Consider the following 66,794-nt stretch of genomic DNA (forward strand, 5'->3'; position numbering starts at 1 on the left):
GCGCGCAGGCGGGGAATGCGGAGCAGAAAGCGTGGGAGCAGAAAGCTGCCAGCGTGAGTGGCTCCAGCCTCGGAGACCAGTCTGCCCCATTTCAAACCGGCCTTGCTTTGTGTGCATCTCGACACGGCAAAACGGCAGCGCTGGGGAGGAAGGCTCTCGCTAAACCAGTGTCTAACGTAGGGGACGAGCAGAGGTCGTCTCTCAAATACCAAGGAGACACACCTATTGCAGTACATGGGGGAAGATTACGCTAACATCAGGCTTAGTCCAGGGGAGAGTTGTGAGGCACGAGGCTGAAGTCCAAGTTGCATCAGTCCTTCCTCCTCCTCGGACACCAGTTGCTGGTGCTCACCAGTGGCGATGTGCAATGGCGAAAACAGAACAGGCAATTGCTTTACTGCAGCACTTTGATTTATTCACTTTCTACAAGTTTGGTACCTCTATCTGGCGGTTGTAAGCTGAGCCCAGGGGGACAGAGAACTGAGGCTGTGTTGTTCCCAGCTGGGTAGAGGGTTCTTGTTAGTCTGTTAGGAGCTCGCTGGTTCTGCTGGGAAGCTATTCGTGATCCCCTTCCTCTTTTTATTGTTTGTCAATGCAGAAGACTGCAAATATCTTGAATTCCCTGTAGTTCAGTTGCTAGTTCTGGAGAGGAGATAGATCCCTAGCTTAGCAAGGCAGCCTTGCCCAATGTAAACATTTATTTCAGGGAAAGAGCCCGAGTCCAGGCTCTCATCCCCTTCTCCAACTTGCTCTACTTTCCCAACTGACTCAGGACAAATTGGTTTCAACTGATTGCCTCCAGCTCATCCTGAACATGTTACAGGCGCACAGGGCACCTCCCTGGCACATGGCTGTTTCTCTACTGTTTGTAATGACTTGCAGATGTTGGAGTGATTCATAACAGCTGGGGTTATGGTGTGGCCGGGTGGATGGGGGGAGCGGGGTGCCTTCACGGCTGTGTCACAGCTATGGTGCTCCTGCTTAAAGTGGCCTCTTAATCAGGCAGCCTCAAGATGAAAGGACAGCATCAATGCAACTTGCGGCTGGAACAGCTTATTCCAGGAAACTGCTCCGAGGGCATCAGAGAACTATCCGCAGGCCCCGAGCAGGACGGAGGCTTTGATACCTCGCTGCACTACTAAACCACACAGGAACCAGACTGCAAGCCCTGCAGGGCTTACAGGAGAGATACAACAACTGCCCGTAACAAATAGTTGAAGAGGATGCTGGTGGTGGAACATAGAGGAGGAGAATTACTGATGAAAACAATAACCCAGAAACCTGGCAGCAGAAAGGAGGAGAAAGAGAAGGGATCTGCCTCGGTTACTAATGGCTGTCTTGCTAAATGTGCTCCCCGAGCATGCCAAGATGCTGAAGTCATGAGGACGGTGTGAAGCTGTGACAGAGATAAGAGACATCTACAGTCTATTAATGACTGGTTCCCTACCAGTGTAGAGGCAGGTGGTCATTAATCAGGGAGTACTTCAGAGCAGAGAGGGATTTGAAAGAGCACCGGTGACCAGACGGGGGACAAAGGTGAGCTGGTGGCAAAATCAAATTGGCAAGGGATGTGTGCATGCACCTCCGTAAGGAGGACTGTGTCAATGCAGAGCTGGAGGGGAGGTGCTGTTACCAGCTTTGTTCCCTTTCTGCCATGGGGCAGGGATGGGCGAGATCCCTACGGCCTCTCCTTGGAACCTGGAGCTTGTTTCAGGTCAAAACGAGGGATCCATCAGAGAAGAGAAAGAGCTTTCCCTGGGGCTCTTCTCTGGCATCGGCATCTCCATGGCACGGGTATAAGCCGAGGTACGGCACTCGTAATGTTTCTAGAAGGAGTTTCAAGTCTGAGTGTACCCCACCGAGGTACCCTCTGGCTAGCAGCTCTGAGAATGGACTGCGGAGAGCTTGGAGAGTAATGAGAAGTCACAAGTGAACTCGGAAGAAAATGGCTTAAAAAAAGACACTTCTGCCAGTCCTGCCCACCTCCTCCCATCAGTCTCCTCAGGCAGAGGAATATGCCCCATTTACCCCCAAAAAATTATTTCTTCCTGTTGCTGTCTTACTGTTAAAACATTTTCGATTCAGACTGTGTGGTAAGTCATCAAAGGCCCACTCCTGAAGTCAACAGGAAGAAAACTCAGGCTTGAGTGAGAATTGGCTGCGGGCTGCAGTGCAAAATTAATCCCAAGGATTAATTTTGAGTTTAGGGGCATTTTCGTGGCCTCTCTTTTGACTGTAATTTCTCCAATTTTACCTCATCTCCAGAAATACCAATGTCCTTGAACATCTTCTTAACATCTTTCTGGATGTTGAAGAGAAACCTTTTGGCTTCAAACTCATTAAAATCAATCATATTATCCCTGTCTACGTCCAGCAGTTGAAAAGCAGGTCCCGCGTGCCGGCGGATGAACTGCTTTTCAAGATCATTCTGTTACAGGGCAGAAAAGTTTAGAAACAGATGATAAGCACTGATTTCCTGCTTGGATAGAATATGTGGAATACCAACCGGTGCTCGCGTCCAGAGAATAAAGGTGACCTCCCGCTAGTCGCGCCCGCAGGAAATACCAAAATCCTGGTGCTTCCTGCCGCGGAGCCATGCGGGAGCACGTGGCCGCTGCCGGCCGCGTTCAGGCTGTGCCGGGGAGAGCTACCGCCAGCCAGCCAAGCTCCAGGGCTGCTTTGTGAGGTCCTTTCCCATCCCTCCCATGTGCCGAACGACTTGTAGGGCTACGTCCTGCGGTCGACTCGTCTCCTTCCTCCCCGAGTCCTGCAGGCAGCGGTCCCGAGCGCTGGCCTTCAGCCACGTGTCTGGTCCAGAGCGGAGCTGCAGGACATATCCAACAGCAAGGTTGAGCTCTGGGGGTAACCCTGGCTTTACCACCTCTCTCCCTCACCGCAGCCTGCTGTCCTCGCCGATTTTCCCTGAAAGGGCACGGGTGACTCCCCAGCCTGGGCTGTAGGTGATGCCGCGGAGGCTGAAGAAGGGCATCAGCACGTCCTGCACTTACAAGCTAGCAAGAATGGACGGGTGAAAACGGATGCTCTGCTCTCTTCCCCATAGGTAGACACAGCCGAGGGCTTGTTTTTTGGAGAACTAAGATGGACAGCCTGAGCTGGGAGGAGCGTTTAGATGGTTCCTACCTTGCAAAAGGTTCGGGGGTGGATTTATCCCAGAGGAGCAAGGTTGGTATTAACAGGGGGACTGGTCACTTCCCTGCTTTCCTTTTCTATGCAGCAGCATAGACCCAGGTACCCTCTCCATCCCTTGTATGCCATGAGTAAAGATCAGCTCCAGTGAGCTGTTTCCCTTTACGGGGGTGTTGGATGGTGCAGATGTCCCTGCACCAACTCCAGGACCCACAGGGTACACACTTCATGGGACAGGAGGGTGCACACCACCATGTAGAACTCATTAAAGCAAATCCTTCCCCTCGCGTTTCGGTCCAGCAAGTCAAACAGCAGCATGATCTTGTCCTTATTCAGGTCAGTCACATAACAGAGAAAGCAATAAAACTGCAGATCTGGAAAACAGTGAGCTCTCAGGCATCGTCTGCACAAAGCTGAGAGCAATAATTAGCAGGATTTATTTTATTTTAAATGCCCACTGCTCCCAGACAGGTTGCACAGGCAATTAAAACATAGTAGCAGACGAGATACTGTTCAGAATTAATGGACAGTATTAATAAGATGGCCTGATTTATGAAAGAGGCATATGTAATTTCTGCGCTGAAGGCAATGTTAAAGTGCTCATAATTTTCTGTCTGTCTTCTGCTCCACCCCACCCCTGCAGGAAAAAAGGACTTTTCCAACAAACCAGAAACATCGGAAAAAGAACTCATTTTTCTTCTGGAGGTGTGACTTCTAACTCATGGTTCACTAGCAGTTATTTTTAGTCCTATTTAATCTTCTCTAGTGCAGAGGAAGAGCCAAACCTCCAGATCCAGCATTTCCTTCAAACTTCCCCAAGTGTGAACACAGAGGACAAACAGCCCCCACTAAAAATAATCTGCAGCCTGGTCTGATTCTGCTACCCTTAAATCCCTGCCAGTGGGCTAAATCCATGGGAAGAGGTGCCATTCGAGCTGGAGCACCGTGGGGGTTTGCAAAAACATGGCAATAGACTCAAGAACTGCAGGCGGGAGGTGGGGAAGCTGTGAACCAGTGGACAGGGGGTTGCAGACAGTCTCAAGTGGAGGACACTGTTGGCAAGAAACCCACCTGCTTTCTAACACGGAGCACGATCAGTTTATGGAAAGGATTACATGATGAGGTTGCTGTAGTACTAAGGAATTAGCTTCAGTGAGCCAGAAATCCCCTCTTGCCCTGTGTTCCTGGCATCTCGCTTGCACAGCTGTAAAGATCTCCTTTATGGCTGGCCTGGGTTTTTCCTGTGTCGATGATCAGCTCGTTGTGCCAGGACCTGATTATCATGTTTGTACAGTACTAGCAAGCCTGGGGCTTCACATGCTGCTGGGATGCAGAGGACAATAATACCATAAAATCAACTAGGTTTCATAGGCTCTTGGACCTTTTTTCTGTCTCATAAACAGGGAAGGATGCAATGGAAAGGGGAAAGGGAAAGGAGTCTCTTCAATGAGAGCTGAAAATGCATCTCAGTGGCTCTGCGTGGTCCCCTGAGCCATACATATTTCAGAAGCCAATGCAGGAGTAGCCAGGCCATGTAAGCTCCCAGAGCAGCTGGGGCATGATAGCGCAGGGAGGACATGGCGATACATGCTGTATCTGAAAGCTTTCTGGGGTATTGCCAAGCACTTGTATTAACCAAGCTGCTAGTTTAGTATTACAAAGTGCTGCATTTGTTGTAACATCTGAAGTGCAATATTTGTAATGTCTCTGATCTCTGGTTTTAAATCCTAAGCGATTTAGCATTCTGTGTGTCTCTTTTCAAAACATTACACAGGGCCTGTAGTTTTAGAGCATTAATGCCAATCTCGTTTTCAGAAGTACTTTCCGTTCAGATAATTCTTTCGATGAACATCCAGGAGCTGGAAATGCTCCATCAGTGCCGCAGCATTTCTTACTGACGTACAAGCAGTATACTTCAGTAGTAAATGCAGATGCTGCAGAAAACACCCAGATTTCAGCTTCATCTCGGCTGGCCATGGAAGATCAGTGAAACAGAATTAGTGTCATGGCAATGACCGCTCACAGAAGGAAAATTCTGCCCTAGAACCAGATGCAACCTCTGTCCCACAACTTCAATGCTTTTCCCACATTTTCAAGAATTCCCCTCAGATGTGGAGGCAAAGGGTCCTCTTCCATTCAGCATTGAAGGATAATATGTACTAAAATCAAGTGACAGAAACTATCCTTACAATGCTCGAGAGCATTAAATTTGATTAAAATGTGCCAGATGATAGGACAGACTTAAGGATTTATTTTAGACTGTAATGAAAATCTCAACCCCAGACAAGCGGTACTCCAAAGCCTGTTGGTCCATGCTGAGGAGGTCCTACGTAGCAGCTACTGCAGGGCTTCGCTCTTCCTCTTAGCCAGGGCTTTGGTGTTTGTGGTTTCCAGTACCTGACAGTGTCCTGTGCAACGTGTCTGGGAGCTATAGCTCAGAGATGGCTGCTTTTGAATGCCCAGTTTCTTGTTCATGTTAGCTGTTAGGAAGCTGAACTGCTCTTGTATTTATTTAAAGTGTTTATCACCCGTTTCTTTTCCAACCCAGAACGAGTCCAATCCAGCACAGCAATAACCATTGAAAGTGTTCTTTATTCCTTACCCCTAACCTACACCAGGAATAATACTAATAAAATCTAAGTCCACTGGCTTACTTTGGTTGACAGACCCTCTGTAACTCCACATTTAAAACACAGAGCTGTATGTAGTCTTGCAGTCAGGTCAGCAGTTTCTTCTCCTTGGGCTGTAATGCTGAGCGAGAGCTCAGCTCTGCTAACGCGTACTGCTGAGGACTGTGCTGACTCAGCGGTCGTGCTTAATGCAATGGTGATGCTCATGACCATCTGTCCATAGGATCAGAGATGGACCCCGGAGCTTGGGGCAGATTTGCAAAGTTGTTTGCATTTCTGGAGTTTATATTCTCTTTCTCTTATTTATCACTTGAGAAACAGTAAGAAGTAATTCATAGATAGATAATTAACCTGTTTGCTGACTTGGTTTGACACCTGTGAGATCCAAAACCCATGAAGTTAGGTGAAAACAAGTGCTCAATTATTTTCAGCTTCTTTCTGTTTCAGGGATATACTTGGGTTGCATTTTCTGCTTGTTTTTCCTACAACTAAGTGGGGAGAAGGGAAGAAGTAGGGGAACATGAAACTTTCTTCAAAAAAGGCAGCTGAACTTCTCGTACCGCCACAGATTTCCAGGAACTGGAGTTTTAAATAGTGTTTCAAGCATCAGTATCAGGAAATTGCCAATAGAGATGTGAGGGTTGATCATACCAGGGTAAACCCATTTTTTGTCCTAACAGCAAAGACAACGAGAGGTGACAATCAGCCCCCACGCTCTAGGGTATAATATATCAGGGAGCTTAATGAGAAATCCCCAAGCCCAGATGTTCTCAACCCGAGATGCTGAGTTTCGCCTGCGTGACACATCAGGATGGAGTGTGCAAACGCACCCCCCCGGCCCCCCGGCCCTCCGCCCTCGGCTCCTGAATGGGACACGTATGGGGGGGCAAACAGCCCCGCTGGTGCGAGCGGTGTTGGTATCCCTGAGGTTGGCATGGACAGCCATTCACCACTAAGCCTTCCGGTAAAAACAGAGGTATTAGGACGCGTGGCTGCACCGTCGGGTATTTCCCCTAGATGTCCCCATTTAATACTTGATTTCGAGTCGGTTTTTCAGAGGGTTTGAAGTTTTGCCAGGGAGAGGATGCAAACCTTCGCGCTCGACGCCCGTCGGGCCACATCTCTAAAACAAATTCCTGGCGGGTGCCCGTGGTGCCGACACACTCGAACTCCTGCTACCGGGAGTTTTCAAAATATTTGCGTTTGGCTGTTTTCACACGAGATGAACGGGGCGGGGGGGGAGAAGGAAACGTCCCTCCCGTTAGCCGAGGCGGTTTAGGATTCTGTTTTTACACGCGGAGAAGTGGGTCTCTGCTGGGCCCCCAGCAGCGTGGCCCATGAGGCGAAGCACAGCCGAGCCGAGCCGGGCTGAGCCGAGCGGAGCCGAGCCGAGCCGAGCCGAGCCGAGCCGAACCGAGCCGAGCCGAGCCGAGCCGAGCCGAGCCGAGGCGGGGCGGGGCGGGGCGGGGCGGGGCGGGCGCCGTCCAATGGCGCGGGGCGGCGGCAGGCAGGCCAGCAGGTGGAGCGGCGCCGGCTCCATGTGCGCGGCTGGAGGCGGCCCCGCCGCCCGCCTCGCCGCTCCCCCCGGGCGCGCAGCGGCTCCGTCCTCCCCCGGGGCAGGGCGCGGGAGGCGGCCGCCGGCAGCTGCCCGCAGCTTTCCGCAGCCGCCGCCGGGCCGCGGCTCCTCGGCAGCCCCGCCGCTCCACACCGCTCCGCTCCGGCATGGCTTTCGCCAATTTCCGCCGCATCCTGCGCCTCTCCACTTTCGAGAAGCGGCGGTCCAAGGAGTACGAGCACGTCCGCCGCGACCTGGACCCCGGCGAGGTGTGGGAGGTGGTGGGGGAGCTGGGCGACGGCGCCTTCGGCAAGGTCTACAAGGTGGGTCCGCGCCGGGGGCGAAGCACCTGCGGGGCCGCAGGGGTGGCGGTGCCTCCGCCCGCAGGCTGCCCGCTGGCTGAACAAGCCTGGAAGCCGTCTGCGGTGCTGGGGAGCGGGGGGAAACCCTTGCGGGACCTGGGGCCGGCTCCGCGCATCCCGTTAGCAGTGCGGGACGGGGGGCGAGGACGGCGAGTCAGCGCCGGGGGGGGGGGGGGGAGGGCAACGCTTTGCTTGGGGCAGGGGAAAGGAGGGAGAGAGGCTGCCTTTTTCTTTTTTCTTTTCCTTTTCCCCTTAAATCGCCGGTTTTCAGAGCGATGCCTTTGTAAGGCGACGAGGTGTTCCGTGCCAAGCCTGTCGGCTCAATGAATGGAGGGAGATTTCTTGGAAGTCAGCACTCTCGGGGCTGCCTCCAAGTTTTGCGAGCCTGCGGGGTGACATTATTTGTATTCCTGTGGTCCTCGCCGGCAGGAAACTTCGAGCGAGAAGAGGAGCCCGGCTCCGTGAGAGCGGGGACATGTCCAGTGCTATGAATGTTTAACCTTTCTGTTAAAGGACGGGGGTTTTAAAGGCCAAATGCTCCCTGTACTTTGCACTCCAAAGCAGCAGCGTTCTTGCTGTTACCGGCGCTGAAATACTCTGGTCTCCTGTGCAACAGCTGAGCGGGGAGGCCTTGGGTTGGGGCTGGCTGGAGGAGCAGGTTGGGGATCCAGGCTCCTTGGGAGACCTGCGTTACCCCCAGTTGGAACTGGCGTTGTGAATTAGCTTGCTCTTGGGCAGCTGGTTTTTGATGGTCTCGTTAGATCATTTAAGAAGGTATTGCCTTTTCGGAATGGAGTAATAAGTAGTAACTAAAGAGAAGGCCAGGAAGGGAGCTGGTTGGTTGCAGGTCAAGACAGAGCTGTTTTACTACAGTGTCCTGGGATGATTTGTATTTATTTGTTTTCTCTATCATGTTATTCGATAGATACTCTCTGAAAAATGGGGCGCTAAGTATCCACTGAGTGGAAGTCTTTGGTGAAGGATCCTATCTTCTAATAAAATGCAATTCCTAAAAATCATATTTAAATCCCTAATCTATTTATCCTTCCGAAAGTAGCACCAGTAGTAATGAGTAGTTCTGTTATCGGTTTACTTGGTGGTGTGCATTGGAGTCCCACTTGTATATAGCAATGCTCACTCTTACTTGCTTATATTTGCTCAGGTTTCTCATGCAATGACAGGAATGAGATGAACACTGTAAAATAAGTTAATATGCTTCGGAGACAAATGAAAACTCAGAAGAATAACTGATTTAAAGCCTTTCTGGTTTTGTATAACATATCCAAAGTAGATGACTTTCAGAATGAGGTTACTTTATAAGCAGCTGGTTTGGTTTTTAAGTCTGTTGTCATATCTGAATGCCTCTGCTTAACTCCAGCCTCACTCCAATAATAATTTTATCAGAGTAACTTTATGTACTGTAGGCTAAAGATGTCAGCCTGTCAGGTAATAACATCTCCTCATCTCCAACTACTTCCATCTCCTTTGATCCCTATTTTTACCCAAATGAGAGTGGTAAATGACACAGTGAAGACCACGTGTTTATAACCAGAAGTTCACTCCGTCTATAACTAGTACATTCAGGCAACTGTCTGCTTTTGTGATGTTTTAACATGGTTGATCATGGGGTGGGGGTTAATGTTGTGACAGAAATCAAAGGCATGTTTTATTCTTCTTAGTAAAGTTTTAATTCTCCATCGTCTTTGATCTCTTCTCCAGCTGTTCTCCATCCTGGTTGGCAAATGGACCTGGATGGTTTTTGAAGAGTTCTTGTGCAAGATTGTGTGTGTTTGTTTAAGAATCCCAAATTATTTGGGTGCCAGGTACTATAAAGCCTTATTTTGGATAACAGCCAGTAGCGTTATTGCAGAGACTTAGTATCCTGCCATGCTAAGGTTTAACTTGCATATTGTCTTCCTGGGTCTTTCTATCCTAGAGCGCTGCCCTAGGTGGCAATGCATATAGGACGGAGATGTGAAAGAAGAGGCTTGCCCTCTTGTTCTGCTCAGCTGCCAAAAAAGCCCCAAACAAACTAACCCGCTTGTGCGCAAGGAGAACGTAGGTGGCCAAGATGCAATGAGCAATTTTAATCATTCTCTTGAAGTCACTTTAAAGTCAATCTGCTCTTTACACAAAAGTGATTGTTTAGACCAAGTCCAAGTGTTTGTATGGCCGTGAGAGTTTCAGGATGTTTGAATGAAGTTCCTGCCTGTTTTCCGCCCCTTTTCCACACACGGAAGCACAGGGAGGTGATATAATCCGCCTGTGCCTGCATCCTGCCCTATGTTCCATATGTTGTACTCGCTCCGAAGAGCCTGTCGTCCCTGAGCAGTGCAAAAGGACGGGATTTGTACACAGAAGAGTCTGACCTGGGAGAAATTTAGGTGTGGATAGAAGAAAAAAATGTGCTCATTTTAGTAGGTTTTGTTTTTATGAGACTAGGTTTGTGCAGGAGGAAGGGGGGCTCGGCTGGGTAATGGTTTTACTGGGGAGCATTACTGCCCTGCAGAAGACTGTCAGGGAGCTGTGTCTTGGACTCCCCACGCACTCAGCTGAGCAAACTTGAACTGGTTTGACACAGCGTTTACAAAAGTAGGACAGGCTTAATTTAAATATATATTAATTAAAAATAATCAAATCTATAGTGGAATCTGAAATGTATATAGCAGACCTCAAGAAACCTGCAGCCAGTGGAAACTACTGGGATTTCCCTATTTTTATACAAAGACTTTTTTCAGCAAAAGGGGACCTGCTTGTATGAGGAAACAGTGAAACTCATTGCAGAGGGTAATGAAGCTGAAAAGTAGGAAGGGGGTGGGGAGAAACTGTTTCTTTCTAGCTCTCATTCTATTAAATGTTTTTGGTAAGTCCAGCGGGTATGATAAGGAAGCGATAACAGCCCATAGATAGCAACTGCATGCCAAATACGCTTTGTTACCCACCTCATCCAAAGCTCATTAAATCGATGATCTTAAATCAGTCCTTAGGCCAGCAGTTAGGAGCTGTGATCAGTGTGTGCTGGCCTGGGAAGTCTGCAGCCCCTTTAGGGTTGTGGGCCTATAAAAATACAAGTTCCTAACTCGGACGCTTTTCAAACAGCCTTAAAAAAAGCAGAGTTATTTTTCATCAAAAACACCTAAGATACGATTCATAAAGTATATGGCCGTGGCTTTATTGGTTCGAAGTCAACATCTGTTTGCACGTGCAGGGAGGGAGAAGTGCTAGCGGCACCCCCGTGAGCTGCTTTGCTGAAGCAAAGCCGCGCTGATGTCGGGGCTCAGAGCGAAGCCAGCAGCGCGGGCTGCCGGGGGCCGAACGCTTGGAGCTGCCGAATCGCATCTCAGTCCTGCAAAACCCATTAGCTGGTGCAGTATTTACTGTTGCAGGTAGTTGCATTAATGTCAGCGCGAACAGATACGCGAGGGCTCTTCTGGGCATTGAGAATTCACGAGCTAGCAGGGGGTGGACTGGATCTTACAAAAGCGTGGGCTCTGCTGGAAGAAGCACTGGGACTCGCTGCCTTTCTCATGGTGGGATTGTTTTGCTGCGCTCATGCCTCTTGTGAAACGCTATCTCCCCTTCCCAGCGCGCGCTGATGGGGACACTGGCTCCCCGATAAGGCTTCCTTCTCGCAGGGTGGGGACAGGCTGTCCCCTGTGGGAGCGTGGGTGGCTGTGCCGCCCACAGCCCCCAGCGCGGCCGAGAAGGGGTTTGTTCGCTTGAACTCGCCTTCAGATGGCTCTCCGTGCTGGCTCCCGGAGAGATAACGCTGAGCCCCGTGCCACAGCGAGTCGTAAGCGTGCCTTTTATGTTGTTGTTCTCCTTTCTTCTTGAGATGCGGCTTAAAAAGCTGAATTTGGGTTATCTGATCTATGATGGTGGTATTAGTGCTGTACACGCTATGGACTGTAAATGCTCTGTTTTGAAATTTGGGTAATAAAAGACTGATTGTTAAATGTTGTGCAGCTGCCTTATAAGCCTGGCTTTCACAGCGATGGGCCCGTTTGAAGGCACGAGACCGTCCCTGTCACTTGCAGACCTCTCTCTGCTCGCCAGCCAAACCTACACTGCTCTGGTTTTGCATGAGTTGGCCCAAGTGGCTCGGGCTCAGCTCTTGTTGGTTTGATTCATGAGGGATCTAACGTGTAATTCCTGGAAAGGGTGTCACAGAGAGATGCTAATCTGCTGGGTTAGCTTAAAAAAAAAAAAAAAAAAAAGAGAGAGAGAAAGGAAAAGAAAAAGGGGGGGAGGGCTTAAGTTGATTTTAACTATGGCCACAAAAAAAATAATTGAAAACCAATGGTAAGATCTAATCATGGCCTTGTCCCTTAAAATAGCTGAAGGATTTTCTTAAAGTTTCAGCTGAGGAGAGAAGAGGAACAGGTTGACACCACTCCTTTACTTATGGAGCAGTGGCCCAGCAATATTAAACCTGGTTGAACTTTAAACTTGATGTTCACTTTAAACTCACTGAAACGTGTGATGCTCCAACTCTGCTGAAGTCCAAATGAAGCTTGTCCTGCACTCTGCCGAGCCATGGCTGTATCTGTGTGGCAGGGGAGAGGGATAGCTCTCCATGGCCTAAATATTTTGATAATGACTTCAGTGTCATGGCCCAGAGCTTGGCAATGCTGCTGACAGTGGGAGCTGAGGGCAGCTGTGTGGAAGAGAAAGCTTAGATGAAGGCTTTGAGCCTTTCACCCTCAAGCACGTGGCAATCGTTGCTCCTTAGAAAAATCCCTGCCCAGCATGTCTCATGATTTTTTGAAATTTTTTTCCTTCAGTGTGCAGTTCCTTGGGAAAAAAGGTTCTTTTTCTCATCCTTGGCGTGCTGCTGTCCGTAAATCTGGGGTCCTCCTCATGAGTCTCGGGTGAAACCACCCTCACTGCCACGCCACGCGGTCGCGGGTCCCGGGGGGCTGTGCCCGCCTGCGGCGGATGGCTGCGCTGCCCTCCATCCGCCAGCACTGCCAGCCTTGGTCAGCCTGAGCGAAGAGGAGTTCAGCTCTGAAGAGCAAAGTCGCTTAAAATATTCCATAAATAATGAAGGAACGGGTACATTTTAACAAACTTGCCTCTTGAAGGCGGTGGGGAGCGGTGGCACGTGTGCGGGTGTGCCAGGGTTAGGCACGGCGAAACACAGGCGTGGTGAGCTGCTGCCTTGCTCGGCATAGCCCGTCGGCTTCGGTGGCCGGACCTGAGCATCACCCGGCTGCTGGGGCTGCTTCGCCCCCGTTGAAGAGGGGAGAATGCAGTGGCGTTCAGGAGCGGTGTCTGTCCGTGCCCCCGCCGGGATGCGGGGTTGGAAGGGGCAGCGTGCCCCTCGTGAAGGGCAGAGCGATGGCACTAGTGCTGCTGGAGTTCGATTAACCGACTTCTGTCTCCTGGCTATAGAAAAGCATCTCCCTTCCACCTCCCTGAATGTCTGCTCTTCAAAACAGAATGCTCTTCCCATCCAACACATGAAAACCTTCCCGATAGTTTCCCTTCTTGTGCAATTCCCTGACACCCATCTGTGCTTGCGTCCTTATGGCTTGTGTCCTGATTTAACGAACCAAAATGTTTGCGTGGCATTTCAGTAGGCAGGAGAGATGGCGAGGGAATTTGCACCCCAGCAAAGCCTGCCAATGTTGGTGGACCTCAGTGCTTGCATCTGTTGGCATCATTTCGTTGCTGCCTGTCCCCCATTTCTCTCTCGACAATCGCAGGCATGCTGCTGGGGTGTCTTCCCTGGGCAGGCTTGTGCTATGGAGATAGCAAAGGTCTGATCGGGTGTTTTTTTTATTCTTCTACCACGGCCTCATTTATCTGATGCTTTTCTAGCATAGCGTGAAAGGGCTGACAGACAGACAGAAGTGCATACTACCCCTGCCTGTCTAAGCTCTGTTCCCTGGCTCTCGGGCATAGTAGCCATTCAGCCCACTGCTCAGGCCTTGGCTCTCTGTGTACCAAATTTGTTGCAGAAAGTTGCTAGGAAACTCAGAAGTGGTTGCATGGCTTCCCCCTACTCTTTAAATTTTTTTTTTCAATGTTGTGGTATTGACTGAATGAAGACCAGGGCAGGAACGCTTCACCTGGAGCACCCTGCTCTTCCAGGGGACCAGTGATTAGAGGGATGTTTTGTGCTTCCAAGTTCTAGGGTTACGTAGGCTGAAGATATGAATCCACGTGGATCATTCCTCTCTTCAAACCTTGCGTGGCTATTTGGTCACTTCTCGCTCGCGCCAGGACCGTGAGGTCCACTGGGTTTCTGTAGGTGGGTTATAGTGGGGCGTACCGCCAAAGAAGCCTCTTGTTGTTCTTCTGGCCTCTGCTGCTGTGTTTGGGTGCAAGGTCTGAAGCGTTGCGTGGAGCTTTTCTGCTCCTTGACTAACGTACTGCTGCTCGGGCTTGTTATCTCTCACTCCCTTCTGCTGGGCCGTTGCTGAGCTTTTAAGGCAAGAAAAGGTGTATGTACCGTGCTTCGGTCACACCTTTTTTTTGGCATGTCTGCATAGAGAACAAGTCCTTGGCCATAGCTTGAGCTCTCTGCTTGTGTTACTTTCTCTTGCTTCTAGCTTGTAAAACCAGAGGAAGGCGCTTCTGCTTTTTTTTTTTTTGATTTTTGTTGTTTTTTGGTTTTTTGTTTTTTTTTTTTAACTAACGCTTTTCGACTTGTTTCGCAAGCCACTTCCACTTCCCCCTAGCCCTTGCAGAATTGTTGCCACAGCTGGCAGAGCAGCAGCACGGTCCCGGCGCGGTCGGAGCCCTGCCTGACCCGATGCCTGTGGGATGAAGCTCCGCACAGGCTGCTGTGTGCGCCGGGGGCTGCCGGACCAGCGCTGTGCCAGCCTCACTGCTCTGCCCGTGCCTGTTTGTCACCAGCCGCTCTGCTGGGTGGTCCCGAGGGCTAAATACAGCGTTTCCGAAAAAAACCAAAGCAGGCTTGATTTATGGTGACGAACTGAAATGGCTCTAGGGGCCTTGTTGGGCATGGAACTCATTTCGGCTCCCATTGATTATTTGACAATACTATGAGCACTGACTCAAGCCTGTCTATTCTGTGTTTGTTTATTGATGCAGACAGTTCAGGAAAAGTTCATCGGAAGGCAATTAATCATTACGTAATCCCTGAGAAATATGTAAGTGAGCAGTTGCTTGCATACAAAGACACACATCAGGAATATGGGGGGGGGGGGGGGCAGGCAGGGAGAAAGTCAGAACTGTCAACCCCCAAATACAGCATCCACCGAAAGCACTGGGCTTTTTACTCCTGGCTCACTAAGTCAGCAATATCTGAAGCATCAGCTCTCCTGGTGGGGAGAGAAGGCTTACAAGGATGGGAAGAGTAGCTCACACCAAAAATATGGTGGCACAATATGGCAGACGAGCTTAAAAAGCATCGTCCCTTGGCTTGGGAAGATACTGTGGGCAAGCAAGCCTAGACAAAGCAATCGGGGTGCTCTTGGTGCTCTTTTCTTTCTACTAGCGAGTGAGAGTTCAAGCAGGGTTTTCCTCTGCCTCACCTAGAAACTGGCCGTGCCTTCGGTGGCAGTCCTGCCTGAGGAAGGACCGAACAATCCAGCCTTCCGGTAATGTGTTCTTTAAAGGCTTAAAATAGTTCCTGCGTTTGTCACAATCTGGATTCCACAATAGCTCGGAGGGTGTGTCACAGGCAAAGGCCAAAGAGCCCCTTCTGTCACCTGAACAGGCACCTCTCGCCCCTTAAATCCATAAACCGAACAGTAGTTTCTCTATGCCTCTGCAGACTAGGAGTAATCCTACTCATCCCCTATTCCCCAATATTCCCAGTGTATTTGGCAGTAGCGTGTCCAGCACCCATCTTGCTTCAGAGGACTCTAGCAAGATCCTTTCCTTTGCCTCCTGCTTGGCTCCTGGTATGGCTTTCTGGAAGTGGTTTACTGGATAACTTTTATTTGATATGTTTTCTTTTGTGGAATGCACGTTCCATTCCTGTTTCTGCATAGACCTGTCAGCCATGGTCTGTGCGGTGTGTTGATTTGCACAAAGGCTGGTAGTGGCCAGAAGGGCTTCTCAGGTTTTAAATGCCAAGACTGTAAATTAATCTAACTACAGTTCAGCAGCACATCCTGGGTGCTATGCTGGCAGCTGTCTGCTCTACCTTTTTGGTACTAATTTGCACTCCAGGGACAAATTATCCATGGCATTAAAATGCCCAGGAGTGGAGGAGCCAAAAGATTGAACTGGATGTGTGCTTTTGACTGACCAGCCATATGCCATAGACTGGCATCAAACAGCTTCTGTTCTTGGGATATTACCATCTGGGTCGTTCTTTCACTTTTGTCCACAAATTTTACTGGGAAAAATGGGAAATACCATGAATCCCTCAAAGGCTGCACATTTAGGGGTGTTTTACCTGGAAAGAGAAGCTCTCTCCCCATCTCTGCATTCTCTATGTGGACTTTTGCTGCGTTGGAGATCCTGTAATTAGGCTGGGGTTTGCAGAAGACTTTGGATTTGTAGTTCAAACTGTGTATTTTGGAGGATTTCATATCAAATGTTGTGGCTGTCTAACAAACTCACTATTGGTGAGTCATCCTAGGGTGCTTTCTTGATAGTTCTTGGTTTTCTTTTTTCCTCCATATCATTGTCTCTTCCTTTCTTTGGGATTTAAAGACAAACAAAACACCTACCATGAGAGAAGTTTTCATTTCCCTTGCTGTAAGTGAGGGCATGACCCCCAGTGAAGCTCAAGGTAGAGGTGAAGCTGCAGAGAGGCTGGTGGGAACCCTTTTCTTCCATCCCGCAGCTCTTGGAGAGCGAGCAGCAGATGCTCTTCTCAGCCTGGTGCTGTGTGTCCCCTTGCCGTGAGGGGTATCGTCCAGGCGTGCAGGTTACAGACTTGGAGATGCCAGTTCCTTCTGCCTAATTGGTACCTTGGCTTTTTGAGGTCAGAGTAGGCTGTGTTTTGCTTTGTGCTAATGTCTGTGAGCAGATTCTGATCTGTGGCACAAAGCAGGAATCAGGAAAGGGCTTTAAACCCTAAAGCATCACCTCATGCCTGGGATGTCTGAAACCAGCTCCCAGGGCTGGCAACGTATGAATTTGGCCTATTTAGGATCCAAACAAACCTTCCTGGAAGAATATCTCTGTTGTAATACATTGTGTGCAGGAAAATACCAGCAGAGAAGCTGAAGGAAATTGCCAGACGTGAGTTACAGAGAGACCGCCCGGTGTAGTTGGCCAAAATCTGACGCTGCCTGTGTGAAGCTGGCTTGCTGTGAACAGCTTTCGGAGCTGGCTGGCTGCTGCAAGGGGCTGCGACGCAGCCGGCTGCCTGATGGCAGGCAGCTGCCATTCCCAAGGAGGCTGCCGGGAACGTGGCTGTGTGGCGTCGGGACTGGAGGACAAGCAGATGGAGAGAAAGGAAAGGTGGAGAAATGAGCAGAAGCTCCTTGGATTTCCAAAGCTCTTGCAATGACAAACGTGACTTGCTGAGCTCGGTTCAGGAGTGCCCGCGCCAGCTGGTGTGGGTCTCCCTCCATCTGGTATGGTTGAAACACTGCAAACTGGGTTTGGGCTCAGCGGGGCCATGGACAACTCGGGAGGGGATCAGCTGTCCAGCCTGTACGAGTGTTGGTCCTCTCGAGGGCAGCTGTGCGGGGCAGCCAGCCTCCTCTCCACACTACAGTGGGCCGTGCTGGAGGAGATCAGTTTTCCAAAATCTCCTACTGACCTCATGGTCTCCGGTCCCCTTCCTGCTTCAGATGCTTCTGCCGTCCCATGGGGCTGTGGGGTGTTTTGGTCCCTTCTGGGAAGTGCCATGAGCGCACTCGGTTGTAGCGGTGACGTTACGGCAGGGCCATGGAAAGTACGGGGTTCGTGCCCACACCATCCCCTCGGCATCCCTACCCACGAGAGCTTGCTGTTGCAAAAGCTCACGTTCTTGCGTCGTGAGTTCATGATGTCCTGAACTGACTTCTCCTTGGAGATGGTGGTCTCGCTTCTGCTGGTGTGACCGAGCGGTGTGACCTCCCGGGGACCCCTGGCCTGGGGGGACGTGGGACAGCAGTGCTCCTCTCCCTTTGGGGTGGAAGCCCGCCTCACGCAGCTCATGGGATCCCCTCCCTCCCTCCCTGAGCTGCGTCCCCCACTAGAATGGATGAGGAGATGGAGATAGCTGGGGAAATACGCTCGTCAGGACAGTCCGAAGTGGTGGAGAAAGGCAGCAGCTAATTCTGTTCCGGACATCTTTAAAGACTGAACGTCAGACAGGGTGTGCGTGGGCTCCTACCTAGAAAGGGAGCAATTGCTGGGGGGTGCTGGGTTGCTCACCTGCTAGTTGTAGGAGTAATGATGAATGAGTTCAGGCTGCCGCAGTGAACACGTAGGCTGCAGTCGCTCCCCCACCCACAGCGTGCAGCCCTGTTTGCAAAACCGTGGCCTCCAGCTCAGCATCCAGCACCCCTGCATGCCTTAGCAAGCCCAGGAGGGGATGAGAGGTGACAGCGTGGCTGCTGGGGTGCCTCCCCCGAGGCTTGGGGGCGAGGGCAGGTTGGCTCAGACCTCTCGGTGGGAGATGATGCTGTGGGGGACTGGGGCACGCTCTGCTCCTGGGTTTTTTCAGCATCCCAGAAGGGCTGAGCTGGCCGGGACCCTGCCGGTGGGAAGCGTGCGATGGCTGACCTCCAAGGGAAGCCCCACCTCCTCTCACAATATTTACTTCCCCTCCTTGGACCTCTCCCAACACCGTAAGTGCAGAGCAAACACAGTGGGGCACTTCTTGCTCCGTTTCGGAAGCACTGTGCTTTTCCCCGGGCTTGCTCTGCTCCGCATCTCCCCCTGCCCCGCTCTGCGTGCCCTTCTCTGGGCATCTGGTGGCAATTCGGTAAGAAACAAACCAACCTGAGCAGAGGAAAACCCCTAATTTCTTCTGAAACCAGGATGAGCTGCTGTCTTGCATTTGGGCAGTGAGCCCAGATAGAAATGGATTTGTCCCCTGTGGTAAAGACACATCTGTCCATGCCAACTCATGCGAATGCAGTGAGTCTTCAAAACCCAGCAGAGACTCAGGGGTCCCTTATTTTCCTCCGTCCATTGTATGCTTTTCCCCTTGTTCCTTACCCCCCTCCCCAGCCTGTTCCTTGGTACAGAGTTGTACTATCACCTAAGCTATATAAAACTGTTCAGCAGGGCTTGTGGTGTTTATACTGGGAACTAATCCTCCTGTAAGCTCCTGCGTAGGTTTTCCAAACACAGATATGTAAACTGCAAAGCAATAAGAAAGGTCACAACTGGAGTTTGCCCGGCTCCTCTGGTGATAATATCCACAGTGGGACTTTCTCCCCCGGGGTAGGGGCAGCCCGGAGTGGGTGTGATGGAAGGAAAATGGGTAATGAACTGGAATCACACTGTGGGGGCTCTCCTCCATCAGTGGGGAGCAGAGCAGGTGAGCTCTAGGGATTTCTTCTGTCCCTTGATCTGCTGATTCGATGCGCTTCTGGGAATGGCAGGGAGCTCCCGAGTCAACAGCTCCCGTCTCGCGTGTGACACGAAGTGAAGCCCCGTGTGCAGACTGTCGCCCAAGTGCCCTTTTGGCATTTTGCTGCAAACTTGTAATTCTTGCAACAATTTGTGCAAATTTCCAATTGCAAAATGCGGACTTGTCCTGGCAGTTTTGGGCGAAGCTAATGGACAGTGTTGGGTGGATGATGCTGAAACGGTCCTGCGTGGGAGCAGCTCTGAGGCTCGCCTGGCACCGCCTGCTTACAGATGTTTGCTTTTAGCCAAGCCTTTCGTCAGCTGCCTTTTTCCCCGTGCAGGATGGGGGCACAAGAGGAGTGGGGTGAGAAGAACCATGTCTGCAAATGCTTCCAGTCCACCATTAATAGTCTTTTGCTGGTGTGTGGCACCTACAAGCAGAGCAGCCCCCGTGCAGCTATCGGTGACCCCTTCCTAGGCAGTGAGTGCTGCTTGGGGAAGGGTGTTTGGTGGGAAGGAGGTCAGCAAGCTGCGAACCCAAGGGTACGCTCCTGTGTTGTGAGGAATGGGGAGGGAAAGTCAGCAAAAGTTTTCCAACTGCTAGGGCAAGGAGGTTTTGATGTTTTTCTGGTTACTTGGTGAATAAGCTGGTTAAAGGGACTATATAAAATGGAGGGGGCAGCCAGGAGAGCATGTGTAGTATTTTTCTTACTGTGATCTGAAGAGCTCACTGACACGCAACACCAGGAATACCGGCCAGTCCTGGGAAATCAAAATGCACCCTTCTTCTTGGTTTACCTACCAAGGAGGTGAGCCCTACGTTTCCATTGTGTGTTACAGAAAAGTGCCCTGGTGAGGGTCCTGATGAGGAAGGGGAGTGTAGGGATGTTCAGGGTGGAGATGGTTCACAGCTGTACTGTGAATTTGGTTGGATTGTCTGTGTACTCAGGACTTCGATTAAATGGAGTTATCACCTATACCATTAGAAGAGAGCCTCCATACTCTGAGGTTTTCTTGCTTCCATCTTTTTCATGCTACAAACAATAGGACACATCTCCTTTTCTGAAAGCCTCTTTCTCCCCACGATGGGAAGCGGTGTGGGCGTTAGAGACTGGAGGGAGGAAGGAGGATGCTTTGGCCCTTACACAGCGTTCATCCTCTCTGTGCCGCTACGGGCAGGTTTAGGAAGCAGAAATGCATCTGCAAGTTTCCATGCTTGTGTTGTAGCTGGTACCAATGAAGCTGAGCGTGAACTGGAGGAGCAGGAATTGTGCAAGTACTGTGTGCTCTTGGCTCTCCTCGCCTTTGTACTCATGCTGGTTTTGTCTTGCAGGCTAAGAATAAGGAAACCGGTGCTTTAGCGGCTGCCAAAGTCATTGAAACAAAGAGCGAAGATGAACTGGAAGATTACATGGTGGAGATTGAAATACTGGCGACCTGCAATCACCGGCACATTGTCAAGCTGCTGGGAGCGTTTTATTGGGATGGCAAGCTCTGGGTAAGAGGCTGTTGCTGTGTGTGACCTGTATAGCTGTGTGTGTCTCTCTCTGCAGAGAGGAAATGGCTAAGTTACGGTGAAGCAAAACCTCTGGAGCAGCTTGAAGAATCAGTGTGAGTTAAAAATGACTCACAAGCTGTGCTCTACTCACTGCATGAACAGTGCATGGATTTTCCCCACTTTCTGCGATGAGCAAACTATCTTCTAACTAAAGCTGCTTATAAATAGCCCAGAGAATATCAAGAGAACTTCACTGTAAAGTGAAAACTGGAGTTGTTGGGGTTTTTTTCACCATTTGGAGTTTGTAAATGTAGAAAATGCAGCACCGGATAAGGGCATCTCTTCCCCACTTAGTCTCTCTTTTGAAAGATCAGATGGAAGGCTAAGCCTGGCTTTTTGATTTGTGCCTTATTTCTGGCTCAGCATCTGTAATGCAGAGGCAACTGACAGCAAGAGCTCCATTTCCCATGGCTGTGGAGGCACAGGGACATAAAATGCAATCCAGCGGGTTAGTGCAACAGCTAGTTGTGCTGTGGCTGGAACAGCAGGTTCCTGCATCTCTTTCCCCTAGCCCAGCAGGCTTTTTTTTTTTTTTTTTTTTTTGTTCTGTTTTTTTTTTTCCCCTGCCTGCTGTTTTCTTTGAGTCCTTGGAAGCAGAGGAAGGTGAGCCTGAAAGGCACCTTCCTGTGTGCTGCCACGGCAAAAGTGCAAGCGGCTGGAGAGGGTGAGGGCACGCACCCTTGTGTATTTGCCCTGTGCTAGACTCCAATAACTGTGTGCCTGTGTGCGTGCAGGTGTGCCTGTGTCAGGATAGTGGAAATCGGGTGAAACTCGTGAAACCCATCTCTTGCAAGTTCATCTGCTCCTTCTTATAACTACTGACAAGTCGGGAGAGTGTCAAGGGTGCGTTCAGCAGCTCTGTTACTTTTTTCTTCCTCTTTTTAATGCTTCAGATACCTTCATGACCTCCCAGGGTACTTACTAGAGTTAAAAAAAGACATCTCAGCTTTTGAGATTTGCACTTGTGTGAGCTGAGCCGTCAGATCTGTCGGTCCCTGCTTGTTTTGCCAAGGGAGCCAAGGCCTGAGCGCGGGCTGAGCTGCGGGGCTGTCGCTGGAATAACGCAATCCATGTCTAGTTCATTCCTCGGTTAAGCAATGCGGGAGAGGTACTGTTTCATTGGGCAATGTGTGCTTATTCAGCAAGCACCTTTTGCAATGTCAGCATGCGTTGGTGTCCTTATTTAAAAATCCATTGATAAAGCCCCTGACTTCTCTGTGACGCCCCGCTCAGAGGGCTGCGGTATCCAGTGCCGCGTGCTTCCTTCTGTCCGTCTTCTTGCTTCGAGGGAGCTGGGCTGCGAGTTGTCCAGAGACTTGGTATTTGGATGGCCGCTAATCGTGATGCAGAGCCCTGGGTACGTTAAAGAACAAAGTAAATATGTGCCCTTCTAAGGAAGTGGAAGGCAAACATCTCTCCTAGGAGAGGACTTGAGATTTGGACAGATTGCAACTGCAGCAAGGCTAATCTCGGCAAAATTAAAAAGGCAAACATACACCGAGCTTGGGCAAGAGATGGGGCTGGTTTATATTCCACCCTGTTGTGCTGTTTTTACCTCCCTGCTCTGTGCCTGGTCTGCCTGAATTTTATACGTTGGCCTTGTTCGTTCTCTCTAAAATGTCAGCCCCCTCCCCTTTCCCTTTCCACCTCCTCCCCGCAATAGGAAGCTTTGCCTTCCTTCCTGTAGGGAAAATGGATTGCAGAGCTCCTTGGCTCTGCTTTTGTCTAAGAAGTGCTTTGTAATGTCATATGCTTGCCGACCTACTAAAATTAAACAGCCTCTTTGAAGCTACTGGAACAAGAGCGTCCTGTATGAGGCTGTCCCGTGAGGGTAGACGTTACGGCCCCGTCCATTGTTTTGGGAGGAGGATCGTTCTCTTTATTTAATTATTTGAGTGGCATTTGCATTTCATTGCTCAGGCTGTTCTTATTAATGCTCTAGTGTTTTACTGGCTTTGAGGGAAGTAAATAAGCCAGGCTGTTACACTTCTGGAAGGGTTCTAGTCACTACCAGGTTTTCCCTAAAGTCAAAGGCTTCCGCTTCTCGGTCACCAGCGCTGCTGGGGAAAATTTGCATCCAAATATAAACACCGGCTTTCATTGTCTTGTCCCATATCCCATCCCTACTTCTGTCTGTGTGTTTGTTTTAGCCAGCATTTTGCTGGACCATTTGCAAATGGTCCATTTGTATGATGGGTGCATGGACTCTACTGCGCTTTTGGCTTCAAGCGGCTCAGGCTTCGGGTAAAACCGCTGTGGGTGCGTGTCTGGTCGGTGATCCGCTGTGGTTTCCTTGTCTTCGCGGCCCAGCGTGGAAGACAATGTTCAAAGTGAGAAAGGGGCAGCAGTGGGAGCACGCAGACAAGCTGGCAAGGGGTCCAGACGTGCCCGACCTCCTGGATGGCAGGAGCTCTTGTGCTCTATTCTAATTTATGGCTCGGTCTGTGCCACAAGCAGTCTCAGCTGGCAGCGCTGAGAGGGGCTCAGTGGTGAGAAGGGCTCTTGCTAAATCAGTCTGTTGACTGTTCTCTGACTCTTGAACTAACAAGGAAAATATGTGAGGAAACCTGGCCTTCGGTGGTGGCTGCTGCTGCAGAAGCTTCCTTGTCCCTTGCAAGCTGCGTTAGGTCCCCATGGCTCCTCTCTGCCAGGGTTTGGCTTTGTGCTTCAGTAACCAGAAGGTGACATGCAGTATTTATGGAGCAAAAAACCTTTCTGTGCAAAGGGAAGTGGCTTATCCGACAGCAGCTGCGTTGAAATCCATAGCACTGAAATGAAAGCATAAGCCAGAAAATTCCTCTTGCTTTTACACCTGATCGGCATCAAGCTGAAGGAGGAGGAGAACCCAGTTCTCACAAGGGACAGAACAGAAGCCCGCTGCGAGCCACAGGCAAGGGCTTGGTAGACCCCAGTGAGTCCCCAGGAATATAACTGGTGAGATGACAGCAACCAGCATGAACTTCCTCGGCATATAAATACACTGCAGAGATGCTGTGCCCTCACCAGCAGTTGCTATCTCGTTCCATTTCCCCTCCACCTTCTTTTCTTTGCTTGTGGCAGAGGCCAAGCAGTCTTGTGCTGGTTGAAAACAGCCCAGGGAGGCTTGCAAAACTGCGGTGGTGGGAGCTTTCATGATTTTATTTTATTTTTATTATAAGCCCTGTGGCATTTGATGTTCTTTTGCATAAATCCCAGCTGCTGGAAATGGGGGCACCAAATGAAAGCTGAGAATCTCATGCTATTAAAAAAAAAGTCTGGTTTGAGTCCTTGTGGCTGGGCCACATTTTAAAGTCTTTTTTCCTGAAGTGCGATGTAGGACTTGGAAACACAAAGGCAAATCCTCCTCACCCAACATACATGCAACTTTAAAAACAGACGTTTTAAAGCTATTTTGTGACTGAGGAACGGGACTAAGGTATGGCTTTTGAATGCTTGGAATCTGCACTGATAATTATTAGTACAAGGGAAAGAAAAACAACAGACCTTGTGTGTTGTGTCCCTCTTGAGGGCTATGTAGTTGTTTGTTTGGTTGGTTGGTTGGGTTTTTTTTTTCCACCTTCCAAAACAACACAAAAAGACTGAAACCTCAAAGGAAGGGAGGAACTTTTGATCTCTTGCTTCTGAACCTTTCTGCTGCTTCTGAGTGTCTCCTCTCGCAGACAGAGGAGCGATAAGATGACTGGGGAGGGGAGTCTCGTTTGGAGTGATGAACTCCAACTTTCCTGTGGGAGATCTCTGCTCCCAGAGGACGGTGGTCGTCATCACCAGACAACCCAACACGCTGCGGGGGCTGGTCCGCGGAGTGGGGCAGGAAACCCGGGATCCCTCCTGCAGGAGCCTGTCGAGATGCTCCAGCATCGAGCCTGCAGGGCTCTCTGGAAATGAGTTGAAATGTCATTGGGCCCCACGTATTTAACCGCAAGACTCTGCCGGTGGTGGCACAACTTTTCTAGTGAAGCACTGGGGAATTCTCTTCCCCCTCCCTCCTTTTCTATAAACCGTGGTTGCTATAGCAAATGGGCTTTTGAATAAACAGACGTTTCCTGGAGATCAAAGCAAAAATCACTGTACCGTGCAGGTAACCCTGCCTTGCCGGAGCATTTTGGTGATGGTTAATTTAATCAGCTTAGAGTTTCTTCTCACTGGCCCGCTCTGTGGGTATGTAACTCGTATAGCTTGCAGATAGACACCAGCTTTGTAGCTCGTCTTTGTACTTCCCTTAAAAAAGTGTTTTGCATTTTCTGTGGGCAAGCCCTGACCTGTTTAGCCAGGGACTTTTTGGATTGCTACCCCTTTGATATGGATGTTGACTGGAGATTTGGGCATTCTTGAAAATCCTGTATCATAAAATGTTCATTATCCCATGCAGTAGACTGCTGGGCTATGTAAAGCATCCGCAGCTTTTAATTCTCTTAAGTTGGAAATACCTTTTCTTTAAAACAAACAAAAAAAGAAAGCTGATAACAGTATCAGATTCCCTAAGGTTTCCCTTAGCAAAGGGAGGTTATTGTATCTTGCAGGGATGTCTCGCAGGGTGAGCAGCCTGGGCTCTGGCTGGATGCCCACAGGGGACCCTTTTGCATGAATGCTGTACCAGAGCAGGGCTCTCCAGGCTTCTCAGTCATCTGTCCCTGAGGAATCCGAGGGCTATTCGTGTCCCTTTAAAATTTCACTTGGCAGGAGAGTTGCGGTCTAAACTGGCCCTTCCTGCTTGGCCTCGTGTTCCTAAAGCTTTGTACCAAACTTCCCCCCAAAGTGCTTGAACAGTTGTTTGCAGCTCGCGAGTGTCGAGCTACGCATATTGCTTGAGCGTAGCAGAGGAGAGACCCAGAAAAACAAAGTGATCCCAAACCTGCAAACTTTGTTAAACAGCTAGCCAGTGTCCTAGAGGAACAACCCTTTCCTTTCTTTCCCCTCCTTTCCCCCAACTGCAGAAACTTAAAGCCATGCCAGATTTGGCTGCACCCTGAGAGCCCCCGAGAGCACGCAGCGCTGTGCTGCTGGCAGGGCTGTGCTCTGGTACCCGGGAGCTGCTGCGGGATAAGCCCCGCTGGGCAAACCGGCGTGGGGGTGGTGTTTGCTGGACCGGTTTCTAAATTCCTACCAGTCCAGAATTTGGGCAGAACTGCAAAACAACCCCAGTAACTTCTGCAGGGTAGGTAGGCGAGGAACAGATGTGGGCAGACGTCTGCACACATCAGGACACGGCATCGCTGTGCCCCAGGAGGCTGGGAGCGTGGCAGGGTTATCACTGTCTCCCCTCCCTGTCCTTGGAGTCAGCTGGATGCACATCATCTTGGCCAGGACTGGAAAAAGCGATGTAGCCCGGTGGTTTTCTGACACTTCCCTGGGCTTCCAGCATCAAGCAATTTGCTGTTCAGAGTAGCATTATTGACCTGAGTGGGTAATGACTTCTGCTCCAACCTTGGGACTGTGTCTTCGCCACCTGGGATGCTGCGGAGCGGACATCTGGGTGGCATCCTCCCTCCCCTCCCTGCCACCCGCTGCCTGCCTGCGAAGCAGTAAGGCTTCTCTCTGCCTCACCCTTGTGCAGGTTGTTTACTGCCTTTCCCCAAGACATGGAGGTCTAAGTCTTCTTCTGCCCTCCCCTCCGCTGTAAAGCTGGGCAGCGGGTTGCATGGGATCAACGTGTCTGCTCCGTCTTGTGAACGTGAGCTTTAGCATTCAGACTCCTGGCAAGTCGCTGGAAGTCCTAGTCTGGGTAAAACTGGGGCTTTCCCTTAAAGCAGGGATGGAAATGGAGTGATTTTGATCAACCACCAAGAAAGACTTATGCAGCAGGCAAATTACCATAGCGCAGCCAAGTTCAAGAGCGCTTCTACAGGTAGCAACATGACAATGCAAACTAGAATAGAAGCCTTTGTCTACCATCCTTTATACAGGATAACGTTGCAAGAAAGGTTATTGAAGCAATAATAGTGCCTTGTGATTACATACCCTTGTCATCTATACACCATGGAATGCTTTTATAAAAGAGACCTGGTGTCATTATCCCGGTTATTAGAAGGGAGAGTGGAGGCACAGACAAGAATTTGCCTGAAGTTTACTCAGCAGGTAAATAGTACTTGGGAATAAGTCTTATGTGTTGAATCCCAGTCCAGGGTTATAACCATAAGGCCATAGCTTTATGAAAAGAAAGCAGCAGATGAGAAGCCTATAGGCAAATCAGTTTTCAAAGCACTTTAAAACTTTGTTTAGAAGTGAATTGCAATAAGCCACGTTCCCACTTGGCTGTCTTACCAAGGGAAATGCTAAGGAACAATGTTTGCATATAAATGAATATTTATGAACTACCTGTGTATAGGAGACAGTACCTTGAAACCTAGCTTCAGCCTATGCCCTGGAATGAGCGATAGATTACAGGTTTAGACTTCTTTATTTCAGATAGAGCCTGAAAGTTGTCATTTGGGAGGGATGGCCTTTTGCAGACCTTATGGCTTGGGGTGGTTTCTATTGACTTCAGAGCCCTCACTGAAACGGTTAAATAGCAATATTCTTGTCTTGTGTGATGAATCCAGACACCTTGTGTTCTGAATTTGGGGATGATCAGAACAAATAATCATTTCTAGGAGATGCCAGGCAGGAGTTGAAAACTTGTAAAGTCCTTTGCCACCCCTTCAACGAGTCATCCTCCTGGCCAGGTGAGGCTTTGAGGCTGTGTTGGAACTGCTGGCCGTTAATAAAAGCCATTAGGAAACTTGTCTTGGGTCAAACTCCAGCTCTCACGGTGAGCTCTGCCCTTCTGAAATGCATCATCTATTTTAGATGCTGGCACAAACTTGGGGTAGTTGATGTTGGCGAATCTTCCCACTGATGAAGCAGCAACTTGTCGCTTTTAGCGATTTATATTTGAAAGGATTTTCTGCATTTTGCTGCCCATCCAGTAACAAATGCTTTTGATTAACTGCGTGGCCTCTAAATACTGATTAACCTGGTGAGAGAAGGGGGATCCCAGTCACAGCCCTCCAAGGAGCAAAGGCTTTGCCCCGTGCCCGGGCAGAGAGCCATCGCCTGGGTGTTTTTCTGGTTTCTATAGTAAACAAGAGCGCTGGCCTTCCTCTTGCCATCCCTTGAGTGCGACGCTGAGAGCCCTGAGCACTTGGAGCCAGTTGTGGCCTGGTCCCTGAAGAGAGAGCTCATGTTTGAGCCTGTGCGTGTTTCAGTTAACCCTTCCCACAGCGCTCAGCATCCCAGGTACCACTGCCTCGTTGTGGCTGCGCTGACCCTCTCTGCTCTGCATCTCGTAGCTGTTTGCATTCGCTGGCCACGGGCGTTCTTCGATTCTCGTCCATCTGGGATGCCGGTTAGTAGGTCGGAATGGTGAATTCAAAGGGGTCGGATATCAGCCCTTGTCCAAAGAAACTAAATGCCCTGGGTGATTCTAGCAAGGGGAAGGACGCTTTTTGTAACGTCAAAACCATTTGGTTAAACTAAAAGGAGTTTTGATTTGTTCTGCCAAAATTTCAGTAAGAATGGGAATATTTCTGCCAACCTGTGGGGGGGTAGTTCAAGGAAATATTTTGTAATCTCAGAATGACTTAGATGTGAAGAACTTATCCTCAGTTTCTCTGTGATCAGCAGGGAGCTCTGCATTTCAGGAGGAGTATGCAGCGTTATCTTTGTTCTCAATAAAGCTTTCCTACTCTGACACTCTGTAAGCCTTGGGTTTCCTCACTTGCTGCCCTGCATCTTCTTTCCCCCCACTCGTTATGGGGACAGACTTTTTTTTTTTTTCATTTCAAATATTTTTCTCTGTAGGTTATTTTGTTCAGAAAAGGGGGGGGAGAAAAGGTTTATTATATTTAAAGTCTCTGAATAGTGTCCTTGTCTGTATGGGAAAATTGGCAAGCTTGGAGCACTCTTACAGAGAGCTAATTATTTCGCTTCCACCTACAGCATATTTGCCATGTCAGACAAGCTGTTGACGTTTGTGCTCTGCTGTGGCAGCAAAGAGGCTTCTGGTGGCTTCTGTATTGTTTTATGGCCTTCCAGTGTGTGCTGAGGGCCGGCTGCAGCCGGAGGGGAGTGCGTTGCTGGTGGCTTTTGCAGGTGCCAGTGGTTCTTGGGTGTTCGTCCCCTCTTGTGTTTGTGGCACGCTGGGGCTCTAGAAATGAGGTTGGGAAGGATGGCGTGTGTCCTCAGTGCGTAGTAGGCTGCTGTAGCGTCTTGCCCTGTCTTCAGCCCCCAGCAAATAGCTGGAGCAGCTCAGCCTTGCTTTGAATCAGCCCATCTGGCTTACAAGCAATGCTGGCGTAATCTGTTCCCCGTTTTCTTCCAGCCCTTTGGCATGTGTTGGGTGAAAAGTGTTGGGCCGGAGGGTGGTGGGGAAAGTGCCAAGTTAAGTGGGCGTAGGAATGAGATCCACCTCCTCCCTCTGCTCCGTAATGTAAACTTAATCCTTGGACTTCAGTCAGAGCAGGGCAAGGCTGGCTGAGATAATGGGGGGAGACTCGACATGCTTGCAAACAGAACTTCACTGGCCAGCATGGCCCTTGATTTTAAAGGAGAGAGTAGATCTGACCAAATCATATTTAAAAACCAAGGTGGTGCTCCCCAAATCCAGCCCCTGTGGTCCTGTGCTATGGGGGGAAGAGGGGAGCTGCTCCTGGGAGGGCTGATCCGGCGTCGCTCGTCTTGCCTCTTCTGGCAGCCAGCAGGACAGCATAGCTTTGCCGTTAACCACCAGAACTTGGGTTCAGATGTCAAACAGATGGAGTAAAGGACGTGCTCCTTGACCGTGCCTAAATATATCACTGTGTTCTTTCCACCAGCGAGGAACGGCTCCGTCCTCTGGGGTTTGTGTCGCTCAGAAGCTGAATCCCCTTTCTTAGTCCTGGCAAGTAGAAATGTGTCCACGGTTTTTGCTGGAGCCACGAGGATGGGCTCAAGCCCATCAGCCCAGGGGATGTGATGGGCTTGGAGGGACAAGGGATGGAGCCAAGTGGGGTGGCTCTTCACCCTGTGCTCGGGTGTTTGGAGATGTTGGGTGCAGGCAGAAGCCCCGAGAGATAAGCAGGGCTGGATAGAAGCTGTTCACGGGGAGAGTGCCTGGCCTCCCTATGTGTCCAGGCCATAGTCGGGCTGCAGAGGCGGTGCTGGCATCTCAGGGTACACGTGGAGGTTACCGTCCATGTCCCAGATGGCCGCTCTGCGTGCGGGACTAGGCTTTGCCTGTGTGCCTCTGGCATGGAGTGGTCTCAGGGTGGAGCTTGAGGTCTGGATCCATCATTTATCTGGGTGGCTTTGGGGCAAATGGCCATCTATGTTCTTTGTGCTACGCTTCGTATTTGCTACAGCCGGTGTTGCTGAGCCACGGGCATCCCCTCCAGGGGTTTTGTGCAGATCATGGCCCCTGCTCCAGGTGCTCCTGACCTTGTCCGAATCTTCTCAGACTGCTGCAGTAACACGCAGAGTTTGAGAACAGAGCTAGCTGTTGCCTCTGTCCTTTATTTTCCATGGCACGTGGATTATGGGGGCTGAGCAGTAGTGTGGGATGGCCACCAGCAAGCTGCTGGGTGACTTTGATACTGAAGAAGTGGATGGGAGAGCCGGCGTTCAGTAGCTGGTGAACAACCGTTGCAGGTAATGGGGCAGGAAACTTTCTGCCCTTTTAGTACCAGGACTGAGGGCTGTAGGAGGATGCTTTCCTGGACTTGCTCTGTCTCCTCTGCCTCCGAGTCGATACCAAAAGCCCTAGAGACTGTCTGGGCTCTCGACTTCCCACCGCTCCCGCAAGGCTCGGGAAGGAGCCTGTCTTGCCCACGGCACGGGATCCAAATGCCGGGAGGAGAGACCCGCCTTGCCGTGACTCCTCCGTACCCTGTCGCAGGCGGGGAGGTCTAGACTGTTTCCTCCCAGCCCTCCTGCCTGCGGTGCCCGGGGAGTCATCCTCTGCTACGGGTGCCGTGGTGCCGGCATGGGGGGGCCTCTGGGAACGCCGGTTCCTGCACTGCAGGGACGCTGTCCCCCGCCGAAGCCAGGAAACATTTTGGGTGGGTTGGAGCAGTGCACACAGGGGTGCTGTTCCTAAGGTGGGCTTCTCCTGTGCTGCCGGGGAGGGGGGTGCCCTGGGATGCCCGCCCGCGTGTTTTGCTCCGCAGGGGTAGAGAAGGGTGAGGAAGGCACCGCAGGCTGCGAGTCCCTTTCCGACGGCGGAAGGGCGGCACCGGGTTTTGCGGCCGAAGCCTTCGCCCTCGGCGGCCGCGGTGCAGGGAGCTCGGCGAGCCGTCCCCGCGGGGCTGGGGGCTCTGCGGGACGGACCGACCTGCCCGTGCCCCGCTGGAGGGGCTGCAGTGGGGGCTGGCGGGGAGAAGGGAAGGGCTCTGCAGCTGCAAAGGCAGCGGCTGTTACTCAACGCGGCCGTCTGTTGAAATTCAGGCAGTGGTACGTGCCTCGCGGTTTTTGCCCGCGGTGATGCTGCCTCGGAGCGCTGCCTCAGCTGCCTTCTCGCCTCCCAGCCACCAGTTTCGCTGCGGTGGGAGGAGGATCCAGACTTCCCCCTTTGGGCAATCCCCTTACAGTAAAGTGGGGCCTGCTCTCTTGCTGAAAAGCAGCTTTGTAGAATTCACCGTAAGGGGGTTTCTTTCCCCCTTCCCTCCCGCACGGTAGCACAAGCGGGGTCCTCTCGCTCCCCTGTGCTGGGGCTTGTCGTGAGGCTGAGCAAGCCAGTGCCTCCTGTGTGAGGTGGCTTTGGCGGTGGTGTCCGTCGCCTGGATGCATGGGAGGAAGGGTGAGCTTCGGCTCGCAGCATCACTGACTCAGCAGATCAGCCCAGCAGGCAGGGTGACTGCAGTGGCAGCGGGGGGATGCTGCTGCAGTGCCGGGGGTGTCGGGCTGCTGTAGGCGGGCGACCCTGTTAACTGTTCTGTACCGTACTCCCACCTACCCTTCACGTCAGGCAGGTCGTCTCCGCTCTCTGCAGCACCAGGACAGCCTGGAGGCAGCTGGGGCCCCCAACTCGCTCAGGCTTGCTTTTTTTTTTTTTTTTTTTTTTTTTTTTTTTTTTCCTCTTCCCTTTGTTGCATTTTTGCTGAATGCGAAGGATTTCTGCCCCCTGCCCTGCCACGCTGCCCCAGAATCACAGGAGCGGTTGTTGTTTGCCGCATTTCTTCCGCTTTTCCGGTAAGCGGGTGGGCGATGCCAGGAAAGCCCTGCGTTCCCTGCTGCCGTACCCGCTCAGGCACGTCTGCCCCGGCACCTTCCTCCGGCCTCTCCCTCCCGCGTCTGTGCGTGGTGGCAGCCTGGGGACCTGCCACCCTCCTCCTGGTGCGCTGGCCCTGCAATGGCAGCTCTGCACGGGGAAGGACCGAAACCGCTGATGGCAAGCGTGGCTGAGGCCGGCTGTGGCGCGCCCTGCTCCTCTTCGTCCCGCTCGAACTCGGAGAGCGCAGTGATGGAAGCGACCGCTGCTAAAAGCAGCGTCCCCCCAGAACCTTTCTGCCCACTCAGCATCCTGGAGAGAGGGGAGGTGGAATGGGTGCGGTGGGTGGCAAGGAGGCACCCTGGAAAGCGTTCCCCTTCACCAGCTCGGTCTGTAAATGGAGCACAATTTACTTTACCGCATTTACGTTTCTTCTCTCCCCAGTCCCTCCGTGCCAATACAAGGCAGGAGAGCTGGCAGCTGTGCCAGAGGGTGCTTTCTGCTGTGGGTGGCCAGGACACCTCTAAGTTACCCCATGAAGGTGGCAGAGCCACGAGGCTGTGCGTGGGCGATGGAGGCTCTCGCGGCAGCAGGATGCTGCGGGTTACCTTCTCCCTGGCGGCAGGCAGCTGCTTAAACAAACAAAATGAAACCCTCTGCTGCAGATTAGGAGAGGAAATTGCTGAAGTACTTCAGTTTTGAAGCAGTTTCTGGGCCAGGCAGAGTGGATCTGGGGGCAGACAGATCCCGGGGACACAGACAACCTCCCGTGCCCGCCGGAGCTGATGCTCAGGGCTCCACGGGAGGTGGGTGGTTGCGGTGCTTAGCATGGCGTGCACCCATGTAGTAATGGCCTGGGTGCTCTGGAGCACCACTGTGACTCCAGAGCAATTGGGCTATTCAATATGCAACTGCAAAAGCAGCAAAAATCACAGGAAAAGCCCGCAGGCGCCCGCCACCTCCAGTGACTTGGGAGTGACTGGGCTGCCAGCCAAGGGCTCCTCCATCCTACGGGGAGCCGGTGGCCTCCCTGCACAGCCCGCTGCGCTCGTGGGAAATGCCGGGCTGCCCAGGGCCACCACCGCCGAGATGAGCTGCCCCCAACTTTCCCAGCTGATGGCTCTCTCCCCCCCTCCTTTTCTGACTGGAAGAGGCATTTCTCCAGTACTGCTGCCGAGGGAACAGTTCATGGGCCTCTGCCCTCTGACATGCCAATGGGATGAGTAAGAGCTGGGCTGAGGGTGTGTCCTCTCCTCTTAATTGGGCTTCAATTGCAAACTTCAGTTCAGGGACATCAGCTGTTCCACCCTTGGCGACTGTGCAGTGTTTGGTAAAAATACCTTTCAAGATAAGCTTTTTTTATTCCTTTTTTTAAAGTAGAAAGTTCTAGGGGTTCAAACACACCCAAGAGGCAGGACCAGTCTTGCCCAGGGTGGGAGGAGCGAGCAGGTTCTCTGTCCTACCCAGGAGGACTTCAGTACCTGGGCAGGAGACGTCCCTCCTGGTTTGTCAGACCCAGGAACTGCGCTGGGCTCTAATCCATCTTAGGTTTGGTTTCTGAGTTAGTGTCCCTCTGGGCCTCTCCTGGTGTTAGGTGCTGGAGGGATTCTCCTGGCACAGTGTCTGATCTGCTGTCTTGAGCTGCAAAGTCATATAATGCTTTTTCATAATGTGTGGTGCCCCCTCACTTGGGTACAGCTTGAAGACCTGTGTCTTTAAGAGCACTTAATTTAAGCCATAGCTGTTTCATACATATGTATGTATATTTATTCTCCTGGGCAACCCCAGGCTCACTGGACCCTGCTTCCTCTCCTCCCAGGCAGTCACTTATTACTTGAGCAGCTGAGAAAAGGGCCCCAGCCCCCTCTGCATGCTCCGCTCCCACTTGGGCTACAAAATGCTTCCAGGTCCTGCTGTGCCTAAAGGCAGGATTAGGATGAGCCATGGAAGAAATCAAGGTCACTAGCAAAGCCCTTTAACTTGAGTGGACTTTTGCTTTTGAATTTAAGTTTAAATTTAATTTTGCCCATGCAAAAGTTTCTTGAAAGGGAAAGATTATGTAGCTTCTGCATGCTGACAACTTCATTCATGCAGTTTCACTAAAGGTATAGGAGAAAAGAGCCCTTTTTTTTTTTTTAATAGCAGTGCTCAAACTGTGGTACAAAGGTTTTGAGAGGTAGTGAGAGCGGGTTCCTTTCTCTGTCTTTAAACCAGCTGCCCAAATCTGTTCCTGTGCGTGCAGCTCGTGCGTCCCTGTCGAGCTGCAAATGAGCCCAGCGCGGTGGCTGGGTTTCTTGGCGGTGGTGTCGGAGCTGACACCACGGGGCTCTGGCTGTGCTGGAAGGCAGCCGTCAGTCGGTCGTGTTGCTCCTATAGCTCAGGAAGGGGAGCTAGTGGCAAATTTTGCACGTGCCTGCGAGGTGTAGTTGCAACTGCCTATGGACTGAAAAACTAAAATGCTGATAGCGTCTAATCCCCGGGACTAATAACAGCTTTGAGGTGGCAGCAGGAGGGAGAACCATTGCTGCTGCGTGTGCCCTCTGGCAGCCCAGCGCAGCGGAGGGGCTGGGCAGCCTTTGGTGAGGAAGTCCCTGGATTTCTTGCGCGGAGGAAATCATTATGAACAGGATGTTTGCTCCAGCCCCGTTCCAGGCTGCTCGCTGCAGACCCTGCAGCGGGTGCTCGGACCCCCCTCGCCTGGACCCTACGCAGATGGAGGGGGAGGTGTGGGTGCTCCCGCCAGCTCTAATTAGCGTGAAGGGGCTGCTTTCAGGATGTCAGCATTGGGGCAGAGACCCCCATGGGTCTCATATCTCTGGTTCACGAGACCGCAGGAGCTTTTTTGGCACTGGGTGTGCGAAACCTCTGTTTTGCGGTGCGGCCGTGCCTCTGCAGCGAACCCTGTGCTGGGTCCCTGGTCTTGCAGGTCGCAGGGGGTTTGCTGGGGACGGCCGAGCACAGCGCAGGCAGCCGCCCCGTGTGGCTTTGAGAGGTGACGTGAGATTGTCACTAGAGCAGTTACTGCTCCAGCTGTGGCTTGGAGTAAAGTAGTCAGCCCATATATCAAAGCACATGGAAACAGTTCTAAGCAAAGAGTTAAACTCTTTGCAGCCCTTGGGTAGATCACCAGCCTCCTGGCTGCACAGATGCACAGGCTCTTGTCAAGAGTTCTCTTCTGAGATCCTCCCAACTCGTTCCGGAGCAGCAGGCTGCCCGCCCAGGGTGTCATCTACCACCTCCCCGCCCCGATCCCCGCTGCGGGTCTGGGGAGGGTGCCTGCACAGCCTCCGCTCTCCGCAACCCTCCTGCATCCCCCAGCTCGTACACAGAGACAGCCCTGTGCTGCTGCCGCCGGGCCTTCCTACCTGCTGCAATGGTAAAACGTTTTTTTCAGGCTGGCCCTGCTCCTGGAAGGAAGTGTGTGTGATGTATGTGCTATGGGATTGCCAGTTGCATTTGTTTAAATCAGGTTTTCTGGGCTGAAACGAGCCCATTAGGTTTTTGGATGTTCAGACAATCTGGCCACACCCATAAATTATTCTTTGGCATCTCTGCCCTTGTTGAAAATGCATATTTTTAAGTTTTCCATATTTCCCATATTCCCAGTGCCTGGCTTGCAGCCTGCTGTGCCTGCATAAACATACATGGTCATGCTGGTTCAGATGGACTGATTTCCCTAATTTTCTCATTGCTAGACCGCGAACCCAAATGAAACTTTGTGAGATGAAATGCATCCCACACAGATCCAGAGCAGGGTGCGTTGTGCTTGGCCCTTCCTCGTTTAAAAGCTCAGCATGTCTGCCCAGAGCACATTTCAGCTGTGCGAGCTGTGTGCCTGGTGGGAGACCTCAGCACAGCATCTGCCCGGGGCTGGGGGGGATGGCATTGGGCTCCCAGGGACTCTGCTGACCAGGGCACCTGTGGCTGTTACCCAGCTGGGTGCCCTCTGTGTGTCTCACCCCTCAAAATTAAAATTACGTTTCTTAATCTGGAGGCTGTGTAAGAGGAGCTGCATCTGATGCCAGTGGACTTCATTTAGTTGGGACACACAAAGAGGCAGAAGCTGTAAAGCTGCTTGCTCAGCATTAACACGGAAAGCACACAAGTCACCTGGATGGCAAAGGCCATGTTAGTGGCTGATTCGGGCTCAGCTGTTTGAAGTTTTGGGACTGTTTAAATTCAAGAGCCGAGTGAGCCTGGTAGCACAGACAAGCTTCTCATCAGGCCTTCTCTGCTGACTGAATGTAAGGGAGGCTGTTGCTTGAACCCAGAGACCACCCTGTTTGGGCTGGTGAGTTCCCGAGGTGCCTGGATCGGCCGGAGCAGGGCTGGTGGTAGGTTGGATGGTCTGGCAGAGGACAGGTCCCACGGGCAGGATCGTGGTATTGCTGTGCGGAGGTACTGTCACCAGGCTGGCTGTGCCAGCAGAGCCCCACACGTCCCCTCAGCCTCCCAGAGCGAGGGCAAGCCTTTGCCCTCCCAGTTGGCAGGTTGGCATTGATGTGGGGCTTGTTTGGGGTTTGATTCTGGCACTTTGGGCTCCGAGGAGCCCAGGAAGGGCTGGTGTCCGCTGGTGGTGGTAGTCTGCTCTGATGAACGTGATGAGGAGCACTATGAAAATACTTTGTTGAAATGAGCCTCCTAGAGCTGTGTTGGGGTCGTGGTGGGGCACAGGGGTCCAGTGGGGATCTCTGTGCCTGGGGAGACCATGGCAGGGGGCAATTCTTTCCTTTCCCTTTGCTAGTGAAGCTGCTGATGCTCTGGTTTAAAGTATAAACTCAAGCAAGAAAAAATGTGTTGACATGGCCCATTTGTGTGAGGGCTCTGCTGTCCCGCTGGTTTCTTCCCTGCCAGGCTCCTGCTCAGCTCCGAATTGTGCATATTTATTCTCCTGGTTTGCAAATGGTTCGAATGTCTTCCCAGTTGCTTCTCTCCATCTGCCTGCTCCAAACGCTTCCCCAGGCCTGGCCTCTGGTTATTCTTCTCCGCTTCCTCTGACGGTGCCTGTGTCGCACTGCCCAACCTGCCTGGGTTTCTTTTCTCAGCATTGTCTTCCCTCCGACTCTTGGACCTGGGCCAATCCTCGCAGAGCAATTCAAGGTTTGCTGCATCCCAGCACCTGATCCTGCTCCCTCTTCTCCTCCAGAACAAAGCAGTTGTGTCTTCCACCACGATCCAGGTCAATAATAGCATTTGCCTTGTTCACGTGTAGGAACTGCAGGACGAAAGGGTGGGATGTGGCTTGCCTGGAGCTGCAGGATTAGACCATGGGAAAGAGGGACCTTGAACCTTCTCCCCTCTCTCCCCTCGGCTCCTGGTCCAGTGCTTAGAGCTGTGTTGAATAACATGACGTCCACTTGAAGGGCTTAGAGAGCTATGCTGGTAAACACTGCCTTTGGTTTGTTCAGTCGTTGTCCTCAAAATAACTCTGGCATTTCACCTCTCCGGTATGTTGCCCTGTGTCGCCTCGACAAGGAGAGGAGCTTGTCGGGGAGGTGAAGCATCTCTTGTCCCTCGTAACCTCTGGCTGCTTGAAATTTTAATCTGTTTATCTGAGCAGCCTCGTCTGCCCCGAAGGGGAGCAGGGGCTGGCACTGAGCCTTACCCCGGCAAGGGCTCTGGCTGAGTTTGTGCAGAGGTGAGGGGGAAGAGGACCCGCATCCCGGAGGTGCCGGGGAAGGGCCCACCCAGTGGGTGCTGCCCACCCTGTGGGGGGACAGCAGGGGACTGGCAGGACTCTGTGCACGTCCCTGGGAGAGAAACAGCATCAATCTGGTGAATGTACTCGACCTCTTTATTGACATAGTTTCCCTTCAAATTGCTCAAGATCAAGAGAGCAATGAACTACTGAGCAATGGGGGAGGAAAAAAAAGTGAAAAAAAATTAAAGACCCGACAGCCCTCTCCATCTCTTCCTTGCCAATTTGCCAAAGAAAATCCTGCCTGATTTCTCCCAGCCACGTCAGCTCCCAGCTATGACAGCTATCTCATCCTGTTGGCAAGGCTTCTCCCTCTAGCAGCCCGTGCTTCAAAATGCAACGGGAAGAGATGTAAACAGAGGAAGATGGAGCTGAAGCTGGCTGCTCGGGGTAGGCGTCCAGGTACAGGGCCAGGCACGACTGCTCTGGGGGTGTTGCAGCGATGGGGACGGTCCCTCTGAGATGGCTGCTGTAGGCGGCGTGCAGGATCTGGCCCCAGGGCTTGGGTGATGGTTTGTGCTGGGGCTGCCTGGGGCACGTGTCCTGGGGAGCACCGAAGCCTCTGCATCACCGTGTGGGGCAAAGGGGTGGCTTTGCCGTGCGAGGAAGCAGAACCCAATGCTTTTGTCTCCTCTTCCCTACCCGGTGGGCTTTGCTTAGTGTGACGTGGACGGGACTTTAATTCCTCTCTCCTTGTTTCCCCAGATCATGATTGAGTTCTGCCCAGGCGGGGCGGTGGATGCCACCATGCTGGGTGAGTGCAGCGTGCGGTGCCGGGCTCTTCTCCGTGCTCAGGGCGATGCCCGCAAGGCGTTTCCAGCCTTCTGGCACGCTTTCAGGGGCAACCTTCGGACAGACGGCAGACGGGGGTGCCCCAGCTTCTCCAGCTACCGTTTCTCTCCCATGAGTTTGCCTATTTTCATACCCGGAGCAGAAGGTGTGGCAGCCCTGGGGTGTTTTTTGAGCTACTTTGATGTCCTTTTGTGATTTAAATGCTGCTGGGATCAGCAGATCACAAGGCATGGGGAGAAGGGAGAGTCTGGCTGGAGGGGAAAGATGGCTTTAAATATTTATCTGCTGGAGGCTCTGGGCGCTTGGGATCCCGTTCCCACAGCTTCCTGGGAAGGGCAGCGGGGCTGAGATGTTTAATCTGGGTGCCTGTTGCGATGAATCTCCCAGGATCTTCTTGCTGACTTCTCCATGTGATATCGGTCATCTGGTGAAGCAGCAGAGCGTCGGAATAAACTGCAGTTTGCAGTAATTCCCGGAATCTTCCCATTTTTAACTCCTCCCTTCCACATAGAGCCGCTGGGACCGGGAGTATGTGGGTGTTCCCCAAAACAGCCCTGGCTGGTGCCACAGCCCCTCTGTGCCAGGGCTGTACGGACCCCGGGGCAGGGTGACATCCCCTCTGCAGGGTGCTCTGACATCCTCTTGCCTGGAGCCCTAGGACAGAGCCGCATCTCCCTGGGGTTTACTCCCTTTCAGCTCTGGTATTTCCAAAGGCCTTGCTTTCTTTTTGTTTCCAGGAGAAGTATGGACCCAAATTTGTCATCTTCGATTGAGCCCCTAAAACTTAAGTTTCCTAAAGGAGGCACCTTTAAAGCAGGTCCAAATCACTGCATGAAAAAGTACCTTTTCTGAAGTGCTGGAGGAGATGATGCCTTCCCCCTGGAAAACCTCAACAGGGGTGCCCTGTCTTTTGGGACACAAAAATCCGCCTGAGCATTCGTGGGGCCTTGTCCATGGCAGTCAGTCTCTGGAGGACCTGGGAAGGGGAAGCAGAGAAAACCATGAGCAAGTGGTCTGGCTGTAGTGCCATCACCCCTGAATGGGGGGCAGGAGGAGCTGCAATTCAGAGCTCAGGAATGCTCCTGGCATTAGTAAATTCAAAGTTGCCGAATGCTGCCCATTCTACCTCCCCATCCCCACCAGCAACTGGCGTTTGCCTTTGAAATCTTTTGAACAAAACCTGTGGCCCACTGCACCTCACTTTTGCCAGATGCTCCAGGGAGAGTGAAAATCATCAGCTTTCCCCAGAGCGAGGGAGATCTTGGTGAGGAAGAGGAGGAACGAAGTGGCTGACTCGGCATCCCCCAGCCTGTGGTTAAGATCCTTGCTCGGAACGAGCATCTGTCCCAGTTGCTGGGGTCCATCCGTCAGCCCGTGCAGTTTGGGCAGTTGGAGTTCTCTAAGGCTTAGTGTGCTTTGCTGCACACTCAGCTGTGCTGGAGGAGGGATCTGCACTGCAAAGGGCTTGCGGAGGGAGGGAGGGAAGCTCGGACGATGCTAACCATCTGGAAGTTTGATGGTTTGCAGAGCCATCGCCTTGGAAAGCGGTCTGGGATGGTAAAGGTGGCCGGGCAGAGCTTAGCAGGGAGGTCGTCCCAGTGGTCGCGTGTCCCCGCAAGCTTCAGAAATAGGGACAGACAGTGGGGTATGAACTGGTGTGCTGGTACCTGGTGCTACCTGAAAATACCAGCTCAGAGCAGTAGGGATAATGCTGGTTAGCATTTTATTGCTTGTTGCTTTGGGAAGTGGCATGTCCCTCCTGATGTACAGGGGGTTACGCTGCATCTCTGCAGCAGGGGTAGCTCCCTGGGGGTGAGAGCGTGGCTGCATATGGAGCTGCTGAGTGTTCACGCCTGTGTTTGACCCTGCTGCCGCCCGCAGCCAAGTTCAGCTCCCTCCTGTCTGCAGCATCGTCCTCATGCTGGGCAAGGCCCAGCTTGTCTGCAGGGACCCATTTCCCAAATCGGCGGGGAACTCGCAGTTCGGACCCCCGTCGCAGGCGTGCCTGGCTCCCCCTCCTCGTCCCCCTCACCCGCTGGGCCAGATGCCTCAGCCGTGCATCCCTGGGAGGGAGCTATAAACCAGCAGCTCCAAGCAGGCAGGCATTGCGCTGAGTGCTGGCTTAGGGAATAAATTATCTTAACAAGCTGATTTGCATTGGTCTCCCGCTGCTTTGACACGGACAGTGGTTTTTAAATGGTCTGCTGGGTAGCCCATGCCTTCCTGCTGCTCAGGTGGAGCATCGCTCAAATCCCTGTCCTGTTTAATGGTTCTTTCCCTCCCCACAGAGCTGGACCGGGGCCTGACCGAACCTCAGATCCAAGTGATTTGCCGCCAGATGTTGGAAGCCCTCCATTACCTCCACAGCAAAAAGATCATCCACCGTGACCTGAAAGCAGGCAATGTGCTCCTCACCCAGGACGGGGACATCAAGCTCGGTGAGCTGCGCGGCACAGGAGCACGGCAGGCGCTTGCTGGGCTGAGCCCGTTGGGAGAGCTGCCGTGGGCGATGGTGCTGCTTGGGACCATTTCACGCTACGCTAATGACAGCCGCGTGCTGCTGGGAGCTGGATTGTAGTGTTTGGCTGTGCCAGAGCATGGGGGGGATTGAAGGATGCTCTCTGCCCTGCCTGCGGGACGTCAGCTGCTTGTCTGCTGGCTGACGAGCTCAGGCAGGAGAAGGTGGGGGAAAACTTCGTATTGTTTTGTGGGAGGCCAAATCTACCATCGAGCTGCGTGCTGTGCTTAGCCCCCAGCCGGGCACCAAGACTCACTGAGCCACAGCCGTGCTCAGGCCCTTGGTGGACTTTACTTTTGTGAATTTGCTTAATCCCTCTTTGGACTCGATTTTTGTGCTCTTTGGCCTGCTGAGCATCCTGTGCAGGGTGCCAGTTGGGAGGGCTGGGAGCTGGAAGAATTTGTCTTATCTCCAGAGCAGGTCTGGTGGTGACAGGGTGAGTTTTGCCAAAGGGTTGCTTTGCCAACTCGCTATGGGCTTGAGTTAAATTGGCATCCAGCTACCTCCTGGGGGATGAGAAGGTAGCTTTGTCTGTAGGAACTGGTCAGAAAGGTGCAGAGGGGTGCCAGCAGCTGTGGGGTGTTCCTGGCATGTGTCTGTGGGTGCCAATAGAGACCGGCCAGCCTGGGAAGATAGAAACCTTCTTGTGGCCATGGGTTGTGCTCCAGTGTGAAAACACACTGCTGGCTTGGGCCAAGGGTGACCCACAGTCAGGGGCACCCTGAGCCCAGGGTGCAGGTGGATAACAGCTCTTCCAGAGGTCATCAGGGCCATCTCAGAGAGCAAACTGACCTGAAGTGGGCTTGGTACCCTCTGCAGGTCTTACCAATTTGATTTGGGTTGGGTTGGCTTCAGCAGCTCTCTATAGAAGGGACAAAATCAGGGAAAGGCATCACGCAGTGGCTGATGTGCATAGGACTGAAGGGAAGAGAAAGAATGTAACAGGACTTTGGTTTTTCTGGTGTAAAATGAGACTTTTTGCTATGAAATAGCAGTCCTGAAAGTAATCTGCCATAGAGCTGTTTTTGTTTGTTTGTGGGAAAGATCTTGACTTCCCTCTAGATGTGTAGGGTTTGGGTTACAGTAGGGATGGCTTTTTATGCCCCTGTCTTATAGTACATGGGAGGGGAATGTCCCTGGTGGTTATGTACCCAAAAGCAAATTTAATTTCTGATGCTCAGTTTAGAGAAAACAGCACGTTGTATCATGTTCTTGCCTTAAATGTGTGTTTGCTTTTAAATCTGCGTTTCAGCCAAGTGTGCTAATTCAGAAGGGTCTTTCAGTTTTCCTACGGCATCTAATGTTACTGCTCTTTGCAGCTGACTTTGGAGTGTCTGCCAAAAACATTAAAACCTTGCAGAAGCGGGACTCCTTCATTGGGACCCCTTACTGGTGAGTGACCTGCTTGCTAAGAAATCCCGTGTTTATGAGGAGCTTCACTCTTCTGAAAATCAGGCTTGCTCAGAAACGGGGAGCCGATGGCCTTTGGGGTGCGTTGGACCATAGTGCCTTACCAAGCATGGGTGGGAGGATTTTAACAAGGAGTCTTGGACAGTGTCCACACGTGCAAGGGTTTTGCTTGCCTGAAGGGAGCTGTGAGCAGCCTCAGTGGTGCAGTAGGATTGCCCGGTGTCGCGGTACCCTGAGCTGGCCAAGGGGCCACCATGCTTCAGGCTTGGAGGAGCGAGGGACACGCGTGTGCTCGCGTGTGTGCGCTCCCCGCTTCCCCCCACCCCGGGGGTGGAGTGGGCTTTGAAGCGACTCCAAGCACATGGGAACGACTCCTCGCTCCAGAAACGCAATCTCTAAATCACCCGACTTGCTGAAGGAATGGAATCGGCGAGGATTAATTTATTGTCTGAAGCAACATCCGCGCCAGATGTCAATGGCCTGGGGGTTTCCATGGGCTGCCTGGGCTGTCTTGGCTGGCCTGCAGAAGAGGGAGGGGGTTGCACCCCTTAGAAAAGATGCTGCTTCTTCTGAAACCCGGAGCTAGGAGGAAAGGATGTTTTTATGCAATGCTGTGGATTATTTAAAGCATTTAATTACTGCTGCAAGGCTCACACTGTGTGGCAGTGGTGTCATCCCTCCCCATCTCTGCTCCTTCGTCTGCCCCTTGCAGGATGGCCCCGGAGGTGGTGATGTGCGAGACCATGAAGGACACTCCATACGACTACAAGGCGGACATCTGGTCCCTGGGAATCACGCTGATTGAAATGGCCCAGATCGAGCCACCCCATCATGAGCTCAACCCCATGAGAGTGCTGCTGAAGATTGCCAAGTCTGACCCCCCCACGCTCAGCTGCCCTTCCAAATGGTGAGGGGTTCTGGGCAGCAGAGTACACGTTTCCCAACTTACACAGTATTTCAAGAGAGGAAAAATAGTCGTTTCTAGCAGTATTGTTTAATTTGAGAACCCATTGTAGGATTCTAGCTGTATTCTAGGTCCAGCTGTGCGCTAGAGCCCCGAGAGCACTGCCGGCTGACGGCAGGCTGCTCGGCGCTGCCTGTGCCGTGACCGTGCTGACGGTGTGCAGGCAGCATGGGGGGAGCTGCTGCCCACCCACAGCCCTGCTGAAGCGAGGGTGATCCTTGGCTGTTTTCAAAACATCCTGGTTTTGTACGAAAGGCAGATTTTACTCTAAACCTGGAGATGGCCAAGAACTCCAGAATTTCTTTCCTGGAGTCTGGAAAGCCTCTTATGCATTTAAAAAAAATCCAATCAGTTAATTTTTAAAAATTTTTTTTTTAATCATGATAAAACCCGCTGCATGATAGCCAGCAGCAAATTACTGGGAGAGCACTGGAGTCACAGGTGTTGTTACAGCGGTTCAGGTAGCAGGCAGGAGCCTGGCAGTAAAACCCAGCAGGCAGGGTGGGAGCGCTTCCTCTGGAGCAGCTCAGAAGCCAAAACTGGATCAGTACGTGCTCTGTATCTCAGAGCTGCGCTTTGCAGGTTGAGGGTGCCCTTCTATGGGGTTCCTGGTCCTTCACAGCCATCCTTTCACACTGCGGCTGTGGGGATGGGTCCTGGAGCATCCTTATGCACGAGCAGCTCCACCCATGGGCTCCCTTTGGAGGATAACTGCTGGTGTCTTCTCCGATCTCTCCACCTTGGCCCTGGGGTACAGTGGCTGGTGCTCAGTCCCACTGTCTGTTGCCATCCCAGCTAAGGCAAAATCTAGTCCCTCGCTTGACCACATTGCTGATTCTCTTACAAATAATCAGAACAACTGAGCACAGGATTTCCCATGCTAGGAGCGAAATGGTGATTGTGGCCAGTTGGAAACTGGGACACAACCTGCAAAGGGGTCGAGCAGCCCCTGTGGTGTGTGAGGCCTTTCCCTTTTCTGAGCTTCTCATGAATGGCTGTGGTTTAAGGTCGCTGGAGTTCAGAGACTTCCTGAAGACAGCGCTGGACAAGAACCCGGAGACCCGGCCCAGTGCCGCCCAGCTGCTGGAGGTAGGGACCAGCACCAGCCCCTGGGCTGGGTCTGCGGCTGGCGTCTGTGTCTCCCTGGGTCTGCGAGTGTCTGAACCACCTGTGTCTGTACAGCCTGCTTCTCCTTAAGGACGGTTAAAAAAAAAAAAAAAAAAAAAGTGCTTACGGGCCCTAGACTGGTTTCAGATAATTTTTGTCTAGTTTAGAAAGTTCATAGTACTTTTGAGCCACTAAAATGCTCCAAAAGTGAACAGCAATGTTTTTGCCTTGGGAGCAAACTGCAGAGCCCCTATGGACACCGGCTAGAATAGAAATGGCTCCTGTCGCCTAAAAATGCCCACGTAGCAGCCAGCTTAGATGATACCTGGTTATCCCAGATTTAAATTCAACTCCTTTCCTTTACTCCCGTCCCCTTTCAAAATAATAGCAAAAACCTGGGAGATGCTTTTCCCCACTGACTGCAGATGCTCTCGCTCTGCAGCCCCAGCAGTCTGGCTGCACGCTTCCAGTCCTGCACCCAAGTCAGCGGCGAAGAAGTGTGCAACGGTTTCTGCAAACCCGAGGGACTCCCCAGCCTTTTGCTGAAGCTCAACACGAACACCCCACTGCGTGCACTGAGCGATTCGAGCCTGATTTCAACCCAACCTTCCCCCATGCTCTGTTTGCACCCAGGGATCCTGCAGGCTGGCTCTCTCCCCGCTGCTGGTGGCACTCTGCGGGCTCGGAGCTGCGCTCTGGAGCTCAGCCTGCCTGCAGTGAGGGGGGACGTCTCCTCCGCAGCAAGAGCCCCTTGTTTAAGTGGAACCAGTGCTTTTGTTTGGGGGATGTTAACATAAAACAGCTTTGCAGAACACCACGCTTTGAGCATCCATGTGCAGAGCTGGCGCTTAACCTCGGCATCGTGTTCTGTCTTGTTCTCCCTCATATGTGCAGTACCTATCTGTAAATTCATCTGGGGGGGGTTAAGCCTGGTGACACTGGCAAGAACCGTGTCCTTAGGTCTTTGCAGTTGTTTTAAAGCAAGAAGTGGTCCTTGCCATCGCCATCCCCGTGCGGTCACTCGGCCGTGAGCTCACGAAGTCTGTTTTTTGGCCACCTCACGCATGTGCGTTGTGCTTGGCTTTTCAGCATCCCTTCGTCAGCAAGGTGACCAGCAACCGGGCCCTACGCGAGCTGGTGGCCGAGGCCAAGGCTGAGGTGATGGAAGAGATTGAGGACAGTCGGGATGAAGCGGAAGAAGATGACTCGTCGGAGTCTGCCTCGGTGAGCACTCCCGGCCCCGTGCTGGCAAGTTTGCCACTGCGGCTGTGGTGGGGGAAAGAGCCCAGCAACTTTTCTAGGCTCCAAAAAGCTGGTTTACAGCTATTCTAGGCCCCATCAGGTGGAGGGGGAAGCGGTTGCTTGGCCAGGGAGGGGCTGTTTTTCAGTGGCTGCCAAGGGCAATGAGAAACAATGAAGCTGGCTCACAGGAGGGGCTTACAAGAAGTGTTTAAAAAGAAAAAAAAAAAAAAAAAAAAGAAAAGTAGGCCCTGGTACAGGCTGGAGAAGCTGGAGTGGAAGCACCGCCAGCAGCACGTGGTGCAGCAGTGAGGCACCACCAGCCCTAGGAGGGAGCTCGGCAAATCTGCCCCTGAGCTGGGCTCTTTGAAGGGGACATCTCAAGGCTGCCTGGGCAGCTTTGCTGGGCGACATGCCTCGACCTCCCTCGTCTGTGGCAAAGGACAGTGGTTAATCCATGGTGGAGTTAGCCACGGGAAAAGGTGTTTGATATGCAAATTCCGAGGCTGCATCTTAAGAACTTGCAGGTTCTAGAGCTTCCCCGCTGTGCTGTTTCCTTCCAGCCAGTGTCCATAGTCCTTGGGACCACAAACCTGGAGAAAAATAAAAGTATCCCAGGGCAGATGTCCTAAAAGGGAAGATTTCCTCCCAATAACTCTTTAGCTGGTGACTTTGGGTGAAAGTGGGTGACTTTGCTCTGAAGCATGGGGAATGGCAGCTCTTGCAGTTGCGTTAAAGCGGTGGTGCAAAACCCAACACCTTCCCTTCGCTGTCTTTCCAGCCCCCTGGTAAGCACAAGCGGGACCCTTCTGAGGCGAGTCAGCTGAGTTTTGATGGGGAAAAGCCTCCGGACTCTTCCTTGCCCAAGGCAGTGAATGGGCCTGTGGGGACTGGCAAGGAGACCACAGATGGACAGAGCGATAAAGTCTCAGATGAAGGAATAAGCAGTGACAATGACAAACTGGAGAGCAACCGCTCCACAAAAACCAGCTCTGCCACCTCGGCCACCCAGGGCAAGCCAGACATCATCTTACAGCCTGGACGGCTGGGTAACTCAACGGAGGGGGACAAGCAGCCCGGGCCAGGCAGAAAGGAGCGGAAGAGCATCGGGGAGCATCCGGAGAGCAGTCACCTGGAGAACTTCACAGAGGAGAAGCTTGCCAACGGGAGCTTGGATCCCCCAGCTCCCTTCCCTGGCAACCGTTCCAAAGGGGATTCGGATTCTGGCAGCACTTCAGCCTCTGAAAGCATGGACCTCACCATCTCCCTGTCTGCTGACCTGTCCCTCAACAGAGAGAGTGGCTCCATCTCCCTGAAGGTAAGAGTGGTGGGCAGAGGGTGTGGAGAAGGAAGGGCAGCAAACCCCTGTTAAAAAGTGCTGAGGGGTTTTTTTCCCCCTTTTTAGCCAAGTCCCTGAAATTCAGATCCTTTCCTTGAGAGGCTGTACACGTACACGCTTGGCCACAGCTCCTTAAACGCCTTCCTGAGAAAGCAGCATGCTGTACTCTAGATGAGGTTGATCTTTGACTTGAGGAGAAAGTGAGTTGCCCCTAGTCTTCCCTGTGCCTGAAGGTGGGGAGCAGGTAAAGCAGGAGCGGACAGAGGCTGGATGAAGACAGAGGGTCCAGGAATCTTGCTTGAGCACAATGCTAAAGACCACCCAGGTGCCTCCCCAGCGCTGTTTGGCGAGATAGCTGGAAAGGCTGGCCGCAGCGCTTGCTATGTGTGTCCAGGCTTGGAGCTCTGCAAGTAAACACAGGGCCAGCAAGGAGCGAGGAAGCCCATCTCTAGGCAAAGCCTTCGATGGCTTGTTTTCCCTGTCTATGGGACGCCTGTCCCAGCTGGGCTCGGGGCAGCCCAGCACATACAGCTGGGTTAAGCTGTGCCATGGGCACATGGCACGTTCTCAAGTGAAGGAGAAGGTCCTGGTGGAGCTGGTGCAGGTACATGTGTCCTCTGCTGTCCCAGGCCACTGAAATCTAAGGGAAGTCTGATGTTTTGTAGCTATTTTGGGTCCCTGAGAAGTGTGAAGTAACTGTGCCACTCGGCCAACTTGTGCAGCAAGGACAAGTATGAAACCCAAAACGTGATTTCCTAAACTTTATCCATTGCCCATCACTCTGCTGCTCTTTCCTAGAACACCTAGACCCAGGAGAATGCTTATTTGGGGTGGTGCCTCTCTCATTTCTTTTCAACCTGCCATACATCTGGCCTGGTTTGTGTCAGCAGTGACTTGCACGAAGACCTCCCAGGCTTCTTGGCTTTTGCTAAACCTTTCTGGAGGCTGGGAATGCTTGTGAGCCAGAGCTGGCCAGGTCAGCATGGCTTAGAGGGAAGAGGCAAAATAACTGGAATGATACTTGCTGAGCTTCAGAAGAAGAAATGTGTGTGACTTGAGGGGGCAGAGTGATGTGTTGCACAAGATCTTCATCCAATTGCCTGCATGAGTGATAGCTTCCCAGCACAGAAACGTGCCCCAAAACCATTCTCCGCAAAACTTTCCTCCCCTCCTGTCTCCTGCTGTGAGCATGAGAGCCAGCATCCCCTGCAGGAGCCCTCAATCAATGTGGATCCCTAATGAGGGAAGTGTGATGCTCTTGCATGGCAATTTACCCCTCCTCACTGCCTTTCCCACAACACCTGGTCTGTTTGAGGCCAGTCAAAGATGAATACGATGCCATGTGTGTAATTGCTCTTCCCCAGCTGGTCCCCTAGAAGGGGAAAGGAGTTTTTTCATTTTACAGGCAGTAAGTCTCAAAGAGATAGATGGTCGTATTAGATCACGGTTTGAATGGCCCCAGCCAGAGGTAATGCTCAGAACAAACTAAATGGCATCTCTCCAAGCAAGGCATTCAAGCAGAGCTGTTCTCCAGGAGTGATGCTGCTGGAGGGCCCTGGGAAAGACACTCTGCTGAAGCCTCTGCTTTGCACAGTGAGCTGTGAGTGCACGGGGGAGTACCAGGCTGTACTGCTCCCTCCTCACCCTGGCTGCTTGCCCAGGCTTAGCTTCGCGGGGTTAAACTCCCGTGCTCTGCCCTTGCTCATGTTCCTGGTGCCACTGGGTTTCAGGCACAGGGTGCCAGGCAGCTTGCACCAAGAGAAGGGTCAGCAAAGAGTTAAACCATTTCTAGTTGTAAACATTAACTATTACATGCTTTTTATCACAGACTAAACTGCAAAGTTAAGGTGACTCTTTTATTACCAGACTCTTTTTCTAGTTGCTTATAGTTTAGTTTTAAAAAAAACAAACAAACAAACAAAAAAAACCAGTTTTGGCAAAAAGTATCCAGGTCTATTTTTTCTTTTTTCAGAAAGATTAGGGATAAGCAATCTAAAGATGAGTTTTGGAGGCTGTAGCTGGCAGAGAAAACAGACAGAAATAGGCAGAAGGAGATGGATAGGGTTTTGAAAAGGTAAACCAAACTTTCTCAGATACAACTGTTTCAGGAGGGAACTCCTTCTTTTGAGTATCTAGCTTGAATTTCTGAAGTCTGACCTGCATGGATACTGGGAGTTCACAGCTTTGGCAGAAGCCTTTGGGAGCTGGAAGAGGCACACTGGTATGTGCGCTGTGAAGAGTGGTCAGAGTGGGGACTCAAAGTCAGCATCCCGTATGACCACAGTTTCTCAGACGGTTCTCTGGAGAATAATTTACTTTACAGGAATGCTTGAAAATGCATTTAGTCATGTTCCAGAGAGGATGCTGGCCTGCTAATGAGAGATAACAGAAAAGACCAGGAGAAAGTTAATAATTCTGGTTTTAGATCTACATTTGAGTAGCTCCACGAATAAGGCAGGGAGCTGCTCGTTCAACAGTGGGGAAGAGCCTGGGGACCGCTCGGGGACCAGGCACCAGCCCAGCTGCAGCAGCCCTGGGTCGCTGGGCTCAGGCAGTGAGTCCCAGTGTTAATGGGCACTGGGGCTGGCACAGACAGTTGAATGTTGGCATTTTTTTCCTCTAGAAAATGCAGGAGTTTTCGCCAGCTGTTTTAATTCAGTTTGGGGCAGTAAGAGCCTTCGTGACCTAAGCTGGTCTCATGCAAACCTTTTTGCACCAATTTCTCTGTGTTGGTTGAACCGCTACTTTAGTGGTACGTTGTTACACGGTGAGCAAGTTGCATGCCCTCAGAGTTTCTCTGGCTCCTCCATTGCCGCAAGCTCTCCAAGGGCTTGCTTTGGGCCTTGCAGGCTCACGTGAAGCTCTTCTGCCATCTTCTATATCTGTAAAGGTCATCGCTGTAAGAGCAAGAGGACGTCAGGGAGCCTTTGCTCACTCTACCACTGTGCTTTCCCCATAGGGCTGCATGATTCAAGTTATTTTTTTCTTTTTTTTTTTTTTTTTTTTTTCCCCCTCCAAAGAAACTGAGTCGCTGGATGCATCCTTCAGTCAGGCTTGGGCTGCTGACTTTGCAGGGGGATGCTGACCTGCTGTGGCACTGCTGGGAGAGGACACGGTGCTCCTGACACTTGTGCCTACCTATGCTAATGAAATGAGCCTGGGCTGTGCTTTGTGGAGGTCACTGTAAGAGGCTTGGAGCTGGTTGTGATTAGTGAGGTATTGTAATGAGGGCCAGAGGGACACCAGCACTGAAGCCTTTGGGCAGGGCTGGCTTGTTTCCCTGTAGCTCCATCTGCAGTCACAGCCTGATGCAGGGGACTTTCCTGCCTCGCACCTGCAAGAGTGTGTGGGGGGGTACCTGGGGGTCAGATGGCCCAGGAGCCTCAAAAGGAACCATTGCAACGAGTGCGGATTCCTCGGCACTGCAATTCAGGAGGGTCCTAGCATCCCCCATCAGGCTTCGCTGGAGCTGGACGTGGCGAGGAAGGGTTTTCAGGTGGTGGGTTGCCTCTCCTCCAGGTCAGGTTTCTGCAGGGTGGAAATCACACTGTGCCGTGGCGTGATAGCAAGGCTGCGTGGCTCGAATGGCAGCTCCAAATCTGTTGATGATTTTTTGCTCGATGTGGTTTCCTTGCTTATGTTCTTCATTAACGACGGCTTCAAAATTGCTCTGAGGCTTCCAGCTGTAGCACCCCGTGCAACAAGCCGGGGAGCTGCTTCATTGCCACCTCCTTTCCTCTCCTGCTGAACTCAGGATTCCCGGATGCACAAGAAGACACTGAAACGGACCCGCAAGTTTGTGGTGGATGGAGTAGAGGTGAGTGTCACCACCTCGAAGATCATCAGCGAGGATGAGAAGAAGGATGAAGAGATGAGATTTCTCAGGCAAGTGGGTCACTGGGCTGGAGGGAGGGCAGGGCGCCGAACCAGGGCAGGGTTTTCTTCTCTGCAAGCAAATCCAGGAGCGACCTAAAGTCCTCTCATTTTCTGTCTTGGTACCACTTGGACAGGACAGTTGTCCAGCGTGGACATCACTACTTTTAGCCTTTCCTTGGCTGGCAGGGGGCTTGCTGTACTGCGTAAGCTGAGGTCTGTTTGTATGCAGTGGAACGAGGGATGCAGCTCAGGAATAAGATGCAGCAAGGCTGTGACAAGGGATGCTTGTGCTGTGGCTAGTTGTGTCCTCTGGGGATGACTGAATGTGTCTCCAGGGCTGTAGATGTGCTGGCTCGAGGGAAATAAGCACAGAAATCTTCTCAAGATGCTCCTCTTCCTTTTGTTCTTGTACCTCCTCAGACTTCATTAACAGAAAGGTCAAGGGAGTTGTAAACTCCTTGAGCGTCACTTAATATTCATGGGTGTATCCTCCCTGCTTAAGCCTTTGTGACTCCTTTGCAGATCTTATGGCTCTCAAACCTCCATGACCTATTCTCAGGAAGAGAAACTGCTGTTTCTAGCTGGGTTACTATCATTAGCAGCACTGAAATGAAAAGGACCTTAAAATACAAATTGTTTTGCTTGATGCCCTATTCTAGGCTCCCTCGTGCTGCTCTGAGGGACTCCCTGAGAACATAATCTGTCCCAAGTATTTTGTGTCCCTGCAGCAGCCTTATTCCTAGGCCCTAATATAAGATCTATGCAGAAGCTCATTAGCTACTCATTTTTGTGTGAGAAGTGCATATAACCCCAATAAAACACAAGGAGCATGCATACTATCAGGGAATTTCCAGGCACAGCTGCTTTCTCCTGGTCCACTCTTAGCTGTGGTGGCATCCCTGAGAAGAGGCTCCTTCTAAATTTTTAAATAGTGCCTGCTCCATCTGCAAGGTGGGGGAAGAGAGGGTTGTACTTAATGTGTAAGGCTAGTGTACAGCAGCAAAGGTCATGGTGGGGATCTGGCATGGGGAAACTGCTGCTGCTGTTCCTTTTGCATGGTACATCAGTGATTTCCAGCTCCATTGGGCACAAACGTGGCAAATGGGCTCAAATGCAACCGTCTGAGCAGAGGCTCCCTTTTATTGGATATGAAGCTGCATGAGAAGAGTGATGCAATGTTGTGGTAGATAGGTCAGAATTTGGGAAAACTGCCCTTTCTGTCACCCAGGCATGAGCAAGAACGGATGTGGAGCACAAGGGCCAGGCCAGAGCAGCACCAGCTTGGCCTGAGCTGTGTTCTGAAGACCAGTGTGCACTAACCCAGCTGACAGAATAGGTATTTTGGGTGCTGGCTGGGGGAGCGGTGCCTGCAGAATCACCTTAGGATCTTTGACGGGGCTCGTTTAAGAAGCTGTGAATGCTAACAGGCCTTACCTGTGAAAACTAACAAGTTTTCCAACAGTTACCGTAATTAGCATCCTGCTTCCTCGCAGTGCTCTGGTGTCACAGAGCACGAGAGCGCATCAGTCAGTTGGTGTTTACCTCCTGCCTGTGCTCAAAGCAAGTGGCAGGGTGCTACGGGATGGCTGTGCAGCTTTCATTCCCTCCTGAAGTGCTCTGGTTATTGATTCTGCCATCTCTGCTTAGGCACATGCCTCTGAACTTGTCTGACTGTATTTCTCTCTCCCCCTCCATTTTAACCCTCTGCAGGCGCCAGGAGCTGCGGGAGCTGCGTCTCCTTCAGAAGGAGGAGCATCGAAACCAGGCCCAGCTCAACAGCAAACACCAGCTGCAGCTGGAGCAGATGCTCAGGCGCTTCGAGCAAGAAATGACGGTACGTGGGCAGGGAAGGGGAAGCTCCTGGGTATCGGCTCATTTGACTTGTCTACAGATGCCCTGCAAACCCTTGTGCAGGGCGATGCTCTCTGGGTTGCAGCAGTCCTGGGGCATCGTGGCTGGAGGGAGCAGGACCGCCGAGGAACCGCTTTGGGATTTGAGGCGTGGGATGTGTTTGTGGAGGACAGAGGCTTTCGTGGGCATTAAGCATGTGCAGCCTGCAGCTTGGGAAGCACTGACTGCCATTGCCCGGCAGGGTGTAGCAGGGGAAGGGTTGTTATGGACTTTCCCTCTTTAATGATCTTTTCTTGTGTGTCTGTTCACAGCTACTGTGAGAAACAGTTTATAGTGCTGTTGTATTTCACAGAAAAAAACCCTTTAAATAAGAAAGCAATGTGGCTAGTGTGTGACAGCAGGAAATCTGGCAAGTCTTTGAGCATAAATTGAGTAAAGATAAACTGGGCTTACATACTTAGTCCCTCCATGGGCAGCTTCTGCTGAAGTAAAATAATTTTGTAGATAAGTCACTTCAAAGCTTTCATGAGCCATCTTTTAAATACCCCTTTATTAATTCCCCTAGCATCTACGCCTGGTAACCCCATCCCCTTGCGGCAGGCTGGGAGCCATCACTCATTTGTGTGCTCTGTTGTATTTCTACAGTCTTGATGTGCTACGTCTGTGAATTCCCATCTTAGCAAGTCACTTCTCATTTGTGAGATTTATTCACCATACCGTGCTATGTGGAAGAGCCCCAAACCTACTTCTTTACCCTTTTTCTGGGGCAGTTTGCAACCTGCTCTCGTTGACACCCGGGTGCTCCATCCCTGCAGCTTGGAGGGAGGGAGAGATTGGACACAAGGGTGCTGTCGGAGCGCAGTGCCCTCAAACTTGGAAATCCTTGTCTGCAGAGAAAGAACCGTTATGCTCGAGCTTCACTGCCTGCTAATATTTGCCCAGGGCCCTGGGTCCCAGTGGGATGTTGCAGATCAGGATGTAAGCAGGAGAAAGGCTTGAAGTGCATCAGCACTAGAACAAGTTAAAAAATGCTTTGTACTCACGCTAGAGCTGGCTCTGCCCTGTGTGCTTTGTGGGGTGTTATTTTGAAATTTCTCTCCCCTATGTTTAGTAAAGAGGCTCAATCCATGCAAGGACAACCTCCTGCCCCTTTTTTCTTTTTCTTTTTTCTTTTTTTTTTTTTTTTTCTTTTTTTCTTTTTTCTTTTTTCTTTTTTCTTTTTTCTTTTTTCTTTTTTCTTTTTTCTTTTTTCTTTTTTCTTTTTTCTTTTTTCTTTTTTTCTTTTTTCTTTTTTCTTTTTTCTTTTTTCTTTTTTCTTTTTTCTTTTTTCTTTTTTCTTTTTTCTTTTTTCTTTTTTCTTTTTTTCTTTTTCTTTTTTTTTCTTTTTCTTTTTTCTTTTTTTTCTTTTTTCTTTTTTTTTCTTTTTTCTTTTTTTTTCTTTTTTCTTTTTTTTTCTTTTTTCTTTTTTTTTCTTTTTTCTTTTTTTTTCTTTTTTTTTCCTTTAAAAAAAACCAAACAGCTTTTGGAAGGAAATGAAGTGGAGAGGACACTGAGGTTGACCTCTGTTCCCTTCCCCTATAGGCAAAGAAGAAGTTCTACGACACTGAACTGGAAAACCTTGAACGGCAGCAGAAGCAGCAGATTGAGAAGATGGAACAAGATCACTCACTGCGCCGGCGGGAGGAGGCCAAACGCATTCGCCTGGAGCAGGAGCGGGACCATGTAAAATTCCTGGAGCAGCTGAAGCAGATGAAGAAGGAGGTAAAAATGGGGATAAGATGGAGGAAAGCTGGCTTCCTGCATCTGTTTCTTCCAGGAAAGCTTCAGCATTTCTCCATAGCAGGATTTGAGAGGGAAGCAATTGTTGGTGTTTTAGCAGGAAGCTCTTGCTTTTCTGTGGTATATTTGGGTGTTTCCTGAGGTCCAGCTGTTTAGCAACATTAGGTGGGGTTGTTCTTGGCCTAAAGTTACCTGCTGATAAATCTCATTTCCCTCCCCAAAGGTCAAAAATGAAGTTGAGAAGCTGCCACGGCAACAGCGCAAAGGGAACATGAAGGTCAAGATGGATGACTTTGCCCAGAAAAAACAAACTATGGTAAGGCTGAGAGAAGATTACAACTCCAAGACAGGGAAGTGCATAGTAGACAGAAGCATCCTTCCTCCCTGAGGGACTGGCAGTTTCTCAAACACCACCAGATGCTTTTCAAGTTGCAGCAGAAGGAGTGCTCATGGTGGTACTGCTGTTTTCTTCCAGGAACAAGAGTTTTTGGCCAAGCAGAAGGAGGACCTGGAGCTAGCCATGAAGAATATAACCGCCCAGAACAAAAAAGAGATCTGTGACAAGGAACGCGAGTGCCTGAACAAAAAGCAGCAGCTCATGAGAGGTGGGTGGCAAAGGCTGTAAAGGAGGAAAGCAAATGCTGTAACGATGGGTTTATCCAACGCTGGCTCTTCCCACGCAACAGATGCTGTGACAGAGTTGCAAGCTGGCAGAATAGGATTTGGAAAAAACAGCCTTGCCAGATCCTGTCTAAATGTTTAACAATAATAATACTTAGTGCTTTAATCTTCAAAGCTCTTTACAAATACGAACCAATTAGGCTTCATAATTGCAAGAAATGATTCTCCAATATGGTTTGCAACCAATTTCTCTTGGAAAACAGGAGGTGAACGATCACCCCCCCCGCATCTGCTGCACTGCTCCTGCATATAGGGATTGCTCATGGTTGGGACGCTTCGTGTGACCTAGCTGGGGGGCCAGGGTGGGTTGTCTCCTGACCCTTCTCCCTTCCTCAGACCGGGAGGCGTGCATCTGGGATCTCGAAGAGCATCAGCAACAGGAGAAACACCAGCTTGTCAAGCAGCAGCTAAAGGACCAGTATTTCCTCCAGAGGCATGAGTTGCTCCGGAAGCATGAAAAGGTGAAGAGTCAGAACCTTCCTATGCCAGTGCTGGTCGGCAGGGTCCCTGGGTGTCCCCAGAAAGGGTGTTTCCCTTCCAGGCTCTAAGTGGGTAAGGGTGGGTTAGGGGTTAAGGGACTTGGTCATTATTAGTGGAAAGGGACCAGAATAACGCTCGGGTCAGCCTACTTGCTTGGGACACGTATTCTGTGCCACACGCATTTAACAGACAAGAAGCAGCTGTGAATTTTGGCAGCTTTTCTGGAAATCTGTCACTGTCCAGTGTGTGGGATGGTGGATTCCCAGAGCAGTGACTGAAGACTGGCATGTCTCGCAGTCATTTCTGCTTCCTTCCAGCCCCCTTCTCCTCTGCTTTCACAGCATGTTCAGTAGCTGCCCTCACCTCTTGTCCCTTTGGAGCTGTCTGTCACCAGCCACCTCCCTGCAACTCCCAAATCTGCTCTCCAGCTCTCTTTTGATCTCCTCAGCGCTTTCTTATAGGCCTGAGGTGTCCCTGCTCCTCTTATACCTGTCCCTCTACCATTGCAGGAAAGGGAGCAAATGCAGCGATACAATCAGCGCATGTTGGAGCAGCTGAAAATTCGGCAGCAGCAGGAGAAAGCCCGGCTCCCCAAAATCCAGCGAAGCGAAGGGAAGACACGCATGGCCATGTACAAGAAGAGCCTTCACATCCACTCCAGTGGGAGCGCATCCGAGCAGCGGGAGAAGATAAAACAGGTCAGGTCTTGCAAAGGGCACAAGGGTTGAGGCTTGGCTTGGGGGTGAAGTACTTCGCTGGCCTACAGGCAGAAGGGAAAAGGGAAAAAGACAACTATTGCCAAATTTCTAACCCACTGCAGGGAGTCAGAGGTTATTGCTTTTTGTGGCATCAAGTGTGGTTTTCAGCACTGCTTCTATCGTGACTAGTGTTGGGAAGCATCCTCAGGGCTTTTCTTTCTTACCTATACAATAGTGCACACTGGCCAGTCTCTTAACCAGGTTCAGAGATCAGAGCAACACTGCCTACACGGGCACCTGCTTTTCTCTCTTCCAGTTTGCTCAGCAGGAAGAGAAGAGGCAAAAAGCAGAGCGGCTGCACCAGCAGCAGAAGCACGAGACGCAGATGAAGGACATGCAGGCCCAGTGCGAGAGCAACACAAATGAGCTCCAGCAGCTGCAGGTACCCATCCCTTGTGGCTCGGTCTCTTGGGGCTGCCTCTGTGCTGTTTCTGCTCCATCGCAGGGAGCATGTCACAAGAAGTGGCTGCAGCGGACCGTCAGAGAACTAGACCTGATGTCCCGTTGCCCTGCCTTGAGAGGTTTTTGTGGCTGTGTCTAAGTGTGCCCTGGAGCTCAGAGCTCTGTATGCCTCTGGCTGGTGCAAGTCCTGTTTGATCACTGGATTTACAGTCCCAGCTGCTTAATGGGTGTTCTGTTTTGTGATCTGTGTTTAGAATGAAAAGTGTCACCTCTTGATTGAGCATGAAACCCAGAAGCTTAAGTCCCTGGATGAGAACCACAACCAGCACATGAAGGAGTGGCGAGACAAGCTGAGGCCACGGAAGAAGGTAGTGCCTCCTCAGCATGGGCAGGGTCTCCTGCTTGGCTGGGTGGAGGGGACAGTGTCCGTAGCTCCAGTGCAATCTCAAATACAGCTCTTGTGTGTGTTCCCTTCTGCTTAAGGCCCTGGAGGATGAGCTGAACCAGAAGAAGCGTGAGCAGGAGATGTTCTTCAAGCTGAGCGAAGAGGCAGATGGACAGACGCCAGCATCTCCAACCAAACATGCCAAGTTTGTCCTGTTCAGCTCTCCAGAGAGCTCATAACACCCCACAGCTGGCAGGCCACCAGCTGGTATTTGCTGTGTCCTCCTGGGCTGCAGGTGGGCAACTTGGACTTGGAAGATCCTCTTGGCAGCCTCTTCTTACAACAGCACCCTCCTGTCCCCTCACTCTGTCTGGGATAAATGTGGCTTCTGTCCTGCACTGGGGTACGCTGACTGGAAGTTTTAGTGGCTTTTCCAGGAGCTAGCCTGCTCAGCACAGCTCCAGGCTGGGAAGCCGGGCAGGACCTTTTCTGCGATCGTACTTGCACTGTTAGCTGGACGCGTTGCCTCTCACGTGAGCCTGGTGCTCACCAGGCTTGTCAGCTCAGACTGAAGCAATAACCGCACTGAACAGGAGAAACAGGCGATGGCTCCTGCCCTCTGCACAGGGGTTATCAGCCTCCCTCTCCACAGTGGCTGCTCCTCCTCCCAGTCCTCTGTAGGGACTAGTCTGTGGCAGAGCAGCTTTGGCATTGTCTTAGGCTAACCTTGGCCTTGTGGCCCCCCAACACTTGCCTTAGATTTATTTCTATCTGCTGTGGCCCTTTTTTGCTCAAGGGAGAGACAGTGATTTTTTTTTTTTTTTTTTTCTCCTTTGAGGAGAGAGGATTGCATTTTTTCTTTTCTCTTCCTCCCCATACAGACTATGCAGAAAGGGGATCAGCTGGATGCCCTTCCAAAGATGCTTCTGCTTCTTCATTTGCTGAGATTGCTGGCACCACAGTCCCTCTGGTGCCTAGCTAACACTATCTTAGCAGAGACTGGACTATGGCATAATTAAACTGTTCAGCTGGCTGCAGGCTTTTGTGTCTTAAAAAAGAGTATGTGTATGTGCGGAGGGTGAGATTTGTAACAGTGCTCAGTCCTGCGGTGTCACAGTGAGGTATCGGTCACAGTCATGTGCCTTCTGGTAAGGACAAGTCAGGGGCCGAAGGGTGTTATTGCCAGAGCTCTCATGATCACACAAGTGCTTGAGAGTTTTTTTTTTTGTTTTGTTTTGTTTTGTTTTTTTAAGTGCTATATACATGTGGGCCATGTGGGTCAGCCAGCCTGGCCACTGCAGTCAGGGTTATGGGCTGCAAAGCATCATTTGGAAGCAATAAAGGAGTCTTGAAACACGGGATGCAAGGGAAGAGGACATGCAAAGACAGGTCCCGGTGGCTTGTTGCTCCCAGCATCGCTTTCCCCACTGTTTCATCTTCTTATGATGTGCCGCAGTTTCTTGGATGATTCTCCTGGCTTTCAGGTTGGAGTCACGCTGCAGAGCAGCAGAGCAGTGGCAGGTCCAGCCCTCTGTCCTTTCTGCTCCATGGTGACGTGTCTCAGTTGGGCTGCCTTCTGCCTGCCTCCCCCTGCACAAGGCAGTGCTTGGCTGAGCTGCTGGGTAGGACCCAGAGCACAGACCTGGACAGGGGGACAGGGACCTCACCGGGCAGCACCTTCTTCTTTATACAACCAAAAGGTGTAAGGTAGCACTTAAGTTTTTTTTCTCCGTTGATCTGTGGACAGCGTTGTTTGTTTTGGGCCTGCTTCCCTAGCAAGAAAAAGTGCCTCTGCTTAAAAAAAAAAAAAAAAAAAAAAAAAAAAAAAGGTGGTTATTTTTAAAGTCTTATATGTTGATTTAGAGACATACTGGCATTTCAGGAAAAGGTGGTATGTGGTATGCTACACTTCTAGGTATCTAGCTGAAGGAGTCAGCCCCCAGGTCTTTAACACCTCTTTATCTGAGAAGTGCATTTACTACCCATTTAGAGTTCATAATACATATTTATAAGCTTTCTGCAAACTAGCAAGACTATATCCATTTGGGCCATTCCAAGTTTCTTCTGAATCCATACCATTAATGTCTCTATTAATAAACATAGCCTAGATGGATGTTTAAGGGCTGGGACCTTTTGCAAGCAGACTGCATAGCAGCTTTTCAGTAACTAGCCTGTCCTCCTAGGAAGGCTGCCTGTCCCATCTCCAAAAGCATTGACTGTGCCTGTCAGATACATTAGTGCTTGCTTGGGAGCTGATGTAAAATTAATGAATGCAGAGGGTTGTTCCTGAACCAGGACAATGTGCTGGTTTGAGCCTTTTAATTGCATTAGAACTGTGTTATAGCAGCCCCAGTGGTTTTGTTCCTGGTCCCACTGGGGTCAGGCTGGAGCTATTCTATGAAATGGTTGTTGTCACAGAAATCTGTACCCGGTGCCTGTCCTTCATGGGTTATGTATGACTTGCAGAAGGATGTCCTGCAGCACGCTGTTCGTAACATACCTCTGACTGCCCTCTTCACCAGCCCAGGGAGTGTCAGCTCTCTCTGGATATTGTGCAGCCATGAGGAAGGAGACTACTTCTGGGGGCTTTTAAAGAGCTGATGGGATGCCCCCATGGTAAATCAGTTGTCTCTTTCTCCAGTCCAGCTTATTTGCAGCCTGGAGCTAGCAACATAGTTTTGCTTTTGCTAACAGAGGGTGGGAATGGTTTTGTCCCCTGCCCTTTCCCTATTCTCTGTTCCCTCTCTGGGTGTGCCAGGTCTCTAGTACCGTGTCCCTCTCCTGCAAGAGGGCAGGGGGGCACATGTTCTGAATGTCGTGTTTACAGAGTGGTTATATGTATTTTTTTTTTTCCCCCACTCTCAAAAGAGGATGTTTTTGTTGTTTCCTCTTCAGAAGGAACCATGAATAAACCCAGATTGGTTTTGAGGGGGGGTGGGATGCCATTTTTTAAAATGTGGCTTTGAATTAAAAGGGTTTTTTAATATTTTGTAAAGTGTTTTCAGTGGGGCCACCACTATGATGTAAAGACCCTTCTAATAAAGTAACAGACTGAGAAACCTGGGTACGTGTCTGATTTCCTGCCTGATCACTGGCTGTGGCCTCATACCAGTTTTGCTTCATGTCAGGGTTTTGCTGACTTAGAGAAACCTCCAGAGCCAGTTCTGGCATGTGAACCTTGCAAGGCTGAACTTCCAGCTCTTTAAAATAGAGGTAGTTGCTTCAGAAACACTTCTGCTGCATGCTGCAGCTCAGTGGCAGTAACATCTTTGCTATGAAGCTGAAACTCTTGGTAGATTTTAAGTGAAGCAGCAGTTCCCTCGATGACTTCGTTGTGTGTTAAAATAGTGCTCGGCTGACCCTGCTTGGTGAAGAGGAGTATTGCATCCTGTCGCCTGAGGAGTGCAAGCCACTTGTGCATGGCTTTTTCTTCCTTTTTAATTAGCTTGCCTGGCTTTAACAGAAGATCTCAGACAAATGCCTCGGCTCCCTTGCTTTGGTGGGACAAGGTGGTCCTAGGGATGCCTCCCTGCCTCCTCCCACGCTGTCCTTGGCTGAGGAGCACTTGGATCCTGGGGATGCATTATGGGGCCAAGATACAAATCACCTTTTCTGCTGTCAGTGTAGGGGGAGAACTCTGCTTGCTCCCTCGGATTGCTCAGAAAAGCTCCCACCATCTCTGTAACCAGCCACAGGGCCTGTGTGGTCTTTGTTTTCTGCTCAGAGATTTTTACCTGCTGGTTTAGTTATGATTTCTTTCATCCAGATGCCCTACTCCAAGGAAGGACATGCAGTGTGCAAGGGTAGCTTTGATGTGATCCCGTGGAGCTGGTGTGGTTTTCCCCTCATTTTTTGGAAGGTTGCTCTGGAACCTGCCAACTTCTGCCTTAGGTTTCGTGCTGGAAATGACCTTGCTACTAGTGTCCACCCTGGTTAGGTAATATTGCAGTCTGTGAGTTCAGACATGAGGTGCTGAAAGGCAGAGGCAGTTGGTACTGTAGGTTGTTGCTGGTAGGGTTTTAAACGGACAGTACTGCGGTGAGAGAAGGACAAGAACAAGGCACGAGGGTGCATGTCTCCTCACTCCGCAAGATAGGAAGAAATGAAGTAGCTGAGGGCACGTACTCAGCCATCTCCTTCATTTTCATGTACCAGGCCTGCCCTGTCTCCTGGGTCACACTGGTCAAAAATGGCCTCACTCAGTGTATCCCAGTGAAGCAGAGGATCTCCTGGGAGTATTTAACTTCATCTCCATGTCCTTGGCAGTGCCTGAGGGGAGCTTCAGCTGTGAGGATACTTACATTTGTAAATATATGTTGAAAGTACTGTGTATTCCAGAAATAATTATCTATCATTCCACCCTGGTGCAATGCTGAAAACAGAGCAAAAGTAAAAATCTTTCTTAATTTTTAAAAATAGGGATGACAGCCCTGGAAAGTTACTGGTGCTGCAGCAGCTGTGGCATTCTCAGCTCTCCTCATTACCTTCTCTGAGCTGTGTGTCCTGTCACGTCTAGGCTCCAAGCTCCTCTGAGCTGCCCAAAGGCTTTTGCAGTGTTCCTGCTGTGATGGGGATGATGAAACTCTCGGGGGGGAAGAAAAAGCAGGGCAGGCAGGGAGAGTCATGGAGCTGGGGCTTGTGCCTAACTGCTTTCCTCCTATGGCTGCGTCGGCTCTCCCTCCCTCCCTTGCTGCAGGAGGACAGCTGGAGGTGAGCACTGCTGTCCTTCAGAAGTCACCTGCACCCTGTTAAGCCATTTGGCTCTTGTGTGTTCTGCTGCACTGGCCGCTGGTTTAATTCTCCAAATGCCAAACTGCCCAGGGCTCGAGCAAGCCAAGCCTCTCCAGAGGCTGGTGGCTCTGCCTGGCTGATGGGGTTTGTTGTTGCTCCTCTCCTGGGTGGGATGGGGCTGGGTGACAGGGACATACTGCCCTGGCACCCCACCTGCCCTCACGAACACCCACCGGGACTCCCCTGGGCCCGGTTTCCAGGCTTGCAAGGGATGCAGGGCTGATGTTTGCTCTTCTTTCTCTTGTTCACTAGGTGGCACGCACACTGAAGCAGCGGCCCTGGGCTCCGGAGCCCAGCAGCTGCCTGCACAAGCGCAGAGCAGGAGCTGAGCAGTCCCGTTGCACAGAAATGTTTGCTCGCTCTTTTTCTCGGATTCGTCATTCACTATAGCTATAGCACAGCTTTTACTACATCTCTGCTTCTCATCAGTGCTTCAGTACTTTGTCTCCTGCTCCAGCATTGTCCTTGGGAGTTTTCCAGGGTTCCCCTGCCCACTGGCACGCGTGTGCCAGGTCAGCCTCCCCCATTTGAGGGCTGAGCATCCCCTCCATGGGGTCTGCTTCTCCCTGCTGCCATATCTCTGTGCAGGATGGGTGCAATCTGCTGCCAGGCTGTGATGGGTGGCATCCATACCACACAGCTAAAACCTGCAATACTGGGGTCAAATCAGTGGAGAGTCATTCCTGGTGGTGGCTAAGAATAAGTGCAATCCAGCCCTAGTGATACAGTGGGTAACCACTGCTCTGCTGGGCTTCAGCTGGAAAGATTTGCCCTCTGTATGGTAGGAGCATCATTTTTGACTAATACTTGTAAGGGAGCTTGGGGAAGACGGTTGCTTTTTTTTCTGTACACAGGGGAGGACTGGGAACATTTAGCCACCTGGCACACACTCCTAATTCTTAAATTAAAAAGCAAGCTGCTGCTTGGACTCTCTATACCAGAATGACTGCAGATAGTATTTCCTTTGCAGTTCAGGGCTGACGGTGGGGCACTGCTTTCTCATTCCTTTCCATCTCTGACACCTGACAGACCTCAGGGATGGCCCAGCTGTGCCCAAACAGCTGGAGCCTGCTTACAGCCAAGCGGAAACCCATTTGCATGTCCAAGCTGACGGCTGGCTTTTCGGAATTCATTTGCCCTCTTGCTTGAAATTGCTCGACTGACCCTGACAGAGAGAAGGGAGAGTGCACATGGGTGGAGGAGATCTTGGCTCTTGAGCAGGTGATGAGCTCTCCCGTGTAGTTATTTTCTTTGGCTTAACAATATTTCAACCTTTGGTTAGGGCAGCAGGAGATGACTTGTTTATCCCAAAACTCTCTTCAGTTGCACCTGTACCCTTGTACCATCTAACCTCATTGTAGGAAGTGCTGCTGCCAGATCTCTGCTGCTCCTGCAGCCACACCGCCAGAGGTGCGGGCCAAGCACAGAACTCCCAGGTCAATCACAAACCCCTCATGTGGGCTCCCTTAGCAAATGCTTGGCAGTTTCCTTGATAAATTACTGAGGTGGAATAGAGCCCAAGCCAGGCTGTACATCTCCACAGCCGGCTTCCCAGCGTGCCTCCCTCGGGAGGTGATCAGGTCAGCATGCAAAGCCGTGCTCCGCTCGTCTCAACAGTTCTCATCAGACTCGTTAATTAAACACAGGAGCCATTTTTGCTGCATTAGCTGCATTTCTTTCCAACCTCTGCGTGTTCCTGGGTGCTCATAAGCTGTGAGGCTGCAGCCAGGGCCCGGTGCTGTTGGGGTCCAGGAGCAATGGAGTCACTTGAGCAGGTTACAGTGTAGGGGAAGCGATGTCGATGCTTAAGCGTTTCCAGTTGATTTTGTGCAGTTGCTTGGCTCTCTGCCAGTGTTCGTAGGCCTGGAGTGGGTTCATGCTGGAAGACATGGATAAAATAACCCCCCGTGTGTAACAAGCTGGCTGTCTGATACACATGATTTATACCAGTTATAAAGGAATGGCCGGACAGCCCAGCAGCATGTGGCAGTCATGGGGCCACATCGAGGGCAGTACACAGAAAGGAGCTGGAAGGGTGAAGGCAGGAGACCGGGGTCTGGTCCCTAGAGCAGGTAGGTCCAAGATGCTGTAAGAGCTCATTCATATGTTCTCCTTTTGCTTTCCATGTCACACATCTCCATGTGGGGACCTTGTGTCATAGGGAAATGGATTTATCAGCAAGGGAATGCCCAAAGGTTTCGTGCACCCCTGAGAAGGGAGGGTAGGCAGAAAGTTTCCCCAAGCAAAGCACCGTGTGTGTCCCTCTGGGATGCTTCAAGCTCCGGAGTGAGGTGTCCTTCACAGTGTCACGGTGTGGTGTTCATTCTGTCTCTTGTGGGTTCCCAACTGTGATGGTGGAGCCAGGATTAAAGCAAAGGGGGAGGCCAGCATGAAGGTCGCTGATGAAGGTCGCTGATGAAGGTACGCAGCAGTACGGCGCTCCACAGTGGCTGGGGATGGCCTTGTGGAGCGGGAGTACATTGCGGTGCATTGTGGCGTTGCGGCTGTAAAAATGGGCAGAACTTGTGTCCCCCCACCAAATCCACCATCTGCCTCCATGCTAAGGTGACAGTCTGGAGTAAGGATTTCTGTCCCCTCGAGTCTGTGGCCAGTATGAGGTGACAGAAACATGAGTAGGGATGAGGGTCCTTTCGGAGCCATCTCATAGACTCCCCTGCTTGTTCTCACACTTTGCTTCTGCTGCTGGTCCTTACTGTGCTGGCCATCAGGACGGCTCTTCCACCCTGCTGGTGTGCTGTGTGGGGTCCTGCGTGCGGGGGGTGTTGCAGCTGGTGGCACCTGGGACTCCAGCTGTTCATCGGCTGCTTGCCCAGGACCCCCACTGTCCTACACCATGGCTCTGTGCTGCAGCTATCACTGCTTCTAAAGCTGGCAAGAAAACAGTTTAGCCTCTTTGTGGATGCTGCACCTATAGGTCAAAATGCTCTCTGAATTGCATGTTCGCAATTTGCTCTTCCCAGACAGATTTTTTTAATTAATTTTTTTTCCCCCACAGACTGATTCTAGAGTTCATGGATAGTAAGTCCAAGGTGTCTTGATGGTGGACTTTGTGTTGATGTACAGATGGACTGGGCAGTAAGATGATCAATCTGGCTATGTGTTTTCAGTGGATGAGCTTGAGGGCTGTAGGGTCCTGTGCACTCCTGTAAAACCAAATTACCAGACGGCATCAGACCAGCTCTGCATACATGCGACCGGTGTCCTGAGCACAGTCACCCTCTCCCCAGATGCCTGGCAGTCCCACAGTATCTGCTAACCAGAACAAACCAGCACCTGAAGCAAGAGGGATGGCTACAACCATAGCATTAGTAACACAGTTGCCTCAATTAATTCCCTTCACCTTGCAATTTATCACTTATTGCATTTTGGTTAGCGCATTTCTGTGCTTCTTTCTGTGGTTCACATATCCAATTACCTGCTTCTGTTATCCCTGTGATCCCCTTGCCTGGCCTTTCAATCCTCAGCTCTTCAGGTTACATCCTTCTCTGTGTTGCTCAGCTGCAGTGCCCTCAGCTGCTCTCTACCTTAGTTTCTCCTTTCAGCATGTGAAGACCAGTAATTGTTTCATTCCTCTCTTAATCTGCTTTCTCCGGTGTTCTGCATCTCCCCAATGTACACTTCTCTTACCAACATGTTGCACAGCTGCTTTGGATGTTTTCCTTGCCATCCTTTGGAGGATTTGTGCATCCTTGAGGGCTTTTAAAACTAGTAAAACTCCACCTGCTCAGGCCTGGGCGCTCCACACAACATCAAAAGCTGCAGTTCTGCCTGTTTGTGCTTTCCCAGGCTTCGACTCTTGATTAGCACTTCAAGGTCCAGCCCCAGCATCCCTCACCAATGTCAGGGCTTTCCTCATAGGAGAAGGAACAGAGGGCTCTTCGGGGCCTCTCCATGGCCTCCTGCCCACCTACCTTCAACATGTGCCTGACTGAGGAGTGACAAAGGGGCTGGGGCAGGGAAGGGAGAGATGTGCAGCTGGTCCACAAGTAAACCAGCCCTGCAGCAGCATGCCAGTGGGCATCGGGGAGGTCACCGGTGGCACGATGTCCCCTTCAGACAACCTAGCATCATTCCTGCAGCCATCTCTGCAGGGGCACCGTGGTCTTGGGCTTAGCTGAGCGCGAGGAGGATGAAGATGAGCCCTTTGGGAAGGCAAGGCGGGGGGGGGCAGTAAAGCCCTGGCAACCTGCCTGCACCTCCATTAATTCTCTGGGGTGGTTGTAGCAAAATTAACAGTATAAAAAGGAGCCACATTTAAGGAGCTGCTAAGGAGTGAGATGAGTTGTTTATGATTAAATTAAATTCATATGAAAGCTAATGACCTGCCAGTGCAAGCTTTGAGTAACTTTATAATGTAATTAAAAGCCCAATGGGGGAAGAGAGCTGCGGTTATGCCACGTGCTGAGGAGCTGCTGGGAAGACGGAGGCCGTGGGTGGTGCTGATGTAGGGAAGCCCTGGTCACTGCCTTGTCTCCTGCACTGCCCCAGGGGCAGAGCTGGGCACGGAGCGTGGCAGGAGGCGGTGGGCTGCTGGGGAGGAGAGGTGGAGAGCTGGCGGCTCAGCTCCCAGCTTCCAGGAGTACGTGGGTTGTCCTGGCTAAGGCAGTTCTGCTGATCTAACCATACCAACAGCCAAGCAAGCCACCTTTTTCTGCTCAATTCACTTCCTGGATCCTTTAGGGACGAGGTTGTTCGGGGCCAAGTCAGCACCGCCTTGGGGGCCGGTGTTCCGGGACAAGAGCAGGGTGAAGAATCAAAACCTGGTGACGGAGCCCACCCACGGGCCCACCGTGCAGGGCAAGATGGGCAAGCCCGGACCCCCTCACAGCCCCCACAGCCACCTCCCCG

General features: G+C 51.3%; 2 protein-coding genes across 3 annotated transcripts; one reads left to right on the forward strand and one right to left on the reverse strand.

Annotated features, from left to right (window-relative positions):
- Positions 1-579: 579 nt before the first annotated feature.
- EFCAB9 (EF-hand calcium binding domain 9) lies at positions 580-5,111 on the reverse strand. The gene is made up of 5 exons (XM_029998591.1): positions 4,969-5,111; positions 4,323-4,420; positions 3,373-3,521; positions 2,255-2,428; positions 580-636 (listed from the first exon to the last, which is right to left on the reverse strand). Exons 1-5 carry the CDS (start codon positions 5,109-5,111, stop codon positions 580-582), a joined length of 621 nt encoding a protein of 206 aa, XP_029854451.1.
- A 2,222-nt stretch (positions 5,112-7,333) lies between these two features.
- STK10 (serine/threonine kinase 10) lies at positions 7,334-60,193 on the forward strand. Of its 2 annotated transcripts, XM_029998176.2 has the most exons (19): positions 7,334-7,655; positions 20,470-20,634; positions 38,259-38,307; positions 40,634-40,783; positions 42,183-42,255; positions 42,986-43,180; positions 44,245-44,326; positions 45,434-45,568; positions 46,365-46,901; positions 50,677-50,807; positions 52,509-52,632; positions 54,231-54,410; positions 54,652-54,744; positions 54,904-55,033; positions 55,446-55,570; positions 56,099-56,287; positions 56,604-56,729; positions 57,004-57,117; positions 57,233-60,193. In XM_029998176.2, exons 1-19 carry the CDS (start codon positions 7,500-7,502, stop codon positions 57,371-57,373), a joined length of 2,895 nt encoding a protein of 964 aa, XP_029854036.1. In that variant the 5' UTR covers positions 7,334-7,499; the 3' UTR covers positions 57,374-60,193. The 2 variants fall into 2 exon arrangements, with proteins under 2 accessions (XP_029854036.1, XP_040975304.1); XM_041119370.1 differs by lacking the exons at positions 7,334-7,655; positions 38,259-38,307 and having other exon boundaries at positions 20,558-20,634.
- Positions 60,194-66,794: the final 6,601 nt, after the last annotated feature.

Source organism: Aquila chrysaetos, chromosome 22 (assembly GCF_900496995.4).
Source record: "Aquila chrysaetos chrysaetos chromosome 22, bAquChr1.4, whole genome shotgun sequence".
NCBI classification, from domain to species: domain Eukaryota; kingdom Metazoa; phylum Chordata; class Aves; order Accipitriformes; family Accipitridae; genus Aquila; species Aquila chrysaetos.

Excerpts from the sequence above, each read along its gene's own strand:
- EFCAB9 (XM_029998591.1), bottom strand. The coding sequence starts at position 5,111 with ATGAAGCTGAAATCTGGGTGTTTTCTGCAGCATCTGCATTTACTACTG. Across the intron at positions 4,421-4,968 it reads AAGAATTATCTGAACGGAAA|GTCCTGGCACAACGAGCTGA; the intron begins GTACTTCTGAAA and ends CATGATAATCAG. Across the intron at positions 637-2,254 it reads TTGGTATTTCTGGAGATGAG|CAACTGAACTACAGGGAATT; the intron begins GTAAAATTGGAG and ends CTCCAGAACTAG.
- STK10 (XM_029998176.2), top strand. The coding sequence starts at position 7,500 with ATGGCTTTCGCCAATTTCCGCCGCATCCTGCGCCTCTCCACTTTCGAG. Across the intron at positions 38,308-40,633 it reads GGTGGATGCCACCATGCTGG|AGCTGGACCGGGGCCTGACC; the intron begins GTGAGTGCAGCG and ends CCCTCCCCACAG. Across the intron at positions 50,808-52,508 it reads GAAGAGATGAGATTTCTCAG|GCGCCAGGAGCTGCGGGAGC; the intron begins GCAAGTGGGTCA and ends AACCCTCTGCAG.